General features: G+C 35.8%; 1 protein-coding gene across 1 annotated transcript; it reads left to right on the top strand.

Annotated features, from left to right (window-relative positions):
- Positions 1-39,724: 39,724 nt before the first annotated feature.
- On the top strand, positions 39,725-59,870 carry RGS21 (regulator of G protein signaling 21; the record flags this gene model as incomplete). Its single annotated transcript, XM_080699477.1, has 3 exons — positions 39,725-39,794; positions 43,388-43,554; positions 59,667-59,870. Exons 1-3 carry the CDS (start codon positions 39,752-39,754, stop codon positions 59,868-59,870), a joined length of 414 nt encoding a protein of 137 aa, XP_080555603.1. The 5' UTR covers positions 39,725-39,751.
- Between the last annotated feature and the right edge of the window lie 12,219 nt (positions 59,871-72,089).

The raw sequence follows: 72,089 nt of genomic DNA, 5'->3' as shown, positions 1-72,089 counted from the left end.
CTTAGTATATTGCCTTAGAATTTTGTTCAACATAAATGTGGCTGTTTTCTAGGAAGAAATCATAATCAAAAACACTTTTGAAATATCTCAGGGTGTTATGATTTCCTATTGAGCAAAGAAGAGAAGCATAGTTTGCCATTCTTAAAAATGGCAAAAAACTATGTATAAGCTTTTTGAAACTATGAATCCAAGTAATATACCATACACTGTCATATGTTAAATTTTATTCTAATTCAAAAAGAAATAATTAAAGAAGAAACATTACAAAGAGAAAAAAGTAGCCAGCCCACGCTTGTAATCCCCACGATTGGGAGGTGGAGACAGGAGAATCGTGCAGGTTCAAAGCCAGCCGTGCTAGCTTAAGAGACCCTGTTTTCAAATAAAAAGCATATATATATATTATGTCTGGGAGTGTAACCTGGAGGCAGAATGGTTTCCAGGAACCCCAGTACCACCAAAAAAAGAAAGAGAGAGAGAGAAAAAATTTTAAGACTTTTAGCATACTTCATGCCAATGATAGCATTCACAGACTTTCTTCATGGATAAAAACAACTACTCAATTACTATAGAATCATTTAAATATACAAAAAATAGAACAATTTGTAAACTGACTTAGAAGTATCCTTGAATTTGTTTCTAAGTTTGTTGTTTGAAACCTTGATAAAAAATATTCATAATACACATCAATGTAAAAAAAAGCACTAAGGTATGTATATATTAATATTTTACTCAAAATATTAATAATTACCTTATAATATATTAATAAATAATATTCACAAATCTAATGTTTATATAATGTATAATAATATATTATATATTTATATGTAATTTTTTTTTTTGGTGGTACTGGGGTTCCTGGAAGCCCTCCTTCCTCCGGGCTACACTCCCAGACCTATTTTATATTTTTGAAACAAGGTCTCTTACGCCAGCATGGCTGGCTTCGAACCTGCGCAATCCTCCTGTCTCTGCCTCCCAAGCGCGGGGATTACAAGCGTGCGTCACCACGCCCGGCTATATGTAATTTTTAAGTACAAGAAAAGCTAAATATATAGCTTAGTTCTTATATATTATAAATTTACATAGAATATACAACATTATTATATTGTGTATATTAAATATATAAATTTTTAAGTACAAGAGAAGCTTTCTACATCTCTCTCAATATATATAGATACATATATATTTATATATTTCATATAGGTGCATAAAATAGCCATTTCTTTATGACTGAAGAAATATACATGAATCCCTGTTAACAAAGCAACCATTTTCAAAAATTCATTTTCATTTTTTAATACTTTCTAATACCTCTAAAAATGTTAATGATTTCAATAATTTAGGGAACCTATCAACATTTTTATTGTCAAGTCTATCATGTCATAATATATTATTTTTCAAGGTGAAATAATAAAAGGATAACTTAAAGAAATGAGGAGTCATTTAAAGTCTAGCCTTTCAACAACGCAGCCACAATAATTTCACTAATACGGTCAACCACTGACATCTATTGGCAAAAATAAGCAGACAAGGTTTAGTTAACTTGCAAAAGCAGATAGAATTTTTTTAATGTCTGTAGTTTGAATATTACAAGCTTATTTAGAATCTAGTGCACAGCTATTGTTTGGATTAAGTTACATAATAAACTATTTAATATATACAGCCTCATATACTGAGGTTGTGTTTAAAATGACCTAAATAATTATTTTTCTCTTAAAAGAAAATTACAAATTAGAAAGTCAATTTTGTTGTTATCAAAAGATTAAATATCTGGTAGCTAGATGTGGTGGTGCACACTTGTAATCCAGCATTTGGGAGGCTGAGACAGGAGGATCATGGTTTTCAGACAGCCTCAGCTACTTAGTGAGGCCCTGTGCAACTCAGTGAGACCTTGTTTCAAAATAAGAATAAAGAATAGGGCTGGAACGTCATTCAAAGGTAGAATGCCCCTGGGTGTCCATCCCCGGTACCACAAAAAATTAATAAATAAATAATTATAAAATGATTAAACATCTGGTTTCAGAGTAAGTTTCAAATTCAAAGTACTTTTATTTGCCAAGATGTTACTTAAACTCAGAAAATGCATAACATTTGAAAAAGAATAGAAAAGGGACAGAGGGAGAGAAAAGAGGGAGAGAATAAGAAAGGAAGGAGGAAGAAAGAAAAGAAGGAAAAAAGGGAGGGATGGAGGGGAAGAAGGTTATATTTTTACACAAATCAGATCATAGACATTTTATGATTTTTGTGCACATTGATGGCCTTTTCCTTCTCTTTATTCTATCTCTTTTCTCTACCTTTCCTTCCCAACTGAGTATTACTTCCTAACTTACATGCAGAAACCTCCTCCCAGTAATTCATTACTTGAAGACATTATCAGGGTGTCAGCACACCAGCAGACCTCTGGGCATAACCTCATTCATTCATTCACTCATGCATTCAGTAATCATGGAATATTTCAACATGCGATAAACTGTGCTAGGTACCATACTAAAACTATCAACCACCCCGACTGCTTTCCTAGAGCTAAAGAGAGAAAATTTTAAAAATGAAATGAATGTTATTGTATACCAAATGGTAATATGTGGTCTTATATGTTCTGGATAAAATGAAACTGCTAAAAGGGAGATAGATAATTAGAAGGGAGAGGCTACTCTATGCTAGACATGTCCGCTGTGCTGGTCAGACAAGGTCTTACTTGACATTAAAGTAAATCAGTTGAGGTGGTCATTGGCTGCACAAGGAACACGGAGAAAGACAGAAAGACACAAGTGAGTGTAAGATGCTGAGGAAGAAGGATGCTTAAAAAGGGAAAAGGAGAAAACAGACCAATGTGGCCAGGGCAGAGCAAGTAAAATATTCTGTAATAGATAACAATGTCAGAAAAGGGGCAGGGTCCTATAGGGAAGTTCAGGCCATAAAAGGACAAGCTTTTTAAACTCTGAGTGAGGCAGAAAGCCAACAAGCTGTGAGTCCAGGAGAGATAAGATCTGTGTACATTTTTAAAGGACTGCCCAAGTAGCCACATTAAGACTAGACTGTGGCAGTACAATCTAGCTACTGTGCTCAGAGACAACTGTAGTAATCCAAGGGAGAAGGAATTTGGGTTTGAATTCGTAAAATGGGATAGAAATGAGCAAATAAAGATAGGGTGATGGGTACAGGCATGGTAGTGCATGCCTGTCAACCCAGAACTCGGGAGATTAAGACAGGATCGATCGCAGGTTTGAAGCCAGCCTCAGCAATTTAGTAAGACCCTCAGCAATTTAGCAAGACCCTGTTTCAAAATAAAAAATAAAAAGGGGTTGGAGTGTAGCTCAGAGGTAGGATTCCCCTGGTTTCAATCTTGAGTTAAAAAAAAGATAATGGGTACATTTTAAAAGTAGAATCAAGCCGGGTGTGGTGGCGCACGCTTGTAATCCCCACGCGTGGGAGGCGGAGACAGGAGGATGGCACAAGTTCGAAGCCCCAGGCTGGCTTAAGAGACCCTGTTTCCAAATTTAAAAAAATATATAAAATAGGTCTGGGAGTGTAGCCCGGAGGTAGAAGGGTTCCATCCCCACTACCACCAAAATAAATAAATAAATAAATAAATAAATAAATAAATAGTAGAATAAAATAATTTGGTAATTAAAGAAACATGTGATAGAAAAGAAAAAGTCTATAAGCAAAGTCAAAATCATTGTCCTTTTGCAAGTACCAGGAAGGAAAAAAATAAAACCCTAATGGGATAGCTAGAGATTATTTTTATTTGCACTTACATATGTGATAAACTGGTATAAAGAAAGAATCTGATAACACTTTGAACTACACTGACTTCCTTCTTTCATAAGATTTCCATGCCATGGTGGCTATACAATTTTTAAAAATCCATTATTTTCTCATGTTTATGTCAGACACATAGCAGAATACATGATTTCAATTTATCAGAGCACTACTGTAGTGAATTGGTTTCTTGTGAGCATTTAACAAATCTCTTGTCCGGCATCTTCCACTAGTCATAAGACATTCATCATTAGATCACTTTCCCTTAACTATAAATTCTCATTGATAATACAACTCAGTAAAGACACAAGATGGTAGCCTAATTAGAGTATTGATACCACATCCAGCTTGATACCATTAAGGGAGTACAAACCTTCGATCCTAACCCATTTCAGTGGTATGTGTCAGGTGGATAGCTGTTTATTTCAAAGGCATTCTGTTGGCCAAGTTACCTGATAGCCACCTCTGTATCAATTATGTGAGCCGGACACGTAATCAGCAGCACCACATGAGACACTCCGGGTGGCTCATTCTAATTTCCTTGTATTTGCTCCAACTCTGCTCATACGTCTAAATCCTTTTGTAGGCTAGGACTCTCTCCACTCTCCATGCACACCGTTTTAGAGCATTTCTAAAAGAATCGTGCCTCTCAAAACATTTTCCTAAAATTTAGCAAAATAAGTTTTATTTGAAGATTTACTTCTTTACTGTCTCTAGTATACTTTTTTGGCATTATTTCCTTAGATAATTATCCCAAATTCATGCTTTGCTCTCATTGACCACTTTTATTTTATCTTTATATGCTTAAATTGTTCAGTTTTCATATAGTTGTCTTAGAAATAAATCATTTTATACATAGTAAAACATGTGGAATATGCATAATAAATATTCTACGGAATGAGTCAAATGAAGATAGCTCTGTTTAAAACCATGATGTGTATGCCGGTGGTGGTGGTGGTGGTGGTGTGTGTGTGTGTGTGTGTGTGTGTGTGTGTGTGTATGTGTGTGTGTTTGTGTGATGTGTCTGTGTAGTTTTCTAAGAAGCTCTAAAATTCTCTTACTTTTCCTTTTTCTGACTTTCTATTTTCAATATCTTTGCCTCTCACTGGATTGTGAATGTGCCCTTTCCCTGTGTCTGAAAATCTTTCCACCTTCACCATTCATTCTAAGAATCAGCAATATGTTATGTTTTTATAGAACCTTTCTTCCAGGGAACAGGGAGTGTTTCATATATATTACCACATTCATCCTTAAAATTTCTCTCACAACACCCATAGCCCTGGCTAAACTATGCCTCTGTTGAAACCTCAATCCGTATCTTTAGTTCTTCCTTCCTTGACTGCCTTTCCTATAAACTCCGTAAATCACATTCTCAGAAGCCTGCGTCTGTAGAAAATATGCATAATTCTATCACTCCAGTGACCTTTCTTTCTAACCCTGTGCTAAGAACTCACCATCTCTATTTCAAAACTTTGCCAGTCTACTGAGCAGGCATGAGGCTACTAAGATTCCACTCCTTCTGTTACCTCTCTTCTTCCCATTGTGAGAGTGAAATAATTCACCTTCATAGCATATTGTGAATTGTTCTTTTTGAACCAGGTCACTTCCATTTGCTCTAATTTATATTGGAGTCCCTTTTGAACTTCTTTTATTCTTCATTAATAGTTAATAATCATAATCTAAATCCTCTTTGAATGCTATGTTCAGATTGAATTTATATTTTGAAATATACTTCCCTTAACAGTAATAGCTAACCTTTGTTAATATTTATCATGCAGCAATCAGGGTAAGTGGATTTCCTCATTTACTCCTTACTATCAGCCCGAGAGTTCAATCTTATTTTCTAGATGTTGCAGGTAGGCAAATGAAGAGTTTTGGAGGCTAAGTAAGTGGCTCAAAGATCTTTATAGTGAGTAGTTGAACACAGATTTGGACTGACTTAGCCAAAGTACATCCCTCTTTAACACTTCATGTTTACTTTAAATTATTATCTTAGATTGGAAATTTTTTAAAAAGAAATGTTACTTTTCCACAGATTTCATTAATTGTCCACAAACACATTGTACTATATCCTGGGCTGAATTTCAAGTTTTAATTGGTTCATAAAATCAATCTGACATCTGACTACTTAGACAAGATTACCACTACTCAAAAATAAGTATTTTTGAGGCTTTAAATTAATCCACTATCTTTAATCAGACTTAATTATTTCCAATATGCATTTGCAAATGAAATTAAGACCAGTGGGACTTAATAGGAAAGAGCTGGTATTCTATAGATTTGTTTTGTTTTCTATTGTTTTTAAAGCGAGCTCCAGCCCCTCATTTGGTTTGGTTCGGTTTATCTACATTCTCCAGCAGAATGGGCATCAAAGATGATCTCACTGCAACAGTTGATATTTTATTGATATAAGAAATATTCAAATGATCTGAGCCGCTAAAGTGGTTGTCTCAACCTCTTTCATCATTTGAAGTATATCTGTCCAAATAGGCTCAACTGCTTTAAAAAAAAAAAAGGACCATCATTGTTTGACAAGTTCCCTTCAATGTCTACTTGATATGATAAAGATGTTGTTTATGCATTAAAAGTTATTTCTTGATGATTTGAAATCATAAAATAATTCTATGTGTATTTTAATCACTGAAGGTACCCTCCAAATAAGCTGAGTTGTTGAAACTAAAAACTCTAAGCCATACACATGTAAAGTAAAAAATAAATTTCCTATGCAAACATTTATACCATATGGAAGCCATGCAAATACTGTGTTCAGAAAAAAAAAGTTGACTTTTTTTTTTCAAATTGAGCTCTTTCATCAGAGGAAAATTGCAAAGTCAAGATTTCCATATTTTTGACTGAAAAAATAATTTACATGTCACATGGTATATGACTTCATAGGGTGATGATTTCAGTGCCCTGACTGACACATACAAGCACTAGATCTTCAAAAAGACTGTTGGGGTTATGGTTGAATGTGATTTACTACAACTTGACAGAAAGACCACCCAAATCCTTCAAATTGCAACTAAAGTCTAATATCTTGAGTATGGAATGGATTCAATGTCATTTAGAAATTAAACTTGACCTCAAAAATAATGCTATTATATGAAGATTGTATAGAAAAGAAGCAGATGGTAGAAACCATGTTGATATAGAAAAGTTACTACTCGGAAAAAAAATTATCTAAAAGAATCACAGATTCTCCCATCCATCTAGTCCACAGAGAAGACGTCAAGAGATCAAGAAGGAAAGTGATTTTCCCTGCGTTGCATTTGTGAGTACAAAGAGATTTAAAGTTTGTTATATAAATGAACTTGTTATAAAGATTAAAATGATGACATTTAATGATAAAAGTGCCAAATATTAGGTCCTATTCATCAAATCCAGCAAGTTTAGAATCATAAAAAAAGAAACTTTTACTAGCTATTCATTTGGTAACATTTGCACCAAATAATATATTGTCACAGATTTTCAGAGAACTGACATCCTGCCAAGTAGTCTGATTCAAATTTGTAAAGACGATGAGCAAAGATGAGACTGTAAAGGAAGGTTGGGGAAAACCAAGACATGATCAGAAAGCGCACAGACGTTTAGAACTAGAAGTAAGGTGTTCCTTTTCCTGTCTCTTTTCAAAAAGGTCATTAGAAAGGGTAATAAAAAAATACCTTACTCAAGGACACAGGTAGAAGGTGGCCAATTAGTAGAACCTAAAGCAACAAATTGCATAAACAAAGGAAATGTCATGAGGATGTTGTGCATAGCATACAGGAAAATATTTAATATGAGATCACTATTTTTATATCTACATTTATATATAGTTCGAATAACAGGCAGAACAAGAGGATAAAAGTAATCCTTCTACAATGTTTAAGGCTTTAAAAATATATTTGTGTATGTTTACTACTTTGACAACTTCATTTTTTAAAATAAAACTGAAAAATGTATCTGCATACCACCCAAAGTAAAATTGCAAATCCTGTAGAACCTTAAGTTTTTTAAAGTGGTTTATATCTTTTTTAACTTGCAATAGAATACGATTTTGATAATTAGTATGTACATTCTAGCTAAAAATTAAGTGTGTTACCATATTTGTGTATCAGTGTAACTACTAATATACATATATATGCTATATTAATATATTAGCAGTTACACAGATATATATTAGCAATTTGCAATATGCTTTGAAATTTAGGACAAGTGCTGGTAACTTTTTTCTAATACTTAAAATAGTCTAAAAAATTTAAAGGTATTAACATCTCTACCATATAGCTGCCTTTCTAAGAAATGCAGACCTTATTATTATTATTAGACAATGTCAAAATATTGCCATTACTTAAGACAACCTACTCATTAAACTTAGAAATGTCAAGTATCCCTTTGGGTTTCTTAATGGGACACTACAATTTTCCATTTGATTTGAAAATAAATCAGGGAGCCACAGCATTCTCAAAGTAACACTATTAATTACTTCTGCTAATTGCCTTTGAGCAATGAGAAGGGAGTGAGAGTCCCCTCTGTGGCTTGCCGAGGGACATCACAGGACCTCACCCCATCGGTTGGTCTCTGGCTTTTCCCTCCCTTCTGCTAGACTCCGACCCTCTCGGAACAGCAAAGTCTATCAGAACTTTCATGTTGAGCTCAACTCTCTGTTCTGGCCCTTCTGGAACATTGTTCTCTCCCAAGATTTATCTTGCAGCAGAAATACAAAGAGAAAGATATATCTACTGGAGACATTCCTGGGTCAGACGTAATTTTGGCTTAGTTACTTTGTCTTTATTGATGGTTACTTTTTTTTTTCATTCAGGAACCATTCTAAGCTGATTTGGATTCATCATCATAATCATCTCTGCCCAAGCTTAGAGAAAAATTGTCTATTAAAATATTGAGAATTTTTATTTAGCATTTTTAAAAGTAACCCTTCTAAGAACTATTGTAAATCCTTAGTAATTTGATGTTATAATTACCATAAAGATCTCTTAGTTTTTGTTATTTAAAAGTAAGTGGAAGACAGAAGTAATGTTTTATATAGTGATGGTGATTGTGTTTGTCTGTAGACCAAAACACAAGAGAGGGCAGAATTCAAACAATTTTAAGAGAATAGCAAGGGTGTGTGTGTGTGTGTGTGTGTGTGTGTGTGTGTGTGTGTATTGCTAGGGATTGAACCTGGGAGCATTCTACCTCCAACTACATCCCTAGCTCTTTTTATTTTTTATTTGGAAATGGGGTCTTGCTAAGTTTCTAAAAGCCTTGCTATTTTGCTGAGGCTGGCCTTCAACCTGCGATCTCCCTGTCTCAGCTTCTCAAGTACTGTTGTAATAGATGCGAGCCACCACTCTCTCTTAACAGCAAGCATCTCAACATGAGAAATCATTCTAATGATTTTTATCTGAGATTCAGTTGCAAAATTTTTGTTTTCTCAGAAAATCAATTCTCAAATTCATATATAAAATGTATATGATGTGAAGAGCAAACATTTTCTACCTTTGCTTTTATAAATTATTCAAAACAAAGAACCAATATAGAGAAATTAGTGTTTGGGGAAAATTCCATGTGAATATTTGCTACGGCCGTGCATGCACTTTTCCAAAATCAAATAAGCACCTGAGTAATCAAAAAACCTTGCCTCTGTCTTATTTACTTATTTATTTTACTAATCAACTCATTAAAATATTATACTTTAATAAGAAAAGCATGGCCAATATTGAGTAAATATATGATTCTGATTTAGCAAAGGTTAGCAGTTATGATTACTTAGGGTACTTTTCTGATTTACTAGAAAAAAAAGTCATTTTAGCTATTTCATAGGGCCTCTAATTGGGTATAGTTAATTAGTAGACATAATACTTCTGTTACCAGGCACAATGCATGATACCTAGTAGACATTTAATGACAGTGGGTTCTCTTTACACTTGAGTTTTGATCTGAGCTTTGCAAATAGCACTCTTAGCCCTGTATTACATACAACATGCTGCATCGTCAGGCTAATAGAGTTTGGATTTCTGTTAGAGTCCTGAGCCATTCTGTTTAAGCTATGTGCAAAAGTTAAAGCTGAGACAAGTGCAGACCTTTTGGATAAAACTATTTGGAATATAACACAAAATAGCAATTTAGTGCTCTGATGGCTACCAAGCCAAAGCTGCACACCACAGGAGATATAACAGTGAGATTGAAGCTGGGTGTTGTGGTGCACTTCAGTAATCCGATACTTGGGAGGCTGAGGCAGGAGGAGTGCAGGTTTGAGGCAGCCTCAGTACCTTAGCAAGGCCCTCTGCAAAATAAAATCGGACTGGGGGTATATCTCAGAGGTAGAATGACTCTGAATTTAATCCCCAGCAAAACACACACACACACACACACACACACACACACACACACACACACGGAATCAGATAGAATCTAGTAGCAGACTGGCAGACTGCCAAGGTTTCAATCCCCACTGGGCAATTCCAATAAGATTATTGAACTCTCCATGCTCTTTTCTAAAAACAGTGATAAAGGAGAGTTGATGTTCAAATGATCTATACCTTGCCCGTGGTTGCTAGGAAGTGAAAACATTTGGATATAGGGAAAATACGGAGGCTACACACAGTGAAGTACATTACAATAACTAGAAGTAAAAGACAGGGCAACACGAGTGATCTTATCACACAGTGCGGACACAGGAGTAATGGCGCATGCTTGTTATCCCAGCGCCTGGGAGGCTGAGATGGGAGGATCACAGGTTCTCAGCCAGCCTCAGCTATTTAGGGAACCCCTCCCCAACTTAGTGAGACACTGTTTCAAAATAAAAGATAAAATAAGGCTGAGAGTGTAGTTCAGAGGTGGTGCGCGCCTGTAATCTCAGTCCTGGGCAGGCGGAGACAGGAGGATCGCAGGTTTGAGGCCAGTCTCGGAAATTTGGTGAGACCCTCAGAAACTTGTTTCAAAATAAAAACTAAGCTGGGCACCGTGGTTCATGCTTGCAATACCAGTACTTGGGAGGCTGAGAGAGAAGGATCACAGATTCAAAGCCAGCCTCAACCTCTTACCAAGGCTCTCAGTAACTTAGCAAAATAAAAAATAAAATTGGCCTGGGGGTGTAGCTCAGAGGTAGGATGCCGCCTGGGTTCAGTACCAGGGGCACTGGTATTTTTGTGGTTCCCCGGTACCATAAAAATAAATAAACAAATAAATAAACAAATAGGTCTGAGGGTATTGCTCAGAGGTATAATTCAACTGTGGTACTAGTTCAATCACTAGTACCACACAAAAAAAATTTTTTTAAAGAGAAGCACACTGAAATAAGTGATACAATGGCACTTTTTAAAATTAAAATAAGTCCAGTGTGATGGCACATGTTTTTAATCTCAGTACTTAGGAGCCTGAGACAGGCAGATGGCAGGTTCAAGGACAGCCTCCACAATTAAGGGAACAAGGCCCTCAGCAACTTTGTGAGAGCCTATTTTCAAATGAAAAATGACACAGGGCTGGTGGCTGTAGCTCCAGGATGACCCTGGGTTCCATCCCCAGCACCACACACAAAATCATCACCATCATCACCATCATCCTCCCCATCATGGGGTATGATCTAATTGGATGATGTGCGCATGTATGTCTCCACAAGTCTTTTATCCCATTAAGATGGATGAGTACAAAGCAACAATAAAAAAATTTAAAAAAATAATAATAGTAAATTATTATTATAAACATGTAAGCATATAAAAGAGCTATACATGTTTTTAAAAAATACACGCGCACAAGACAGTCCAGGAGAGATGGAGAATCAGCAGTGCACACCGTGGACTCTCAGGACAAGAATGGAAAGGAAGGTGCAGTGAGAGAGGTTGTAACAGCTCTCAGTATTTTTCTGATAAGAAAACACATGCAGTCTAATGCAGGGCCACCACTGATGGGTTGAAACCACTTTGGAAGATGACTTTCATGATTTCTTATATTATAAATTTAATATTCAGCTTCTTCATTAGCAGTTTCAGAGGAAAAAAGGGACAGGAGATAACATGAGAGGAAGCAAAGCAAATTTAGAACTAGTAAGTTGACTAAAAGCATTGAAAAATTTTTTTCAGCTTGGCTGACTTTAAATTAATCATGTGTAGGCTTTTTAAGTCTGGACAGAGAAAAAACATAAAGGCTAATTAGAATGCTTAAGGATTTACAAAGATTTTAATCTCTGTGTCATTTATATACCCTGGAATTAGCATATTTTCAAAGAATAGACTGTATGACAGGTAATATTATCAAACTCTCTGCCTCTAATTCACCTAATTAAATACCTATTTTTATATTGAAGGCACATATTAATGAGAAAAAAATCCTAATATTTAAACTCCAAAGCTAAAGTTTCACATCTTTAAAATATGTGTATTAGAGTTTATTAATAAAACCCATTCAATATTCATAATAAAATTACTTTATTCTGTTAGATTTCTATTCATACCCATTTTTCTACTAAACATTTCTCTTCAAGATAAAAGAACAATATACCTTGATTTTTCAAAAGAAAAATAATCTTTAAAACTGTCCATCAACAAATGAAATCACCAATTTAGTTACTTTTCGTGTTCTCATGAATATAAAATGATCTAATTTGTACCTAATGTTATGACAAGTCCCTAATAAACTCATAATGATTTGACATTAGGGCTGAGTTTTCATTGGAAATAGAGGAAAGTTTTATGACTCTGGGATTTCCTAATCCCTGGGCACATTGACAAAACGCAAGGCATATAAAATCATCCTGAGCCTTCTTGTTTTCTAATGATAACTTTAGGTATTAAACACTAAGAAAACAAATAAATGAGAAAGTTATTGACACATTATAAGAAGAAACAAATCCTTATTGATTTTATTTTGATGCCTTTTTCATTGCCTTTACATAAATTATTTCCATGCTGATATATAATATGAACACAATGATAAGTTAAAAGATGATGAGGAGAATCCTTAGGGGAGCCATGGAGGAAATCTAAGGGTAGGGAAAAAGGAATACTGAGGTTCAATAATAGAAATACTTCCACAAACTATGTGCATACATGTGAATATTTACCAGCATCAGTCTGGGTACTCTGTATTGGGAGGGAGGGAAATGGATCATGGGGAGGGGGGCACCAAGAGCATGTGCAGGTATGTCATTGTCAACGTGATTTACATTATGATGTGAGACTATAATGCACCAATAAAAGCACAAAAAAATTTAAAAAATAAAAGATGTAATCCAGGGATGAGAAGTCATTTATAAATCAAACAACTTTCTTATGAATCCTATATACACACAAGTTGATATGGTTAAAAAAATCTCTACCTGAAGAAAGTGTGATTTTTTAAAAAAAGTTTTTCATTGTTAATACTAGAAATAATTCTTCATTTTACATTCTATCAGAATGGGAAATTTGACCAAAAGCAACAACCCCAAATGTTGATGTACTCACAAACATATGCATGCATTATAACAAGTACATCTTTTCCATATCTCATTTTAAAAAAGGGTATTTAATGCAGTTTTTTATAATGTCCTTTTAACTACACAGTATGTTCCCAGGAAATTAGAAATAGAGTAGCTAATCCAATATCCTGCCTTTACAGGGGACTATAGCAGATACTTCCAAGGAAGTTGATAAATAGACAGACTTCCCCCTCAGGGTCCTGTGCAGGTGACTTAGCTTGAAATGAGAAGATTCATTTAAGTAAAAAAGCACGAATGACACTCAAATGACTAAGGATGACTGTGGATCTTGTGTCAATAGAAAGCCACCCTGTCATGGCAAGGTAATAATCAGATTAATTGCTCCCAATCTCAGGAAGCCTGTTTCCATTCCCAGAACTGTCACCCCTTCAAATGCCAACAAAGGATAACACAGGAAGGAGTGTGTAAATTTGGTTATCACCAATGACACGTGTGTTTTGAATTTTTTTCTCAATTATTTTCCCATTCTTAGTTGGACTCATAATAATTTCAACCATTCGTTTTGTAATCAAAAAACATTATTCTCAAAACTAATTGAAATGCTTTCGGATATATATAAAAACATATATATATATATATATATATATATATATATATATGATGTGTACACCAATGACAGTATTGGTGTACTTTAGTCTCACTAGTCTCATTATGATGTCGTTCAGGGTGATAGGGACACACATGCACACAGCACCTGATGAGCTAACTCCCTACCCTGGATCCTTCCCCACTTCCTTCCTCTGCCCCATGTATGATACTGAGACTGGTGTTGACAATTTCATATATCTGCATAATGCCAATGAGAGTGTTGCCTTCATGAGTTCTTTCCCCTTCCAACACCACCCTCTGCTACACCCCTTCCCTTGCTCCACTGGGATTTTTTCCCTCCATTCTAATGTTCTTCTCATATCCCAATTACTTCCTAGCTTCTCCTAAATCAAATGCCCTCAACTGTTACCTAGATTCTAGAAGCTCCAACCCATGCCAGACCCTTCCAGCACAAGGCCCTACAGCAGAACACGCCCCTCTAATACTCCAACGTCATCTTTCCAAACTTTATCACCTATTATTCTACTTGTTATTCTTTCTAAAAATGTGTCTTACACTGAGTTTTCAATAAGTGCAAGCAATTTTATGTGTTAAAAGAAGCCACATTTAAAGGCTCTGTGGCATCCCAGATTGAATCCTGGAACAAAAAAAGGGAAATTGGCAGACTACCAGATAATATTTGAATACATTTTGAAGTTTAGGTTACAGTAACATGTTACTGGTGGTTTTGTGGTTTTGAAAAATATTGCATGATAACATAAAATAAAATAACATAAAATATTAAGGGAAGAAAATGAATGAAGTCTTTGTGAGGTCAGCTTTATCTTTGCAATGTACCTGTAAACCTAAAACTACTCCAAAATCAATAACTTCTTCGGAAAAAAAAAGTGCTACAGTTTTCCAAAAGACTTTAATTTGTTAACCCAATGAACGAGGAAGATGGACACTTCAGATGTAAGCACGGTCCGGTCAAGAGAAACCGAGTCCCTGGCCTTCCCTCACAGAGGCAGCGGCCTCTTCCTGCCTTTGCATAAAGGTTGGCCATGGAGGAAATCGCAGTACTTTGCATGGCATCTGGTCAGGCAGTAACATAAGCTCAGATTTGCTTTGCAGAAAGATGAAACCTGCTGCCTGGTGGGGTGCGTCCTTCTGCAAGGCAAAAGAGGATGCTGGGTAGGCAGAGAAGTTGCTGCTGTGGAAATGGCAGGCAGAAGCTATGCCCAACAAGAGAAGGTGAAGTGAAATGAATATATACATATATATTTTTTTAAATCAAGAAATACAAAATTAGAAGGGTCAGAGTGAGCTAGATGGAGGAGCAAACTGTGGCTTCCAGATTCTTTGCTCAGGTCACTATTTAGATAATAGAAAACAAAATGACTGAAAAAGAAGTTACAGGCACGGTGGCCCATGCTTGCAATCACAATAGTTGGGAGGCTGAGACAAAGAGATCACAGGTTCGAGGCTAGAGTTACCAACTTCGCAAACCCCTGCTTCAAAATTAAAAAAAAAAAAATGGAAGGAAGGAACAAAAGGACTTTGGGTATTACTCAGAGGTAGACTGTCTCTGGGCTCAATCCCCAAAAAAGAAAAAAAAAAAAAGGAGGAGGAGGAAAGAAAGGAGGGAGAGAAGAGGAGGGGGGGAAGGACTTACAGAAGAATCCATTTGGATTGAGGGGAAAGATGATGAACATATGGAAATAAATACGTTTGTACAAATTTAAATAGCGGTGTAAAATTAAGATGCTCAACAAAGGCCTAAAATACAGAGGGAGGATAGATAAGCATCGGACACAAGTGGAAGGCATGAATTTAACAGAAACCACACATATAGCTAAGGAGATGCCCAAAAAGAAAGAGTAGATGTAACCGAGGAAAAGATGAAGACCCAACATCATAAAAATACACATCTCAAAAAGTATGCGATCAACTATTATATTTATAGCATCATGTTAAGAAAATTATTCAACAAAAAAGCTTTTAGGGAAAAAAACTTATTAAAAATTAATTTTGTCACTTGTACATGCATATAACATGATCCACGTTCAACCCTAAGAAAACTACAGTTAATAAGGAGAAGGAAAGGTATAGCTAAGTGCGGAAATAAATAATACACATGTAATAGATAGCTGTTTTTACAGGCACATGTCTATTTCTCTATAGTCATCTATCCGAAAAATCAGCATAGGGAGTTTTCATTTATATTAAAAGATCAATGTGTAATCAACAATGTCTATCATTTCATAAATCTCAAGGATGATGAAGACTTCTATAAGATGCTTCAATATTTTTCTCAGTAGAGCCAGGAGTGTAGCTCAGTGTTTGCCTGGCATATATGAGGCTCTGGGTTTGGACCCCCATACTGCAGATAAAAAACAATCTTTTTCACTAGGCAAGTTTTCACTTCAGCTTAATTACTGCTCTATATTTTATATCATTCCTCGTGTTTTCGTTTCTCTTATTAAAAGATGGATTTCACAATAGAATAAGGCATTCATGGTTGCAGTTAGCCAAGATTTCTTGTAGCACTCATTGCAGAATTGAACTAAGAGTCAGAAACATGACTTGCTGTTCCCTCCAGAATAGTATTTCACTTCAATGTGAATTTTACGTTGGAAAATGGACATAATGATTACATTTTTCTTGAAAATCTGCTCATAAAAAATGAAAGTATTCACAAAGGAATATGTGTGTGTGTGTGTAAAATATACACATAGATAATGCATTTAATGGTTGCAAATTTTTGACATTCAAAAATCTCCACTTAAGAAAAATATATTGATTTTATTTATATTTACTAAACACTACTCATCTTTTCTAACATAAGCTTATTGCCTCTTGCCAAACATAAGCCTACAAAATCTATCCCATGCAGAAGGATGCCTCAGTTGCAAGGCGGGCATTGAGAAGCTGAAATGGAATAATAGGAAAGGATTACATCTAAGAGGAGAGAAGGAAAGTGAGATTTTTTTTCAGCTATGAAAAAACATTTGGTGATGACAAGGATAAAACTTGGCCTCATCTTTCTGTCTTTAATTTATACTGTCTCAGAGAAAGAGAACAAAGTAGCTTGAATATCTTACTATTCAAGTTTTAGGTGGTCTTGTGATACTGAGAAAAATTTTGCTTTAACTTGAAGCAGATTATGAAGAAACAATGTGGATATTTTTAACTTTAAGATGGTGTGTGTGTGTGTGTGTGTGTGTGTGTGTGTGTGTGTGAGAGAGAGAGAGAGAGAGAGAGAGAGAGAGAGAGAGAGAGAGAGAGAGAGAGGGATTTAATATAAAATTCAAAAGCTATGGATCCTGCTGATATTACAAAGTTAAGTACGCAGAACATGGAAAAAACTGTTGTCTATATTGACTTTGTAGTGCTAGAATGGAAAAATGCTAGGCATGACTTTAAAATAATGGTATTCCTCTTATGCTATACTATTTGATGGAACAAGAGCTATTTTTAAATTTCTTAAACAATTATAAGATGAACAATGGTGCTGTATTCAATGTTAGTGAATTTGACCCAAAAAAGGAAGAATCCAATTTAGACTCCCCTCAAATGGTTAAAAATATGTGTTCCAATTTTAACACTTACAGATTACTAGTTTTATATATAGTGTGGTCCAAAAAGGTAGAAAAACTGGCTCTGTGGTTTTACAATGACTCTTTCCAAAGAAGTCAACCATTTCTTTAAAAATTAATGATGGTTAGCTGAGTGTGGTGGCACACGCCTATAATCCCAGTGCTTTGAAGGCTGAGACAGGAGGACTGCAGGTTCACAGGAATTTAGCAGAACCCTCAGAAACTTAGGAAGACCCTGTTTTATTTTTTATTTTTTTTTTCTTTGGTGGTACTGGGGTTCCTGGAAGCCCTTCTACCTCCGGGCTACACTCCCAGACCTCTTTTTACATTTTATATTTGGAAACAGGGTCTCCTAAGCCAGCGCGCGCGGCTGGCTTCGAACCTGCGCGATCCTCCTGTCTCTGCCTCCCAAGCGCGGGGATTACAAGCGTGCGCCACCAAGCCCAGCGACCCTGTTTTAAAAGTAAAAATAAATGAGTAAAGCTGGGCGTGGTGGCGCACGCTTGTAATCCTCCTACTTGGGAGGTGGTGACAGGAGGACCGCGCAGGTTTGAAGCCAGTCGCGCTAGCTTAAGAGACCCTGTTTCCAAAAATTAAAAAAGTATAAAATAGGTCTGGGACTGTAGCCCGGAGGTAGAAGGGCTTCCAGGAACCCCAGTACCACCAAATAGATAGATAGATAGATAGATAGATAGATAGATAGATAGATAGATAGATAGATAGATAGATAAAATAGAACTGGGGCTATTTTTCAGAGGCAGAAGACCCTTGCGTTCAATCTCCACTACCATAAATAATAATGACAGTAATAATAATATAAAAAAGAAGGAGAAGGAGGAGGAAGAGGAGAAAAAGATCTAGAAATAAACCATTTAATCTACATCAAATAATAGGTAAACTGTTAAACTTTTTCAATTAAATGTTGAGAAGCTAAGAATTGGCCAGATATCATGTGGCCTGAATAAGGAAGTGGTATAGATGTCACCAAGTGGCAAAGAGCAATGGAGAAAAGGAAAGTAATTGCAGCAGAGCCCAGGAAGGTGACAGCGGACTGATAGGCTGAAGAAAGTCCTGGCATCAAGCACTTGTAGCAACACGACGAGTACACAACGCCCTAGATCACGTACATGTAAGAAAGCAGGGAATTAAAGAGACAAATAATAATGCTGAGTCCAGCGAATGAATGCCATAAAAATATCCCATTCTTAAAGGGAAAGCAAAAGCATTCTTAAAAGGATTTGCCATCTGGAAAGCAAAGTCCTGTTAAATAATTAACTGAGCATTTGGTAAATATAGAAAGTCTGTTACATCCCATTATAGGCCTAAAATGATGATATGAGGGGGAAAATATCATGACAAAAAAGAAACGGAGACTGAATTCAGCATCTGAGGCAATTTAATCACATAAGGAATTGTTAATACTTGTTATTTTTAAGTCATATTGCCTAATCACCAATGAGACTGTCTTTATTTTGATGAGTAAAACCCAAGTAATTGGCAATGTAAACTATACTCCATATACAAAATGAATACAATATCCTCAATTTAAAGAAGACAGAAAAAATGACACAAGTCTATTGATATTAACACTAAATTTCATTTTCCAAATATATTAGCTGAGATTCGAGGTTTAAGCATTGGAAAGATAGAGATAAAAGTTAAACATAGATGGTTATCCTTTACCTAAAATAAGCAGGTTTTATTATTAGCAACTTAAATATTTACCAATTGCATTAATAATTTGTCTTGTGGTTCATGTGTGTTTTAAATAAAATAAATTTATAAATATATATATATATATATATATATATATATACCTCAAAAGATAGTCTATCACCTATGCTGTCATTTTATCAATGAGGATGACAAAATTTTTTTAATTATAAAATTTTCTTTTTGGAAAAGTTTAGAGAAATGCTTTATATGAAAAAGCAAATTAGCCGGGAGTGGTGGTGCACTCTTTTAATCCCTGCGCTTGGGAGGCGGAGACAGGAGGATCGCGCAGGTTCGGAGCCAGGCTCGCTGGCTTAAGAGACCCTGTTTCCAAATAAAAAGTATAAAATAGATCTGGGAGTGTAGCCCAGAGGTAGAAGGGCTTCCAGGAACCCCTGTACCACCAAATAAATAAATAAGCAAATTAGTAAAGCATTTTGGGTGAGAATTTTGCTAATAAAAATCAAAATATTATTTGTGCATAAAATTTGATTTAGAAATTTTCTTTCTAGAAACGTACACTGATATAAACATCAATGTACACGGTATGTACAAACAAGGATACCCATCATGATAAGGAGGAACAACCCAACATTAACAAAGGATTGATTAAATTAATTATGAAATAATAGACATTAGCTATTATGATTAAAAATATATTTGCTGATTTAAAGAGACTAAATTATGATACTAATAATATCTTATACTTTCACATTACAAATATAATTAAATTCAACCAATTTACTTTGGGAAAATCTTACACAACTGAATATTTTTCCTAATAGATCAACTCTTACAGTTCCATTGATAGTTTCTTCATTTTTATACTTTTATTGGTGTATTGTAATTAGACATTACAGTGATGTACAAATACATGCATACATCACTCATAGTGATGTGTTGGTTACAAGTTATTTGATCCATTAAATTACAATTTAATATTATTGACTTTAATTCTACTTTTAATACCTTAATACTGTCAATTTTAACTGGAAATAAATTGATACCTTAAACTCCATGTATGTAGATTTGGTGCAACTGAAGTATATAAGACTCATCTCAGTAGTGGTGAGAATAAATTTCAAATACTTTCTTCACTTTCCTTGGTTATACACTAGTTTCATTATGAACATAAGATGAATACCATTCCATTGTTAATTTCACATTTCAATGTCATTACTCTGAGATTAACTATACTGCTTGCCTATCGAAGCCCTATTTTTACTGTTTCTAGTTCCATAGTGCCTATTTCTAAAAGAATGAAATGTAGGAGGTTTTTTAAATTTATCTGCTTATTATAAAGAGAAAAAGGGCATTTCTGCAAACTGCTTGTTACATTAGAAAATTGAAAGGGTATAATCACCTATTACTCTGAATTAAAGGAACACATAGCCAAAGAAGTAAAGGACTGAGTCAATTCCATAGATCCCATAAAGGAAGGGGTATTTCTCAGATGAGGTGTGTCATGCACTTAATGTAAAACTGTAACCAAATCTTCATTCTATAATCTCACTGCCTAAGGCAATAATACAAATGAGAAGAGGTCACCACAGACAGGAAAGAGAAAAAAACATTAAATCATTCCCCCAACTGCCCAAATCTATATATTTCAAATGCACATTTTTTGCTTTTAAAATGATGAACAAGATTGGATGTAGGAGTGTGTGTGTGTGTGTGTGTGTGTGTGTGTGTGTGTGTTTGCTTTGCAGAACTGGGAGTTGAGCCCAGAGGTATTCTACCTCCAAGCTACACCCCCAGCCCAATATTCTTTATTTTGAAACAGGGTCCCCCTAAATTTCAGAGGGTCTCACTAAACAGCTGATGCTGACTGCAAGCCTGTGATCCTCCTGTCTCTGTCTCCCACACAACCGCCTAGGAGCTTATTTTTTTTCAACAGAAATATCTCAATGACAAAGTTCATCTTGTAGATATGTTTAGGTAAGTTAAAGTCATATTGTCGCGAGGTGCTCTCTAGCTGTGAAAAGAGTAGGGAAAACATGAGTCTTTAATTCTATATTCTCTTCGATCATAGTTTTACATACAGTATCGTGTTGTTGGTTTGGTTGGTTGTTTGGTTTGCTTTGGTATGGTTGGATGGTACTGGGGATTGAACCTAGGGGCATTCTACCTCTGAATTACACCTGTAGCCCTATTTTATTTTTTATTTTGAAAATGTATTGCCAAGTTACCACATGCTGGCCTGGACCTATGATTCTCCTGTCTCAGCCTCCCAAGTAAGTACTAAGATTACAGGTATGAACCACTATGTCTAGCTCACTGTTGTCACAAATATGAGATGTTGATCAACGTTATTGTTACATAGGAGGTGTTGAGAGGATTTAGAAGCTGATTGAAAACTTATCCTCATGAAATATGAATTCTAAAAGAAGATATAAGCTGGATATGGTGGCGCACGCTTGCAATCCCAGCTCTTGGGAGGCTGAGACAGGAGGATCGCACAGGTTCGAATCCAGCCTCAGCTACTTAGTGAGGCTCTCAGCAACTTAGTGAGACCCTGTTTCCAAATAAAGTATAAAATAGGTCTGGGAGTATAGCCCAGAGGTAGAAAGCCCCTGGGTTCCACCCCCAGAACCACAAAAAAAAAAAAAAGAAAAAGAAAAGAAAAGAAAAAAAATAAAGGAAAAGAAGAGATAAGACATGGTCACACACAAATAAAACATGTCCTACAGCTGTCAAAGAAATTTAGAAGACAGAAGTTACTTCTAGCACTGTGATCAGAAACATGCAGACCAAATTTTGATGCGTGAGTAGAATTTAGAAAATTAAAGATGGCAAGGTTAGATGAAATTCAGAGGGAGTTTAAAGTGTGGACAAAGGTACAGAAAAGTGCAAAATGTAAGTTAACTGTAGAAAAATTAATTTTCCTAGAGTATGACCTACTGTGAAAGAATGGTTTAGAAAGTTCCAGAAAATCAGACTGGAGCCAGATTGTATAGGATGTTGAAAGTCATCTTAAGAGGGTTATACAAATATTGGTGAGTAACAGAGATATATAAGGTCTTAGGGCAGAAAATTATGAGATCATATCTGTCTTCAGTAAGACTCTTCTAAGATATATAGAACAGAGTTGAGTGAGAAGAACCTAGAAACATCAAATCAGTTATGACAGATGAATAAACTAGAGTGAGCCTGGCAGACTTAGGAGCTCCAAAGACATGAGAAATTTCTAAATAATGCCTGACAATGTATTAGCATTGTTGGGGTAGGTGTTAATATTAAAGTTTTACATCTGAGTGACTGAAAGTATACTTTACTCATAAGGAAAATATTTTAAAAATGAATGACAGAAATTGTTTTTAGGTTTTTTGTTTTGTTTTGTTTTTTTGGTGGTTCCTGGAAACCCTTTACCTCCGGGCTACACTCCCAGACCTATTTTTATACTTTTATTTGGAAACAGGGTCTCTTAAGCCAGTGTGGCTGGCTTTGAACCTGCGCAATCCTCCTGTCTCCACCTCCCAAGCGTAGGGATTACAAGCGTGCGCCACCACACCCGGTGAATGGTAGAAATTGGAAAATGAAGAATTCGATTTTAGATTAACTGAGTTTCATGAGCTCAGTTTTTCCAAAGCAAGAGATTCATGAATTCAGTTTATCTAAGTGTATGGTCATTGAAATGTGGCACTGATATTTAATTAAATAATTAATTGGGTGATATGATAGAGTAGATTGTATTTATGCCTTTGTAACACATGATAGTACCTCACCCAGGTGATGTGTGGTCTGAATGCCCAGCTAGAGAAGTTAGAGAAAGATTGTATGATGAAACAAATGAAAATCTCCCTTGTTCCTAGATGAGTAAGCTGTTAGTGAGCAGGTGAAAGCTTTGCTCTTTAAATAAATGTGGGTGTGCATAATTTACATTGATTGTAAAACAATTTAAATTTGTTGAGAATATTTGACAGACTTATCCTGATCAGTGACATATAGTGAAAGTAAGGGTTTAAATTTAAGGTACAGATGTTTGATCAAATACCATGAAATCACAGAAAGTGTGGATTAGGAAAAATACAATAGAAGAAATACTGGAGAAGATATTAAAAGTATTAACCATTTTAGATAATTCTTCAAAATCTGAATTCAAGAGTCTACTACATTTGAAAAGTAATAAGTGAAAAGTATTTCTCCTTTCCTTCAAGACACTTTAAAATAATATTAAAGAAATAAGTACCACATACATCCATCGTAATGAAGATATTCAGAAGAGGGCCTTAGGTACAACAAAATTATTTTTTAACTTTGGGGAAATTATTTGATGAAAAAAATCATAGAAGAAGGCAAGTGAAGATGTAAAGAATGAATATTATATGTAATTAGTTATGAGCAATGTTGGAGAGAAAGAGATGATGAAATGATACCATCAAAGCAAAAATCTGTCAAAACACAGAAACACTAGGTCTCTCATGCACTGGAGTAGGATACAGAGTGATAGTCGCTCTGAGAATAATTTGGCAGTTTCTTACACACACACACACACACACACACACACACACACACACACGCGCGCGCGCGCTTTCACTATAGGACCCTACAATTGCAATCCTTCACACTTATTCCAGACGATATAAACATAAAAACCTGTGCATGGTTGCTCATGGCAGCTCTATTTTTCATAGATCAAAAACTTTAGCTGGACATGGTGGTGCAGATTTGTAATCCCAGTACTTGGAAGGCTGACACAGAAGGATTCTAAGTTCAAGGTCAGCCTCAGATACTTACTGAGGCCCTCCACAACTTACTGAGACCCTGTTTCAAAATAAAGAATGAAATAGGGCTGGGGTATAGCTCAGCAGTAGAATGCCTGGGTTCCTTCCCCAGTACCACAAGAAAAAACTTCTATGTAACCAAAGTATCTTCAATAGGTGAATGGTTGAACAGTGATATGTCCATGATAGTGGAATGCTATGCAGCAAAGACAAAGAGAGGACTCTCAAGGGACAAAAAAATAGTGGATGAACTTCAAGGACATTATGCTGACTGAAAATAGCCAATCATGTGATGTCATTAATAACATTTTTGAAATGATAAAAAAGAGAGCTAAAAACCCTAAGTGGTTTCTAGAGGTTAGAGACGATGCAGAGGGTGACTCCACAGGCATGGCATGAGGGAGCTCTTTAGGTAATGGAATCATAATTTTCTATATTGATTGTGATGTTGGTTTCATAAACCCACACCTAAAATAAAATGACAAAGAATGGACACACATATGTCAATGTTTGCTGGTTTTGTTTCCGTACTATAATTATATAAGATGCAAACCACTGCAAAAACTGCAATGTGTAATGGACACGAGACCTCTCTGTCCCGTCTTTATTATCTTCCAAGGAACCGACAGTTCTGTCAAAATAAAAGTTTCAAAAGTAAAATAAAACATATTGTGTGGTTTAAAATATAACTCAAGATTATATCATTAATCATGTGGGAAAAAAATGAACTACTTTAACATATGGCTCTCTGAACATACTGTGGATAAAGATATATATATATATATATATATCACTGTCTTTGGGTCTATGTGTCTTTGCTTAGCGAGGCCATATTTTTAGAGAGTGAACTTAAAAGAAGTGGAATAGAAAGCACAGTTGGACGTAGACCTGAGCTTTAATCCCACATCCAATCAATTAGTAATTTATGGAGTTTACTAGTTATGTAAGTAATGCATTTTTTCTGTGCTTCAGTTTATCATCTTTAAAGAGGAGATAATAAATAGCTATCATATAATATTGCCAATATCAAAAACGACTTCGGAAGTGCTTTCTACCAACATTTTGTCTTAGAACTGAATTTGTCTATATTTAGAACTATCTATCTCTTTGTAGGACAATGTGGACAATGTACTTTTAAAGTCCTATCATGAAAGGTCACCTGAAGTTTATTTATTTATAATTTAGAAACTTTATCAAATAAAGAGACAAGAAACATCAAAATTATGCTGTAACATATTTAGATCCTTTAGGACAAAAAGATCAGGAAAAGAGAGATGTCAAAGAAGATGTTAAAATTAAAAAAGTTCTAAAACTAGGATATAATACACGATAATGAGCATAAAGATTGTTTTGACACGAAGGTAGTACTTCTTTTCATATAAACCATAATTCATTTCCCATTTGTAATATTACAGAGCTTGAAAGTTTGCCCAATGGGCTTGTACAAATTCTCTTTGCAAGCTCTATTTCATATACTCTTTCCATTAAGTATTTATCATCATATCTACGCCTACAAATAAAAGTAGAAAGACAGACTAATGAACAAACCTGTCGTTAAACTATTCTTACAGAAATAGAGATACAGATTCTCTTGAAAATTAATTTCAAAGATCATCAAAATACTCCTTGATGTTTTTGTTCTCTCACACTTGTAAACAAATACCTTCACAACAAAGAATGCACCAAAATTATGATTTCCAATTATACGCAAAGAAAGAATATTGATTTGGGGAGCAGTTAAACTTGAATTTTGAACCTCGTTCCATCACTGAAACTAAGTGACTTTGGAGGGAGAAAGGACAGATTATTTTTGCTTGTTTTCTCACACATATAAAGAGAACCTGAGAAAATGCACAGGGATAAAATAATTAACTCTGTGTAAAGTATGTATACCGTGCCTGGCACATAGAGAGGATTTTAATGGCAATCACGTACACTGATAATGTTATTTATCCATATCATTATTATTTGTGGAGCCTTCATCTCTCTAGTACGTCCCTTGTTTTACATATCAGCTTCCTGCCACATCCACTCAATCTAGTCTTTTGCATCTGTTCACTTTTTCTTAAATAACTTTTCTGGTGCATTGTACTTTCACTCATAACGCAGTTCAGAGTAGCAGAGACAGGCTCACAGCCGAGCTTCCCCCACTCCATCCTTCTCCTTCCTCTTTCCCAACCTGATATCCAGGTGGGCGTTGCTAACTTTACCTAGATACAGAAGGTCCATGGAAGTGTTTCCTTCATTAATTCTCCTTCCCCTTCATGACTACCAACTCTCCCTTAGGCAGCCTCAATTGCTTCACTGGAGCTTCTCCTTCTTACCCCAATATCTTTTTGTTCCCCAATCACCCCCTACCTTCCACATATGAGACAACACATGCGTCCCTTCATTTTCTGTGACTGGCTAATCTAACGCAACATAACATTCTCCTGGTACACCCACTTCCCTGTAAATGATATAATTTTATCCTGCTTTATTGCTGTGTAGAATCCCATCGTGTGCATAGCCCATCATTTTGTAATCCATTCATCCGTTGATGGACACCTTGCTTGGCGGTGTGTCTTGGCTATTGTGACTTGAGCTGCATAGCATGACTATGCATGCGTCACTATAGTATTCCAATCTCAATTCCTTTAGCGCTATTTTCTGGGCTGGGAGAGGTCCGACACCATAGGCCACCTCAGATGAAAAGGAAGACAGGCACACAGAGGTTGCAATAGGACTCAGGTGGCCAGTAGCACCCAGTGCTGCCAATCCAAGCTGGGCTGGGGATTTGAAGAAATACCAAAGGCTTCTGAGGTGGCACCTTTTTTTATATTTTTGGTGGTACTGGGGTTCCTGGAAACCCTTCTACCTCCGGATTACATTCCCAGACCTATTTTTATATATATTTTTATTTGGAAACAGGGTCTCTTAAGCCAGGGAGGCTGGCTTCGAACCAGCGCGATCCTCCTGTCTCCACCTCCCAAGCGCCGGGATTACAAGCGTGCGCCACCACGCCTGGTGAGGTGGCACCTTTTAATCTAAGTTTTGTAAACAAAAATTCAGAAGTCAAAAATGGTGGAGAATTTTAAAGAGAAGATATTTCATGAATAAGAACAGAATGGTGCACATTTGTAATCCCAGCATTCCGGAGGCTGAGACAGGAGGATCATGGTTAACGGATAGCCTCAACTACTACTTACTAAGGCCCTTTGCAATTCAGTGAGAATTTGTTTCAAAATAAAGAATAAAAAAAAAGTAGGGTTTAGGGTGTAGCTGGGGAATGCCCCTGCATCCCAACCCCAATAACACACACACAAAAACGTGAACCAAGTGGTGTAAAACAGACACCATCAGGTCATTCCAAAGAACCAGTGTGTTTGGGGGAGACATGATATAAAAGATCTATGTTTTAAATAAATAATTCATACGCCACCATGCTAAGGATCTGGGCTCCCTGAGTAAGCAATAGGAAACTGGCAGACAATTTTTTGATAGTTGTTCAGAAAAATCTATTCATTGAAATATTATCTAGGTTAACAGCTTGTATAATATCCTTCCACGTAAAGCATACTGTCTAAAACCCAATTGATTGAAAATTAATGTATGTATGACATTTCTGAATTTCCTGTAGCCAGTCTATAAGTCAAGCCTAAGCACCACTAATCAGAAGATTAAAAGGTTCAAGCAGTCAAGGAATGATAAATTCAATGGGAGACTTGCTACTGTCTGATTCCCGGCAGTGCACTTATTTGATGACTTCCTGCCTTCTTTATAATGTTGAAAAGAGAGTTCTTTCAGCAATAATCTACAAATTAAGAGAAACCCATTCAGCCTGTCAAAAAAAAAGTTAAATGGCTGAACATCACTAAGTAGCATGCCAGATATTTTACTAATACTTGCAACATAGAGAATAGTTTCAATTGCCTTTTTCTTTCTCCCCTTCTACAGAAATAAATTTTGCAAGTTTAAAAAAAAAAGGAAAGCAAAATTTTTGTACAAAGGGCTATGAAGAAAGTAAATGGAAATAATATTATTGTCTATTGAGAGCAAAAGGTGATTGGTTTGGCGAGAATTTCATTTGCCTCTTTTTCTGTTCCATTTGGGATATCTAATAAGTACAATGGGACTAATTATTCATGATTGGAATTTAAATCTGGGTGAAACAAATTACATAAGCTTTATTTTATACAATCAATAATTTAGTAATATTTAATAAAAGAAATAGTCATTCTCTTATAAAATATGAAAATAGTAGTATAGGCTATGCTTCAAATGCATTTGGATATCATTGTGAATTTTAATTTAGACATATATAGCCTTAATTTGTACATGTTCTTTTCACTTGGGGAATTCTCTCAAACACAGGGAGAACTCGATCACCAGCTTCAATGTACTATTCATTTAAAAAATACTATGATTTTCAGAGACACACTCTTCTTACTAGGCAAAAATTCCATGAAATTCCTACCCAGACTGTGGTATTCTGTTGGGCAACAAAAAGCTAAAAACTATATATTTGTAGACAAAGATATACATAGATTTTAAAAATATATATTTGGAGACAAAGATATACATTGATTCCAGTTGAAATGTTCTTCAAAAATTATATTAAATATTTAGCTTTATTAATACTTGCCATGGCTGCTACCATACTTTAGTTATTTTTGCATTAAATATTGAGCTCATTACCAGAAAGTAAAGAAAGGAAAGCATAGCTTCAGAGAACAGCCGAACACATGCTGTGAATTCAAGATGGCAATGAAGAAATTTGAAACATGGGATATGTTTCATTAATTAAGTAATTATTTATATCCATGTTGTTAACTACTCAGCTGTCATAGAAGAGATATGCAAAGAATCAATATCAGATGGTAGGAAGACTACAAGATTAAAATGTGGGCTTAAAAATTGTTCATTCCCCTCTAAAAAAAAAGCTAATTTTTTATTCAGATAATACTGCTAACTTTCCTGAATTTTATCACTCTGACTCAACTTCAATTTTAACTAATTCGTATAGGTATATCATTCCACTCACATGTAAAATATGACTTCACTTTTAAAACATAAGAAAAAGCAGGGCGTGGTGGCTCACGCTTGTAATCCCCGCCCTTGGGAGGCGGAGACAGGAGGATCGCGCAGGTTCGAAGCCAGCCGCGCTGGTTTAAGAGACGCCATTTTCAAATAAAAAAGTATAAAAATAGGTCTGGGAGTGTAGCCCGGAGTTAGAAGGGTTTCCAGGAACCCCAGTACCACCAAAAATAAAATAAATAAATAAATAAATAAATAAAACAAAAGACTTTTTTTTTAACTTACATTAGAAGTGTTGTTAAGCTTCTAAATATTTCGCTTTACAGAGTCAGATGTTTCTTGAACTGCCAGTGTCTTGGCATTCTAAGGAAAATACAAGGAAAGTACTTTTAGGATATGCAGTCGTGAGGTGTGATTAGAAATTAATGTGGCTGATTTGCCAACAAGCACACCACGAGTTATGTATCCAAATGAGCATTGTATTTCTAAGGAGCCACTTGGGGAGATCAGACACATTTCAGTGGCATTGCTCAAAACATTTCAAACTTCTTTCATATTGCTCTTGGAAATAATTTATGAACCGTCCAAGACTCAGGCTCATTGCTTTATGAATTGAACTTCATATAGCAGCATCTCGAGGCAAAGCAGAATCAAAAAGATAGAATTTTCTTGTTGCCCTGTTTATAAATAGAAATTTAAACTTTATTTAATACGCAAATAAATTGCTTATATACCCCTATTATATAAATCTCCTAAGACATTTATTAAAAAGCAATCCTTCCTTCCCCCTTTGTAATCTGAATAGGAAAACAATATGGACTAATTAATAGTCAGTGCATTCGTATTGTTTTCTGACCTGCTCAACTAAACTCGTTCTTGTGGTGTGGTGAGCCGCCATTGAAAGATGGCGCCGGCTTCCTGCCTCTGAGCTTGATTAGGCACATGGCTGTGCAGGAAGCAACTCCATATTTGGAGGCTAGGGTTGCGTAACACATGACGTGGTGGTGACCTGACGAGCGTGAGCCAGTGAGTGAGTGAGATGTGGCAAGAAGTGATTGGGTGAGTTAATGTTTATAATGCCCTGCGCGATCCTCCTGTCTCTGCCTTCCAAGCGCGGGGATTACAAGCGTGCGCCACCACGCCCGGCCGGTTAATTTTTTTTTTTTTTTTTTTTTTTTGGTGGTACTGGGGTTCCTGGAAGCCCTTCTTCCTCCGGGCTACACTCCCAGACCTATTTTATATTTTTGAAACAGGGTCTCTTACGCCAGCACGGCTGGCTTCGAACCTGCGCGATAACGCCAAGGTCGCGGGTTCGATTCCCCGTACGGGCCACCAGTTGTCGCGTCCCTCGACCAGCGATTAAGACACGACACGAAGCTCTTCTTGCAAGCCGTTTATTCAGGATACTCGTAATGGCGGAATGGCGAAGATCTGCCTCGCGCAGGGCATTATAAACATTAACTCACCCAATCACTTCTTGCCACATCTCACTCACTCACTGGCTCACGCTCGTCAGGTCACCACCACGTCATGTGTTACGCAACCCTAGCCTCCAAATATGGAGTTGCTTCCTGCACAGCCATGTGCCTAATCAAGCTCAGAGGCAGGAAGCCGGCGCCATCTTTCAATGGCGGCTCACTACATTGTGGGTCTTGTTTTCCCACAAATTTTTTGACATTTTATCACTTTTCATTCTTTTTAACTCCTCTTTGTCATATGACCTCTTTATCGCCTTCTTTTTCCCAAAATGCTGCCGCTAGTTTTCTAAGGCCAGCGTCACACCTTAGCCTTTCTCTGACATTACCCTGTGTCTTTTTTTCTTTTTGCCAGTTCATCTCTTCTTTCTGTACCTAAAGTTTAGGTTCTCTCTTCATGCAGCAATCAGTAGAGTATTTAAATATGCATTGAACACATAGCTAAACCCATAGTTCTCTGTTCTATTTTTCTGTTCCGTTTCCTTTGTTAATTAAATCTAGCAGGTAAAACAATCAATACCTCTAACGGACTAGCTCCCACCACTCAGCCTTGCTCGACTGCACCCACTTTCAAGTTGGGTAACTTTAAGCTCATTATTTAACCTCCTTGAGTCTTAGCTTCTTTATATATAAAATGATCCTGCTATTTTATCCATCTCATAGAATAATAAATATTCAAGAAGATAATGCTTGGGACATTTCTCTTTTTATTTTTTGGCAGAACTGGAGATAGAACCCAGGGGCATTCTACCTCCAGACTACACTCCCAGCCCTATTTTTTATTCTTTATTTTCATGAAACAGGGTCTCACTGAGATGCAGAGGGCCTCACTAAGTAGCTAAGGGCTGGCCGCGAACCACAATCCCCCTGTCTCAGCCTCCCAAATGCTGGGATTACAAGCATGTACCACCATACCCAGCTTGTTTGGGACATTTCTGATACATATGCTCAAAATATTTTAGCTATTATTAGTTCAAGTATTCAATTATTTCAACTATTACTTCTTTTTCAAATCATTCATGATGTCCTCACTGATATGCTATACAATCTAAATGAACATTTTCTAATAATTACATCAAGCTAAAATGTTATACTTTTACTTCAGTTATGCAAGTATCAGAATCAAATACTTACTAAATTTTTTCTCCTACCTTTTCTTAGTGAAGTGTAAACAGGAGTAGTTTTTATGCTAACAGAGAGGTTTCATATAGATTTGTTTTTACACTTTTATTAATGTATTATAATTATGCATCAATTCAAAGTGCTAGATTCATACATGCACACATCACTTGGTCTATTTCTCTCTGCATCCCATCCCTCTTTCTATACCTGTGAGATTGATAGCGATACCTTCATATATGTGGACATAACACAATTTGAACTGTATCCTTCACCAATTTTCCTTTTTATTCTCCATCCCTCCCTCTCTTGATCCCCTTCCAAAATTCTACTGGTCTATCTCTTCATTTATCTTAAGTTTATTTCCTATTTTCTCTGTAGCTTCCAGATATAAGAGAATGCATACAACCCTTGCCTTGCTGAGACTGGCTGACCTCACTTAGCATAGTATTCTTTGGCTCCATCCATTTTCCTGCAAATAACATAATTTTGTTATTGTTTATAGCTGAGTAAAATTCCATTGTGTGTATACCACATTTATTAGCTATCCCTGTGTCTCTTGATGGACACCTGGGTTGGTTCCATAATTTGGCTATTGTGAATTGTGCTGCTCTAAACATGGGTATGCATATATCACGACTATATTTTGACTTTATTTTGGAAAGATACTGAATAATGACATAGCTGGGTCATATGGACTTAAGTGTACTTCATTGTCTTTGAATAGGCTATAAAAATATTATGACCTCTGACAAGAAAATTAATTAAACAGTGTTTGAATGGTCCGGGTACCTGTAAACTTTATTTTGCATATCTGCTTCCCCCAGTCTGTTTTTCCATTTGCTATCACTGTGGCCTTGAGTGAAGAAGCTGCTCTCCCAGGGTGCTGAGTTTAACCTCTGCTCCTCTGACACTCCGTCCCCACATGCACGGCACCACATTGCTGCTCTCTAATATCATCCAGCCTCCCATGACCACCTTGATCACCCCGGTACTCTCATGCTTCAGCCACTGCACCATACTTCGTTTAATTTTTTAGATGTTTTAGTAAAATCAAGAACAAAGAACTGTGTTACTTTTTAAACTGTGAAACAGACGGCAGAGTTCAGCTCCTAAAACCATCAGAGCTCTGAAACACTGACATGGGATTTATAAGTATAATTGGTATCATTTATTTAATCCATATTGCCAAAAATCTAAAAAAAAATCTCTGATTCTGCCCATTCTCCTTTGCTTTTTTAATTATTTTATCAGACAAATAAAAACTGCATGCACTTAGAGCCTGCTTAAAGTTTCTACCTCCCCTTCCTTCTCACATTCTCCCAATTCATTTCACACACATCTTAATCGTGTTAATTTTCCAAAACTGTCCATTTCATAGTTAGTATTTAAAATTTTGTATTCCAGTACCACCTACCATGATCTCTTATACAATGTTAGTAGATAAAAATACCTAGAATATTTTACACAGAAACATCCACTGATTATATCATGGCAATATCGCCCCATACTATTGCCTTAACCATGCTTCTGTAAGCAGTAAGTCTAAAGAAGGGAACAAGACAATCATGTATAAATAGTGCTCTGTAAGATTCACGGACTCACTGCGTTTCCCTCTACACTCACATCATAACCTTGTGAGGTAATTACTATGTTTCAAAGAAGTCCAGATTACTGCCCAGTACAAAGATCCACACTTACTCGTGGACTCACTGCTCTAGTCTCAAAATGCATGCTTATTTTATTACATTTCTACCTAAACAGAATTTCAGAGACCAGAGTTCCTTGCATGTATTAGATTCCTACTGCTGCTGTAACAAGACACTGTAAACTTAGTGGCTTAAAACAATGCAAATTTAATATCTTAGAGTCCAGGGTCCCAGAGTCCAAAATTCAGTCTCAATGGGCTAAATCAAAGTGTTGGCTGAGAAGAGAATTTATTCATTGCCCTGTTTAGCGTCTAGAGGCCACCTGCCTTCCTTAGCTCTTGGACCCTTCCTCAAATCAAGTCTATCTTTTGCCACCATTCTCCCATATCCCACTACTCATTGGCGCCCTCTTGTCACTCTTTCTAAAAGATCCCAGCTTATTACAATGGGTCCACCAGGACAATCCAGGATAAATCAACAGCCCTTTCGTTATATAAGATAACATATACACATGTTTCAGGCACTGGGCCATGGAATTCTTTGGGGAGCCATTATTCAACCTACCACCCTAGAAAAAAGCTGATAATGTAGCCTGAACGCCCCCTGGACTAAAAGCTGACAATACATATATGCCCCCAAAATGTCTATATTTAGCAATCTTTTACCAGGACATATTGAACATTGTAAAGAATCAACTACGATGAAAGTCTATATTCATTGTATTATAAACCTTTATTTTGGTTAAATAAAATTCAATTCTTAGTTTTTTTCTGAACAATGAAAAGCAACTTGAAAGAAATGGAAAGTGTATACAGAATAAATAATGATTGTAGTTTGTTGAAGGATTTATTTTAAAAAGGACATGCTTGCAATTGCATTGAATTCAAAATGGAAATTTCATTTTTGTTTTAAAGTTTCATTGTAAAATAAAACTGTAAAATAAGACTTTTACCAAGAGGATCTTAAAATTTTGACAGTTGAATTTTCCAAATTTTTAAGCATATATTATGAAGACAGTACTTCATTATCCTCCTCAGCAAAACAAAAAGCCAAAATATGTTTAATGATTCAGTTTTTGCATATCATAAGAGCATCACTTAATGGTGCTTGAATGAACAAAATGAATGGAGCTAAATGATGACATCCCTTCTTAATAACAGACCGACTTTTTCAGTCATCTCTTTTGCTTTAATCAGTCTCATTAGTCCCTGGGTGCTTCACACACTAGGCATTTCCATAAAGCAACTGAATGGGCTACCTCAATAATAAGTCAGGGAGAAGCAGCTTTTCTGCTGCCTTAAGGTTCCTTTCTTTGCTCCAGTCTGAACATCATAATTCTTTCAAGAATGTTTAATTTACATTGAGGGTCATAAATACTTACTGATAGAATTTTACTACCAAAAAGCTCTATCATATTGAGATAAAAGCTTGACAGAGTACGGATTACAAAACATTGACCACAATTTAAAATACCAGTAGATACCCTTTATTTTGATAAATATATTAGCATTAATACCTTAAACATCAGCATTGCATAAAGAAATATTGGCATAAAACTCCACTAGCGTCATGGTTAAAAGCAATAGAGAAATACATGCTATTAAGATATGAAAACTGCACAAATTTCAAAGAAAATATTATTCTCTGAAGATTTTATTCCCTGATGATGTTTCAGATACTTAAACTCAGTACTTTTTAAAGTGTATTAAAAGTGGAGAATACTCACTGTGAAAAATCAAAGAGCAAAGGAACATAAAATGCTGCTTTAGAGAGATTAAGGACCAAAAGTAAACATTAAGTATATATATATATATTTTTTTTTAAAACTATGGTACGGTATATACATATATATGTCATGATATATAGGTATGTATATATGCATTGAACCTCATGTGAAAAATAGCTGTCTTGTAAACAAATGCATATGAACTTTAGTAACTAAACTTTCAGATGGAATATATATATCCGTTATGCCAGACTCAGAGAAATGTCACATTTATTCCAAGGGCTATTTGTTACTTGGAAGTTGTAAGTATTTGACCAGAGAAAAGTTAACAGCATAATGAAAAAAAAAAAAAAAGTGGAGCATAGCATGGTTTAAAGAATGCCGATTTGTAAGCCAGGGGACAGGTATTTGCATACTAATTGTAATGTTCCTGCTGTCACATTACCTTCAGCTTGAAGATCAGTCAGAAAGAGAAATTCGGCATCATCTGTGACAGTCAGACAGTGGAACCAAAAATGCCGGTGAAGTGAGTTGCTGTTTAAAGCTCTTTTTATCTCCGAAGATGAACAAATGAAACACTTGCGTCTTCATTAGCCTAGATGTTTTGTTTCCTTCATTTATGATTAATATGCTCATTGTTGTCTGTCCTCCTGACTTCTCTGTTCTCCTTTCTCTATTAATTTCTTCTTCTGTAAAATATGTCAACTGTGAGTAAACTCTTAAGTTTGCTGGATAAAGAAAGTCTAGCATGTGGAGAAAGACCACTGAGCTCTCTTTAGACGCTATTTTTCAAAAGTACGAGGTGAGTTAGAGATGGAGCATGTATATGATCCCTGCAAAAAAATTATTCATTATCACATCACTGATGGAGAAACTTTTACATGGACATTAAATGCTGGGTAAGGAAGCAGCTGTCTCTTCCTCCGGCACATGGACTCCTTGCTTGAATTTTCCATTCTCCAGCACACTGCTAATTGAGTGTGAAGAGCTAAGTTGTTGGATTCCACAGTTTTTAATGCAATACAACTGGTTCTAGCTGGCACAATTAGCAAGATAACTGGTAGCTTTCACGCAGTTCCCATCTGGCCTGGCTCTTCTCCGGACATGTAATATGGGTACTGCTGGCCTTGATGGCACTTGCTTAATGAAGAAAACAGAAAGGAAATCAGCCAAAACCCCATGAAATACCAAAGTGCAATTTTGGCTCCAAATACGCAGCGAATTTTTATGGCAATGCATATACACACAAAAAGTGATTCTGTTATGCATCAGAATTATAGGGGAAATAAATACACACATACGCACACACAGACAAGAAGAACCACATAAGACCTCTCTTAAAGATGTAACTAAAATCCAAATAGAAAGAAATGAGGAAGGGTCACCCTGTTCATTTATTTAAGGTTACACACAACAAAGAAAAAAAATCAACCCAGCAGAATGGTTTTAAATCAGCCATCTTTTTTTCTCTCTTAATTTTTATTCAGTGAGGTCTTTCTTGACATTTCTATAGTTGCCTCTCTTAATAACACAATATCATATTTCTCATTCGCATCTAAGAAGTGTACTATTTTTATTTGACAATGTACAAACTTTAAAAATGTAGAACCTTTCTATTGAGTACCCAATTGCCACAACCTATTATTTAGAGCAAACATTTGTGTAAAGCGTGATAAAATTCTCTACTGCAAAAAAATAATAATAATAATACTTTCAAGGTATTCCTTACATATGTTCCAAACCATAAATAAGGAACAAGCAAATATGTATTAACTTGACCATTTTGGAAAGAAATGTGAAAAAAGTTAGTGTTACAAGCAGACACAGCTCTATTTGAATTTGAAAACTATTGTCTGTGGGATATTATGCCAGTTGTGAGCATCTCTGAGCCTAGTTATTCAGTGGTAATATGGGAATAAAACACCCTACTGTTTTCAAGGTTGAATGAAGTAAAGTATGTGACATACTTATCACATGCAGTGTATATTATAAACATTCAAGACATTGATTTGGGTATTTTAGTGCTATTCTTAAAAGGGTCTTTTTAGTTTGTTCATAAACACCAACAATTTGCTCTCCCAGAGAATTCCAAATATATAAAAGAATAAAAAATATATGCCATTCTTTTTTATTTTTTTTAAGGTACTGAGGATAGAACCCAGGGGCATTCTACCTCCAAGCTACACCCCCAGTCCTATTTTTTATTCTTTATTTTGAAACAGGGTCTCACTGAGTTGCCAAGGGCCTCACTAAGTAGTAGTTGAGGCTGTCTGCGAACTCGGATCCTCCTGTCTCAACCTCTCTAATGCTGGGATTACAAGCATGCGCCAACACGCCCGGCATCTCACCTAATATCTAAAAAGTAAATGTTGTGTTACCTCCAACTCTTTCAGCATATCAAATATTCAAAATTGAGCTTTTGGGGTGAAAAATATTATATACCATCAGGGGTATTTCTTTAGGGGATTGCAGGGCCACTCTTTCCTCTACAGTAACGTCAGTGTTTTGTGGACCTCAATTAACACTAGAATATCCCAGTATCACTCATTCTATTCCCTCCAATGTTCCCTGAGTACATATAAAATATCTGTAATATTTCAGTACATCTCTAATAATTAAAAATATTCATTTATTGTCCTTGGCTCTAGCCTGTTCCCAAGACTTTTTCTTCTATTTTTACAATTTCCCTACACGAATGATGACAATAAGGATCATCATTTATTTGAAATTTTCCATTCTACAAAGATAATTTATATCTAAATCATGAGAAGATATTCTTATTCCCCTTAGTTTAACCAAAATCTGGCTCTCCCAAAAGGCCGTGTCTTTGCCCCTGGTGTCTCTGTTGGATGTGGTCTATTCCCTTTCACCTCACATAGCTCCAGGTTAAGAGTGAGGCCCATCTTGCCCTGCTGCTCCCCAGGGATACTTTTGCATCATTTCTTCTCTTCCTTTTTGCCCAGGACACCCTAGATCTTTGAAGGTAATACAACTTAGCTATACCTTTCAATAATCATGGTATCACCATACTCTACCTGCATCTTGAAAGCCATTGACTCTCTTTCTTTGGAGATTTATTCCTGCCATTGCTTAGGGCTTATTTCTCCATTTGTTATTTGTTAATATGTTCAACAAGTATTTCTTGGACCAAAACTGCCATGTCTTCAGGGCTAGAAATAACAACAGTTAGACCTGTCATTGGAGAGCTTAACATATAAATAAGGAAGTAGATGCTCATCCTTGAATAGATTTGCTTAGATTCTATTTCCCAGTGTTTTCCCTGGATGGCTGCTCTTCATTCAAAATGGATGTGCTGAGCTACTCTCTGCATTAGCATATATTCCACAGGTACTAAGTTGCTTTTGCATTTGAATATCCTGCTATCCGCCAAATTCCAGTCTGCAAACAGATATTTTTTTAAGCATGTCTATTTCAAATGACTCTATGATGATTGTAGAATTCTTACAAAAACTAACATTTGAGTCATAGGAAATATAACATGATCTTATTCAAGAAACAAGTTAAATAATGCACAAAAGCTCTTCAATGGAAAATTAAATCTAGGATTTAGTCTCATCCTCCACTGATGAAAGATGGAAACTGAACAACTCAAATCTTTTTGAATTTCCATTTCAATGAAAAGTCACTATTTCGAAATGGCTTCTGAGATAATCCTGTGTCCTTAAAACTTAGTAAGTCAAGTGAGAAAGGAAAATCATTGGCCCATAACTGGAAAAGGAAATTTAAGATAGAAAATACAACAGAAGATAGCAAAATAAATTTCTTTCACATATTTCTTTCCATATCCTTCCAGTATTATATTAAAATACAACTATTCTGCACTAACTGAAGGGAGCAGAGTCAGTCCTAACAGAAATTATAAATGATTGCAGAAAATTATAAGAAGTAATAAGCTATAAAAGAAACCAATTTTCACTACTGTATTTAAGTAGTGAAATGGTCACCTTGCTATCCAATGCAAAATTTTATAAAGATGACTCGATACGTGACTATTTCTATTTTTTCCAATCATTTTAATATAAACTTTAAATTAAATCTTCCTTTTTCATAACTGTCGTTTGCAAATCGCAGCTACATAACCCAACATTTTTCTTTATTTATTTCTGGTCCACAGTTGCTTTCTGTGAACAGAACTTATTTCATCGGGATCTTTGTTTATTAAAAAGAATAATGAATGATATACTTGCATTTTAGAAAGTTTATCTTAAACCTGATTCATTATGTCTATATCACATCCCCCAAAGTATACCTTCTTCAAAAGACTTAAGTCTATACATTTTTGACTGGTTTAGAAAAGATATTACTCTTTCCTGACAGATTTCTGGATTTAAATAAATCAGCTCAGAACTAGATGTATAGCAGTCTAAGAAGAAATAAAGTCTGACTCAGAGTGGAGTAAATATTTCTCAAAATACTATGATCAAAGATTTTTAATATCAACATAGGCTAGAAATCCCTAAAACTCTTTTGAACATGTTGAGATGCATAATAATTAGTCAGTGGATAATTTGTATACTGTGAAAACTCAGAAAATAGTTCATTCATCAACATTGTTATCAGAAGAACTTCTCAGGAATAGACCAAAGTAACACCACATAAATTAACAATTAATATATTCATAGTTAAGAAGAAACTCACTGTTGCTCCACTGAACCAGTATCTCTCTGGTGCCTTTATTAGAATTTAAGAATTTGCAAAAGCTATTAACATTGTTGGCTAGATTAATAAATAATTTGCTGATGTCAAATTACATCCTATTTCATGTTGTTATAGCTGTCCACTGTGAAAACATAATATAATTTTTATTGACCTTTTGCTGTTGGATTAATGGCATAAGGCTCATTTAAATAATATAATTCAACAAAAACACATAGCTAAGTATTACTATAGGTTATAGAAGAGAAAGATCACAATGCTATTGTCAAGGGCAGATGTTGTTTCTACAGGTCACCAACAACAGAGGAAATGGCATGGTCAGAAAATATGGACACACTTTTAGCCAACCAAGGTAAGGGACAAGTCATTTTAATTTTTTGTTTTTTGTTTTTGCGGTAATGGGGATGGAATCTAGGGGCATTCTAACTCTGGCCCACAGCCCCAGCCCTATTTTTTAGTCTTTATTTTAGTGACTGGAGAATTCATTGCATGTCCTGGGCATAGACCTTCCTTCCAGCAGTTTTCCCTCCCTACTGCTGACCTATTTCATTTTACACCCTCTGCAATGTCTGACAGAGGCAGCCATTCCATCCTGAAGAGTTTCCCCCAGACACTGAATTTAATTGTATGCGGTATATTATTCTAAAACCACTTGACATCTTTGAACATTCAAAATGCATGTACAGAACGGAAAAGTAGGTCAAAAAATTACTGTGTCCAAGTCAGAGGTCACTAGCCCCCATTTTAGTTGTTTAAGTTGTTGATTTTGTTCTACTGTGTGCAAAATCAAATCAAGGACAAAAGAATACACTGTTCATTCAGAGTAGCCCTTCATTAAAACTGAAGAGCAGGGGAAAATAATGATAAGTTTCTTGATTCTAACTGTCCCATCTCTCTGGGTTGCATTTAGATAATCCTCATAGGGAGAGAGTTTCTTATACCCTAGTGACAAACATAAAATGCTGCCAGGCACAAATCCACACTATCCTTTCAGTATTATGAAAGGGTACCTTATCTTCCCTATAAAATAACTCTTAGCACACATTCTCTTTAGACCTCACAAGTCTATCATCGTTTGGCTCACATTCAGCGAAAATTTTAATTGAGTGTTCCTAAGAAAAATTTATAACCAAAATTCGTGTCACAGAAGCTTCTTGGATGTATTTTTAAATGCACGAGAGGTACAGTTAATTGAATTTTTACATAGTCCTCACATATTAATGGCATCCACATCCTCCGGTTTTTCTACTGAGAATTTTAATTGGTATCTGAAACCTTTTGCAATGACTTGCCATTTCAACATTATTTCACATAATTAAAAAATGTTGAATCTATTTTTAATCCAGTGTTTTTAGACGCTTTAATCCGGTACCAGGAAGTCATTTCATATTTTCTCTTGCTAAACTTTGTTTCTTCTTCCTATCTGCAGCAACCTATAAAAAACTGACCTAGAACACTTGCCATTAACTCTTTCTTCTATTTTCTTTTTGTCTGGTCAAGTTTTCCTATCTTCTACATCTCTATACATTTATATCTCCCCACTTTGGAACTCAAAGGATTAACTCTTGGCCCACTTTCAGGGAAAGGCTTCCTTGATTCCATGCAAAGAAGGCCCTCACAGCAGGGGGGAGAAAACAGCCAGTGATTTGGAAGGCAAATTCCTCATAGTGGCAAAAGTCCTGAGGCACGTTTTCCTCCTCAGAGAAATATAAAGTCTCACTTATGCCAGACGTGGTGGCCTATACTCATAATCCCTGTACTTGGGAGGTTCCGATAGGAGGAGGATAACGAGTTTGAAGACAGCCTCAGCAACTTAGCAAGATTTTCAGCAACCTAGCTAGCAAAACCCAAAAAAGGCCTGGGGGTATAGCTCAGAGAAAAAGTGCCCTTGAGCTCAATCCCCAGTAACACACACACACACACACACACACACACACACACACACACACACACACACAGAGAGAAAGAAAAAAAACACCTCATTTATAAACAGGTACAACAGTCAGAAGAATGGAAAAGGTGAAAATAAATAGTGTAACCTTAATTTACTGGCTTAGTGTAGTCAGCAGAGGGAATCTAAATATAATCTTTCTGAGCTGTGGTCGGTGGCACAGGCTCATAATCCCAACATTTGAGAGGCTGAGACAAGGATTGTAGTTCGCAGAGAGCCTCAGCTACTTGGTGAGGCCCTTTGCAACTCAGTGACACTGTTTCAAAATAAACAATAAAAACCAGGGATGAGGCCAGGCATGGTGGTGCATGCTTGTAATCCCTGCGCTAGGGAGGCGGAGACAGAAGGATTGTGCAGGTTCGAAGCCAGGCTCGCTGGTTTAAGAGACCCTGTTTCCAAATAAAATATAAAATAGGTCTGGGAATGTAGCCCAGAGGTAGAAGGGTTCCATCCCCAGTACCACCAAAAAAAAAAAAAAAAACAGGAATAATGAGGATGCAGTTCAGAGGTAAAATGTCCCTGGGTCCCCCATTCCTAATACCACAAAAAAATGAAAGAAAGAATAAAAGAATGAAAGAATGGAAGAAAGAAAGAAAGAAAGAAAGAAAGAAAGAAAGAAAGAAAGGAGGGAGGGAGGAAGGAAGGAAGGGATGATTTTCCTACCCTGCTTTCTACTTAGAGGCACTCTTAACTATTCCCAACCCTAAAATATTTAACAAGAGTTACCTTCTCAAATGAGCTCTGTGTATAGCAAAGAGGACCCCGTCAGGGCTTATTTTGATGAGGAAAGCTAAGAAGGGTGTAAACAGGCATCCCCACACTTAAATGTCTGTAGGAGCAAGAAAGAGAGATATATACTTGGTCAAAGGTAAGATAAGGGGTGAGATGAAATGTGTAAGGAATCAGAGATTGTAAGCCCTGATATGGTTGTTAATTTTTTTAAAAATACACATACTAGTCAAGTCAAAGGAAATAAGACTACAAGTTAGTGTACCCACTTGCAGTCAGTAGTCTAAAGTAGCCAAAAAATACCAAGGTCTGGAAAATACCAGGAAACAAGAGAACCCCATGCACAGCTGCCTCGAGGGACAACAGGAGGCTTAGATGTCATGCATACGCAACAGCAAGGCAACAGTGGGGAGAGTTCCCCAGTGCATCATGGAATTAAAATTACCTGTCACTAATTAAAGGGGAAAAGAAGCACTCACACCAAATACCTTGCCAGTTACTTTCTTGGTTTAAAGATTAATATATTCCATCAGATCCAATAGATTCACCCCAAACTTATAAGGTCAATATTGCCTTTTTTTTTCTTTTTGGTTTTGGTACTGGAGTTCCTGGAAACCCTTCGGGCTATACTCCCAGGACTATTTTATATTATTTTATTTGGAAACAGGTTCTTTTTTATTTATTTTATTTATTTATTTATTTATTTATTTATTTATTTATTTATTTGGTGGTACTGGGGTTCCTGTACCTCCGGGCTACACTCCCAGACCTATTTTTTAATACATTTTTATTTTTGGAAACAGGGTCTCTTAAGCCAGTGCGGCTGGCTTTGAACCTACGCCATCCTCCTGTGTCCGCCTCCCAAGCACGGGGATTACAAGCCTGCGCCACCACGCCTGGCAATACTGCCTCTTTTGCGTTAATCCCAAACCAACAGAATTCAGTCCCTTAGTATCAAACTGTGCTTCCCCATCACAGCGACAAAGTCATCCATCCTCTAAAGTTAGAATATTATTAACTCGAAAGAAAAAGCAAAGATTTCTTTGTTACTGGAGTTGATTTAAGAAATACAGATATGAATATTTATTTATGACTGCAGATGAAAAATGATGTGTTCTAAAGTGGGACACATTCAAATGTTATATTAAGTGAGATGATAAAATGCGTCACTAAATACTCAGTAAATGCTCACGCTATACACTGTACTCATTTTGGTCACATGACTGCTTTGCATAATATACACGTTTTTCTTATACATTTTATAGCTGGTCTAGATGCTTTTCGAACATTTCTAAAATCAGAGTTTAGTGAAGAAAATGTGGAATTCTGGCTCGCCTGTGAAGACTTCAAGAAAACAGAAAATGCAGAAAAAATTGCTTCCAAAGCCAAGATGATTTATTCTGAATTCATTGTAGCTGATGCCCCTAAAGAGGTGAGTCAAGGCCCGCAGGACCAGGAGGCTTTTTCCTGTAACAGATCTGCTCCAATTAGAAACAGGCTAGATAAATCCACCTAACGAGTGATCCAATCAGGGCAGTGCATGCAAATTGAAAATGTCAGAAACCTTGAGCAAAAGTCACTAACTAAAAGTAACAGTATTACTGTCTCTGTGACACCTTATGCAAATTCTTGAAAAATAATGTCCAATATCTCAAGTTATACAGGCTGACAGAAAGCCTATTGTAAAATGCTATCGTGTGTGTGTGTGTGTGTGTGTGTGTGTGTGTGTGTGTGTGTGCGCGCGCATGTCTAGGGATAGAACGCAGGGGCATTCAACCTTCGAGCTACACCCGCTGACCTATTTTGTATTCTGTATTTTGAAACTGGGTCTCACTGAGTTGCAGAGGGCCTCGCTAAGTAGCTGAGGCTGCCCGCGAACCGCGATCCTCCTGTCTCAGCCTCCCGGATGCTGGGATTACAAGCGTGCGCCACCACGCCCGGCTCTGCTGCTGGATTTTTAAGTCAGTTTATTTATCTTTCGTAAACCTTGGAGTTAAGCAAGCCCAGTGTGGCACAGTATTTTGTTGTTGTTTTCTTCTCTTTTTAATATATACATAGAAAAAAACTACTCACTAACCAATAATGTAATATTATTTTGATATCTTAGAAATCTACTTTATGGCATGTAATAATGTCTTACTTTTCAATATGACATTTTCTTACCTCCTTCCTTTCTTTTTTTCTTTTTCTTTTCTTTTTCTTTTCTTTTCTTTTTTCTCTTTTTTCTTTTTGAAAAGAGGGTTCCAGGATTGAAGCCGGAAGCATTCTGCTTCTGAGCTATACCTTAAGCCCTATTTTATTTTATTTTTTTTTAGCAGGGTCTCATTAAGTTGCTGAGGTTCTCATTAAATTGCTGAGGCTGGTCTCAAACCTGTGATTCTCCTGTCTCAGCCTCCCAAGTACTGGGATTACCAGTGAGTACTACCACACCCAGCACCTTCATTTCTTTGAGAGTGAAAATCAGCCAAAGACGTGAGGCATTGTATCCAGGGATCAAGACTCTCCTGTGTTACATAAAGATCAGGAAAATATAAAGGGCCTTAGGGAGAAATCTGAAATGATTACTCAGAGACCACAAAAGTGTTCTATGTGATGTGCAGAATATCTCATTTAGATTTGAGTTCATTTCCTGCATAAACACTATAACTGAACATATCCATATTCTTTTTTAATATTAACTGTAAAGTTCAAGCAACTGATACTTTAAAACTGATTTAGATTCCTTGCCAAATGCAATCTAAGCAAAGTGATTTATTTATTTATTTATTTATTATTTTGGTGTATGTGTGTGGTACTAGGAATGAAACCCACAAGCTTTCTACCTCTGGGCTACACCCCAGACTTATTTTAATTTTTATTTGGAAAAGGAGTCTCAGTAAGTTTCTGAGAGCCTCACTAAGTGGCTGCCATCCCTGTCACAGCCTCCCAAGTTCCGGGATGATAGGCGTGCACCCCCTCACCCAGCTCAGCCAAGGGCTTCATCCGCAGTACTCATTACAGGGGAAGCGGGATTAAATGGCCACACCACGCATCAGTTCAGACTAGGTCACTTTTCCTACAGGGGTAAAATACTAATTGAAACCTTTACTGGTGACAGCAATATATTTTTAGGCAACAAATTAGGATTCGTGGTATGAGAAGATAACTGTACTCGGGGACAGAGGACAGACGAGACAACACGCAAACACATTCATAAAACCTGGGACATAAAGTGACCAATCAGAGGAGGTCAAGTTCTCAGTGCCCATTAATTGCTGCAGCAGGTATTAGTCTCAGGTGGAATTAACAGATACACACCTGGAAACATGGCGGAGTTCAGAGGGGGAAAGGAACTTTCTCCTGTGAGGTTACTGCAACATCCATTTGCAAGTCACTATCTGAGAACCAATAAATAATTCTGTGAAATTGAAAATGTAGTATGTAAGATTTGTCAAATTGATTAATGTGCCATTCTCTAGAAGGCTTTGAAATCAAACCTGAAGATATCCTTGTTATTATGATACTGGTTTGAAAGCCAGGTGTTTTTTTTTTTCTTATTTATGAATTCATTTAATCGGTTTTTTAATGCATCCACCTAATTAACAGTGTTTGCTTTAAGAGAACATTATCAAATATTGAGTATGAAAAAAAATTTCTAATAAGAAAATTTTTTTTAGTTACAGCTGCACTCAAAGTTATAAAATTATCCTTTTTTTTTTTTTTTGGCGGATCTGGGGATGGAACCCAGGGGCATTTGACCTCCGAGCTATACCCCCTGCCCTATTTTTTACTCTTTATTTTGAAACCGGGTCTCACTGAGTTGCAGAGGGCCTCACTAAGTAGCTGAATCTGTCCACGAACCACGATCCTCCGGTCTCAGCCTCCCAAATGCTGGGATGACAAGGGTGCCCCACAATGCCCAGCTTAATTATCAATTTTGACATTTTATTTACCTAACCCTTTTTCCAAAATTGGTATATACAGTCATAATTCAACTAAATAGTATAGTTATTATTTTTCTAGCTTTTTGTAGTTTACTCATCTAATAAATTTTGGTTAAATAAAATATAATTAGCCAGGTATGGTGATACACACCCATAATCCCATTGGGAGGATGAGTCAGGAGGATCATAGTAAGACTCTCAGTAGCATACCGAGACCCTGTTTCAAAATAAAAAATAAAAAGGGCTGGGACTGCAGTTCAGAGGCATTGTAGTTCAATTCCTAGTACCTTAATTAAGAATGATGATAATGTTAATAATAATAATAAAATTAAATTTGACTGATTTTTAAGTCTTTTCCAAGTATCTCTAAAATATACTATTTTCATTAAATGTGCCAAATTTATTGATTAAAAATGCACATATACATATAAACATAATTAACTCTTTTCCTTTACTTAGTATTCATTGTTTCCAGTTCAAACTACTAAAGGGAATTCGCTTATTATATTTTATACCAATTGCAGTTTTCAAATTGCAGACTATTTATCTATAGTCCATCAGTTACATGTTAAATGTAATACAGCCGTCAGTATTTTTATTCATCAATATGATTGCTGAGTGTCTGTTCCCAAAATGAAGTCACAGAATAAGAGAGATTGACATATAATAAAAGCAGACAAATACACAATAGACTGTCTGATAATAAAACCACATTTAAAGTCCATTATTAGCACAATGGAAAGTGATTAAATCTACCTAGAGAGCTAAAGAGCATTTACAGGGTGGGTCACACACGAAAAGGGAAGGTCATGAAAATAAGTCGCAATTCATGAAGAGACCAAATGAAGAATGGTTATTTCAGACTGAGAGCTCATTAATTTAGTACCGAGGTATAAAGCTTGCTAGCGTTTTGCAGAAATTGTATTTTGATATTGCTAATGTGCACAGAGAAATGGGGATGAGTTTGGCTAAGTGGGCAGCAGTGGATCATGGAAATAGTCTAGATTTATCTAATAGGCAGACTTGACTAGGCAATATATTTGGTATGTCGATTAGAAAATGCAATGCTTTTTATAAGTAGATTAAGATGAGATTCATATAATAGTCTCCATTTTTCTATATTCAACTGTTGTTACATAATTGACTCTTATAAAGAACCTAAATCATAACTAAATTCCTTGTTTGAAGATTCTAAAATAAAGGATATGATAAGCCAGGTATGATGGTGCATGCTTGTAAGCCAAGTACTTGGGAAGCTGAGACAGGAGGATCATAGGTTCAAAGCCAGTCTCACAAACTTAGTGAGTCCGTTTTTCAAAATAAAAAGGGCTGAAAGAGGGCAGGAGCAATAGCCTAGATGTAGAATGCCCCTGGCTTCAATGTCCAGCACAAAACAAATAAGCAAACAAGAAAAAAGAAAACAATGACAAAGTCATGGGACCCATATCCGACGGTCTTTGAAATCCCATTTACTTTCTTTCAAATTCTTATATAAATTTTTTCCTCTATCTCTAAAATTTCTGGCATAATTTAATTTAAATATTTTTGTATTGGAGATTGGACCAAAAGTTGTTATTGAAGTTACTAAGGCTGGCTGTGAACTTTGATCCTCCTGTTTCAGCCTCTCAAATACTGAGATTTACATGCGTTTGCCACCATGCACAGCTGCTAGCTCAACTCAATCATTTTATTAAAATCAAAAATTTACAATTACACTCTACTGTCTGAATGATCCTTGTCTATGAATTGATGTTCCTAATGGTGTCAGTTTTCTGTCTTCATGGACAAAAACTGCATACATGTGAAAACTGAATTTTCCGAAGTCTCTGTGAGAGATGATAATAATTTCAACTGTTTTATACATTCTCCTTCATTGCATCACCTTCTCCCTGGTTCCTATACTAATAAGGAATTCACGTGCTATAGCATAAAATCTCCTGCTTAACGACCCTCGTCCTAGGAAAAAATCCTTGGGCCTCACTTGTAGAATCTTGTAAACTATATTCCGGAGTCTCAGCTTCCTCATTAAAAAAGCATAATAATATAATATGTCTACATAGAAAAGATGAGGATATAAATGAGATATGTTCAAGATTGGTATCATACAAAATAGTTTTAAGAAATTTTAGTTTAAAATTTCTTCTTTAAATTCCTTATATGTGCTATTGAGATCGTGTGTGTGTGTGTGTGTGTGTGTGTGTGTGTGTGTGTGTGTGTGTGTTACTGGGGATGGAACCCTTCTACCTCCAGCCTACACTCCCAGACCTATTTTATATTTTTATTTGGAAACAGGGTCTCTTAAGCCAGCGAGGATGGCTTCGATCTTGCGTGATCCTCCTGTCTTTGCCGGCTTGCTATTAAAATTTATAAAATTAAAAACAACCACCAGAGCTGGGCACAATGGTGCCTGTAATCCCAGTGCTCCGGAGGCTGAGGCAAGGAGAATCACAGGTTCGCAGCCAGCCTCAGCAGCTTAGCAAGACCCTCAACAACTGAGAGAGAATCTGTTTCAAAATAAAAAATAATACATGTTAGGAGTGTAGCTCCCAGAATGCCCGAGTTCAACTCCCAGTAACCAATAATGAAGTTAAATCGAGTAACCGTTAACCATTGCCTACAAACAATTAATGACAAGCAAATGTAGAATGAGTTAACAAAAGTATAAATGTGAACACAAATTATAAAAGCACGTTAATAAAACAAGTTCAGATAAAAGAGCAATTTGCTGAATGAACTTTACCTTAATGGATTCAGGTGAAAATATTGCAAGGAAGAAAAGAAATAACTGTGGCCCAGGTATTTTGACTAAGTGACTAGAAAATGGGAAAACTGTTAGATAGTAATATATTTCTTTAAGTTTTCCCATTCTGAACATAGTAAGAACCTGAGAGTTGCAAAGAAAAAAATAATTCTTATACTTCTACTCATTCTCCCTTCGGTTGGGAACACTAATATTATAAGATTTGGAAGTTTTCAAGAAAATAGAATAAGCTGGTTATGAGAACATTTTTATCTTAGAAAAATTAAAATACTATTTTCATATTCACATATGACATTGGCATATTTTAAGTATTTATAATGTATTTATGTCCTTGTTCTTTTGTGTGTGTGTGTGTGTGTGTGTGTGTGTGTGTGTGTGTGTGTGTGGTGTACTGGGGTTCCTGGAAACCCTTCAGGCTACACTCCCAGACCTATTTTTATATTTTTGTTTGGAAACAGGGTCTCTTAAGCCAGCACGGCTGGCTTCGAACCTGCAGGATCCTCCTGTCTCCACCTCCCAAGCGCAGGGATTACAAACGTGCGCCACCATACCCGGCTATCCTTGTTCTTTTAAACTGAAAAGAAAATTGATCATAAGGGAATGGAAAATATGTTATTAAAGGAATATTGTTTATCTTGGTTGTCATATTTTAAGAGTAGAAAATAATGTCAAATCATACCATATAAACATTTAATGTTTAAAACTTTTATAAATTTAGGGGCTGGGGTCTGGCTCAGTAGTAGAGAAAGTACTTAGAATGCACACACAGGTCCTGGGTTCAATCCATTAATATATCTGTAGCATTAAAATAATATATATGTAAAAATTCAAATTCATATTATCACCAATATAGAAATATACATTACATATAATTGCATGTAATTATATACAATAGTAGTTTCTAAAATGTATAAAATAAAAATGTATAAAATATTTAATTCTAAGATTTATTAAATGTAATGACACAATAACTTCTAAACAAAGAAGAAATTTTAATCAAAAAGAAGATAGTTTAACAAATTTGTATTAGGATACTTTCTAATATTCATTGAATTCATTTAATTTTTAATGCAACATGATGTTATATATTGATTAATATTTTATTGACCATCTATAACTAATGTTCACCTCTCTATAAGATAAAAATCTTTTCATGGAAAAGAAGCTCAATCTAGGTTGGAAAACCGATAATAAACACATAAGTGTAACACAATATGCAGTACTAGAGAGATCTTAATAGCCAAATGTAAGTAAACAGGAGGGAACTATAATTTGATTTAAAAGAAACTTCCAATCTGTTTGCGTTAAAAATGAAATTTGGAAGACTAGAAAAATGGCGAAGTCACAAATATTACATACAAAAAGATGATATTATTTGTATTATATATGGAAGAATATAACAATTAATAACAGTGAAAAAGAATTTAAGATAAGGTTTTTTTAAAACGTAAGGCTAGCTTTGAAACTGAGTCTTGAGAGAAGTAGATATTTGAATGGTTGATAGAAATGAGCCTATGAAAACAGACATCTAGAAGCATTTCCTGTTGTCACTGCTGATGACAATTTGTATTCTTTATTTTACATTCATATTCTTCTTTGCATTTTAAATGCCACTTCCTCGATGTATTGAAGTTATTATGAGTCTTCTATCTGCCCCACGAGTTATCCCTGACTAACAGCTCACCCTCAACTATAGAATCACCCTTAGGTATCATGATTTTGCTTATTTAGGAAGTTGTTTATCAATTGATAGCTACTTTATCTACTATCTGCTAAGCACTATGCTGGTGAAGCTAAGATAAAAGCAATTTAATGCAGTGCAGTGTTATTTACACCATCTATCCCATTGAAAGCAAGCTCTCAAGAGCACTGTGAAAGGAAAATGGAAAGTGAGGTGGTAGTGGGCAACAGAGAAACCCACGTTTAGTAGGTTTAGTAGATGAGGGAATAGATCTGTGAGCTAGAAATAATAGAAATCTGATTATAGACAGAAATAAGACAGGACAGAAAGAGAGAAAGATAGAAGAGGAGGAAGAAGAGTGCAGCAAACACTAGCTAGTGTCTGGAAGACCAGTCCAAGACTGAAGAAAGCTCAGTACCTTCTGGATCCCAAATATTCCTGCCTTCTTATTTATTGCATTTAAAAATAAAAGGATCTCTTTAATATAAAAGAGAAAGGATGGAGGAGGAAGAGGAAAAGGGAGAACAGAAAAGAAAAGAGAAGCAGAACTTTAAAAGATCAGTAAGCACCGCAGCACAGGGCTCTTGCATGGACTCTCTGGCCGCATCATCACAACCACACGTTTCAGGAAGAAAGAGAACCAAGCTTAGAGGTACAATGATTCTAATGCAGTCAGTAGAATCTAGGGGGTGAGAGGTCTTCGGTCCATGTTCCAGGGTTGAAAAATTGCTTTCTCTTTTTATGATGTAACCCAGGAACTAGAGGCAGATTCTAAAGGCAGGAGCATAATATTAAGAAACATAGAATCTCTCTTCCTTTTTATAAAACCCTATTTATCTTCTCACATTCTATCTATCTCATTTGTATCACTTTTCAGACTATGAAGCCCAGATTCAAGTATGACATCAGGAAGGGAAAAATATGTGTCAAGAATATTTATTTTGATAATCTGTACTATCTTTTGTTTGTTTGTTTTATTTTGTTTTGTTTTGTTGGTACTGGGGTTCCTGGAAACCCTTCTACTTCTGGACTACACTCCCAGACACCTATTTTTTATATTTTTATTTGGAAACAGGGTCTCTTAAGTCAGCAAGGCTGGCTTGGAACCTGCGTGATCCTCCTGTCTCCGCCTCCCAAACGTAGGGATTACAAACCTGCGCCACCACGCCCAGCTATCTTTTGTTTTTTAAGGAAAATGTTGGGGTTTTTTTTGTTTGTTTTTTGTTTTTCTGCGGGTCTGGAGATGGAACTCAGGGGAATTCGACCTCCAAGCTACACCCCCTGCCCTATTTTTTATTCTTTATTTTGAAACAGGGTCTACGTTGCAGAGGGCCTCGCTAAGTAGGTGAGGCTGTCCTTGAACCGCAATCCTCCTGTCTCAGCTTCCCGAAAGCTGGGATTTCAAGCACGCACCACCACGCCCAGCGTAAGGAAAGAGATTTTTTTTAAAGACTTCTGCATTTTGTATCAAAATTAAAAAGCTTCTTAAACTTCCCTATGTACCTGTACCACTCAACCTAGAACTAGCATATTGAGCTGGGGAGAGAATCCAGTTGATATGATTCCCTTTCAGCTGCTCCAGCCAAGCTGTAGCTTTGAGACACCTATTTTTCGCTCTCTGTACACATTATAATTTCCTTTATTGCCACAGACATTGAAGAGGTATCTGGTTTCCATTCCTTTCTATCTTTGCTTTGACTACTTCTTGTCTAATTAATAAAGGTGCTTTGAAGTTCCATTTCTTTTATTTTTCTTACCCCACCTAAGTTACTAGTGTTATCTCCCAATTGTTATCAAAATCAATGGTAACAGTCTTGTGCAGGAATGGATTTTTTTTTCGTTATTACAAACCGTGATTTTTATCTCTAACAGTGACCTCTAGGAATATGGTTCAGGATATTTATTTGCCTTCCATGACATCAGAAATGAAGTAATACTAGAAGCATTAGTGATAATTCCATGAAATTGGTTGACCCCAAGCACGATTATAGGCAACTTTGATTTGAATAGTAATTCTTAAGCTCTGCTGTGAATGAGTTCTGATAACTCTGCGGGCTCCATTTCTGCAAGGCCCGTCACTTAGGCTGTCCCGCATCCTTTGCATAACGACAGTCTCCTGCTACAGCACACATTCTAAAGGAGGAAAAACTAATTTGAATGTGAGAGCACAACTAAAAACTTTCCATTCAAATTATGTAAAAATATATAAATACAGTTTAGGGTCACGAGAGAGCCAGCAGGTACACTGTAGGGTGGATTCTTCCTGCCGTAGTCATTTGTTGAAAACCAAAAGGGCTTAAAACTGCTGTTGTAGAAAAAGGGAATCTGGCTTGCAGAGTGTTCAGTTAACAAAACTGCATGAGTATTAAAATATTCTGGGTCTTTATAATAACATTGTTTTTAAACAGCTACCGCAAACATCATCCAGAAAGCAGTCACTTTGAATGCGACAGATTGTTGTCAACGTCACCTCTGTCGAGGCCTTTCCAAAGTTGACAGGATTTTAAAGGCTCTAAAGAGCTGCGATGACATCTCGGCTGTCATTTCATAGGAACCACAATCCTGTTTCTTGTTTTCTGAGAGTGACAGCGTACTGGTCTCAGATATCAGAGCTAATTCATGCCCTTTAGAAAAAAAAGGCAAATAAAATATTATGTTTCTTAAAGTCCTTGAAATTAAAGAGTCTCCAACAAACAAAATACAAGAAATTATTTCTTTCAGTAGATATATATGAATACAAATACATATGGTATATATCAGTCTTCTTTGATTATATATGTATGTAAATATAAATACACACACTATAAATATACATATGTATGATTAAATATACATATATTCTTGTGCGCATATATATATATGTGTGTGTGTGTATATATATGTGTGTGTGTATGTGCATGTATTCTTGTTTATCTCACTAACTGATATAACCTTTAGCCCAGAATTAACTTCTAAGGAATCTTTAGTAAAATGAATCACTTCCTTTTTTATGTGTGTGTAGGCTACTGAGGGTTGAACTCAGAGGCATTCTACTTCCAAGCACACCTCTAACCTAATAGTTTGGGGTGCTTGGCTAAATCTAAGCATCTTTCTAGCTCCGGAGCAGCTCAGGGATGCCTTAGAACACATTGTTATAAAGTCTGCCATTCTAAGATCTCCTCCTGATAGGTCCTCACCTTCAGTATATTTCAAGCTCAATATCTCATCTATCTAATTACTCGGGGTGGACATTTATCCGTGTACATCACAGTGAAACCTCACTAGAAGCCCAAGTAGAGACAAGTGCAAAGTTGATGATACAGTCATAGACATGCCTCAGGGCAACTAACTTCCGAATAATAGATAGCCATATCCTAATTTCTGCCCTCGTTTCCCCTGCTGCTGAAATTTCAAGGTCTCTTTCAGGAAGAAAAGACAAGGCACACTGATTTGCATGAGTCAACAGAATTAATTTCTAATGACCCTTTAGTAAAATGAATCACTTTGTGTGTGTGTGTGTGTGTGTGTGTGTGTGTGTGTGTGTGTGTGGTGTACTGGGGGTTGAATCCAGAGGCATTCTTCCTCCAAGCACACCTCTAGCCCAATTTTTTTTTTTTTAATTTGGAAACATTTTCTTGCTAAATTGCTGAGGCTAGCTTATAACCTGGGATCCTTCTGTCTCAGCCTCCCAAGTGCTGGGATTACAAGGATGTCCCACCACAGCCAATTTCTTGATTGATTTTAATCTTAATCATCTTTATATCTTCAGATACATTTCCTAAGCACCTGTTCAATAAACAACCCAAATAAATGAATTCAAGGAAGAGTCTAAATAAAATGACTGGCTTTCAGATTTGTTAGCCTTTTTAATACCTCAAATGGGGATACTGATCATAATCATGTTATAGCTATATATGTAATATATTTAACAGAAAGGAGACATGTGAAGACTTAACACATATTTATTAATGTTCAATTTAAATGCTTTTTATTTCTCATTTAAAATCATCCTTAAATATCTTTGTGACTATTTTAGAGCTGATGCCTTTGTTCAAGATATTTTTCCATCAGAAAAAAAAAAAAAAACCAGACTCGTTAAAACAATAACAAACCTAGAAAAAAAAAGATTTGGAAAAGAACAGGTAGAATAAAATCACATTCAGCTCATGTTTTTGAGAGATCGGAGAATATGCAGTTAGTAAAAGAAATAGGGCATGTAAAGTAAACGAGAGACAAGTTCACTTTATCTCATAAACTATTGAATATTGAATTGCTTTGTAATGACAAATCTTTTCTCTGATAATCTAATTAAATGCTTAATATTAACATAAGGTTTTATATCCAAACATGTTTAAGCATGAAATTAAATTTCTTAAGATTTTTAAGTCAAGATTACATATAATGACAAGAAAGTTAGAGTGACTCTTCTTCTATAATCCAAATGAGTTCTTGTTAGATATTAGACGTATGTTGAATCTCAGGGAGAATCTAAATAGGATACAGTTGTGGAGCAGAGAAAATTTAAGGGTAAAACATCATGAACAAATGTTTTGGCTGAAAAACTCATTTTGAGCCAAGAGGGACCACCAGGGACAAGGAGGTGTTGGTTTGAAACAAACCGAAAATAGGGTATGAGAAATCTCGAATGCCAGGGTAAGTTATTTACATTTTATGTCATAGAAAATCATGGGTCTTCAGCTAAATATTCATATGATAAAAAGTAATATTTGGGTGAAATTGATAGAGCAAAACTGTCCACAGTGTTTAGCTGAAAAAGATGTAAGGAGAAGTATCAGAGAAGGGATACATTCAATACTTTAGGGAAGAGGTTAGTTGTAAAAGCCTCGAATGGAGAAATAAGAATGAAATTACAAAGCAAAAGGCACAATTCTAAACACACAGGGTAAGAGATTAGAGGAAAATGAGGTGTCAGAGATGGTTCCGATGTTTCTAGCTTGAACCATTTGGAGAAAATATAATGACATTTGTATAAGCATGTGGGTGTGATATTTTGTCACTGACATTAAGCTGAATTGCCAAGACACATCTTCATACAAGGACTGATTATCTCCCAGGAACAATCTTATCACTTATACCAATAGCTGATGTCAGCAGTTACTTGGTAGGAAAACAGACAAATCAGAAAAAATGAAGGGAATAAGTAAGAGGCACAGAGCTGAATACATTTCGAGAATTATATTAGCATGATTGTGTTGATATGGAATAGTTCCCTTTAAAATTTAAAAATCGAGCTAGTGCATGTGCTGTTACATGCCTGTAAGCCCAGTACTTGGAAGGCTGAGATAGGAAGATCCAAGGTTCAAGGTCAGCTTCAGCAACTTAGTGAGACCTGTTTCAAAATTAAAAAATAAAAAGGTTTGGGGGTATAGCTCAGTGACAGAATACTCCTGGTTCAATCCCCAGTACCCCTGCAAAAAAAAAAAAAAAAAAAAAAAATTATTTCTAACAAATCCAGAGCCATTTCTTTACTTGATTTATACAACATGTGTTTATGAGTTCTCACAATATGTAAGGTAGGAAAGGAGGGATACAAAAAATGTAAATATTGCCTGAGAAACCCAAAATCCCCTGAGAGGTCAGAAAATACTAAAATCCACAAGTAAACTCCACAAAATAGCCATTATTTTCATTTAGCCTCAGGACAAAAAGACTTGGGAAAGATTAGGTAGAAAGGAGTGACTTTCAGTTAGACCAGGGTGATATAAAAAATGCTGACAAGCAAGAAAATACAATAAATTTGAGAGGAATTTTCTAGTTTAGAAGATATACAGGATAGACCTAGAAGAAAATGAGGTGATAAGTTAGGACTGCATTGTAAATGTCATGATTGCCAACACCAGAGATTTGGACTTTTAACAAATACAAGAGGGGATTTATTATCAGAATTCAGTCCTGGTGATGATTATGATGATGGTGTTATTGGTGGTGATAAGCCATCACTGTATAGCGGGCACACATTGGCCCTACTCTTAATAAAAATCCCTCTAATGAGTGTGAAATATGTTAAGTTGCTCTATTTATCACGAGGGTGATATAAAATTAAGTAAATCACAGATTCACAGATGATGGTATAAAAAGAATTTAATAATATACCAACCATGGTGGTACACACCAGTGATCCCAGTACTTGGGAGGCTAAGACAGAAGATCACAGGTGTGAGACCAGGCTCAGCAACTTAGCAAAACTCTCAGTAACCTAGGGAGACCCTATTTAATATAAAAATATAAAAAGGGCTCTGGACGTACTGGTTAGAGGTAGAATGTACCTGTGTTCAATCCAGAGTACAACAAAAATATTAATTAAATATGTAAATGAAGGCATGAGAAAATATATTATCATTAATTCCATATATAAAACAGGATATAACAGATGTTTAAAAATCACTGCAAGTTCTTGATAACAGACAGGCACTACTCATTGAGTTTCACTATAAAGGAGGCGCTACACTCTACTATGACCAAGACCCTTCTGTATCTTCTTATTGCTAGCAGTAGAAAAATGAGAATTCCTTTCCATAGCACATAAGCACTACAAGAACTGGCTCGACTCTACTTCCAACCTCAGCACACGACTTCCATGCTCACTCCTGACAGTCAGAGCCTCCAGACACAGTGACTCTTCAGAACATACCAAATTCCTTCTCCTATCAAGAGTTTTCCTGTGTTTTTTATTCTGCCAGAAATGTTAATCCTTAGATTCTTAGGGAATTGCCCTCTTCTTATCCTGCAACTTTAAATAAAAACAATACTCTTTATTTGGTTCTTGATGGTCTCTCCACAAATATAGACAGCGTGTAGCACATAAGAACCATTCATAACTTGTGGCAGGCAGGGTGTGGTGACGCACACCTGCGATCCCAGTATATGGGCGGCTGAGACCGGAGGATCACAAGTTTAAGGCCAGCTTCAGCAACTTAATGAGTCCCTGTTTCAAAATTTAAAAACATAAAAAGGGCAAGTAGTTCAGTGGTAGAACTCTCACCCCGGTTCAATCCTAGTACCACACACACACACACATACACACACACAAACACATACAAATAAACTTCTGATATCGATAAATATCTCATTTTAGTTCTCTTATCATCTGATATCCCTATATTAAAAATGAAGAAGCAGATCAGAAATATTTAGGTTATTCATGCCAAGCCACTAAGTTCCTAAGTATTCCAGAACAGATTTGAAAATTATCTCAAAGTCTTTCACTTTGAGAAATTGAATTAAGAAGGAGCAATTTATTTGGTTTTGAGGCCTTTAAGTTACTGGCACTTATCATATTTAACCAGTATTTTGATCAAGTTCCTTAAAAGGTTATCAAAGGAATAAAAATAGAGATGCATTCTGGGACCAGTAATTCTCTAAAATTGTTAAAAAAGAAGAAAATATATATGAACAAATCATGGACCTCTAATGACTTTATGTAATTAATTTTTTCTTTCTTCTTCCTCCTAGAATAACAAGATTAAAATGGTTTGACATTACTCATTGTTTTTATTGTAATGGTTTTTTTTCTTGTTGTTGTTTTTATTTTTTGGTTTTTATTTTTTTGTGTGTGCCTCCTGTGGTACTAGGGATTTGACCCAGGGGCAGTCTACCTCTGAGCTACACCCCCAATGTTTTCTTTTTAATTTTTTGTTGTTGTTGTTTGTGTGGTGCTGGAGATTGAATTCAGGGGCATTCTACCTCCGAGCTACACCCCCAAACCGATTTTTAACTCTTTATTTTGAAACAGGGTCTCACTAAGTTGTGGAGAGCCTCACTAAGTAGGTGAGGCTTGCAGCAAACCAGGATCCTCTTGTCTCAGCCTCCAAGTACTGGGATTACAAGCGTGCACCACCATGCACAGCTTTTACTTTTTATTTTGAACTGAGATCTCACTCATTACCTCTCACTCACCTCCAACCTGGGATTCTCCTGTCTCTGCCTCCTAAGACCGAGGATTACAGGTTTACATCACAGCACCTGACAATCCTTAACATACTTTAAGATTGTTGCTATTACTATTTTCCATTATACAATGAAAATCAAAGATGAAAGGAAATTATAGAACTGGCCTCACTCATACAGATAGCAAGTCAGTAGCTGGGAGGGAAATTGGTTGCAGTTCTTTCTGCCCATTCTTTAATTTCATTTCAATGCAACATAAACGGTCATTTATAGTCTTTTTTTTTTTTTGCCAAACTCCAAAACTCTAGTGTTTATATCATCATTTCCACTTTGTCCAAGACCTGTTTTCATTCTATTCAACAAATATTTATTGATTTTCTACTAAGTCGTAGAAAGTTTACTAAGTACTAGGAAACAGAAAGATAAGTAAGATAGAGGACCTAAATTTTAGAAGCTTTTGATTTTAAGATTCAAATCTCTTTTGTCCCTGGTGAATATTTTTAGTTTAGGTTAATTATTATAGTTTTTAAATGTCTGCTTCTAAAAATAGATCCAGTACTCCGTACAGATAGAAAAATATCTTCACAAGAGTTAGGTCATTTTCAAAATTTGCAAGTGAATTGTGTTTTTTAATATAACAGATTTCTCTTGGATATGATAGTGTAAGGGGACAAGGAGTGTGTGTGTATGTGTGTACACAGAATTTGCTTCATATATTTATGTATACACATGCACATACACACAAACACACACACACATCCTTCTATGGAAGGTGTGAGAGTCAGTGAAGATGAAGTGTTATTTGGTTCATACTGAAAAGCAAAAAGAAATAAAAAATTCAAAGGAAAAGCAATGCTGTGGGCAGAACCAGTGGAGTCACCAACAATGGAAAGGACACGAGTCAACCTAGTAAATTCTAGTTCAAGTTCTACCCACATAAGTACATTTTATGAATTTGGGTCAAAGTCATAAAAAAGAAGAGGTAAGTAGGGAAAGAAATTTAAAACCAGAAAGCCTCTTGTTTGCTTTTTCACTTTGCCTTTTATTTTATCTCCAAATCAGGCTTTTCCTTGGCTCCCTATCAATACTACCCCCCTCCAGCTAGGGAAGTAATTCAACCAAGCCATGTGCTCTGAATTCCAGAAAATGAACGCATGACACTTCTGCTGTTTGGTATCAGATTAGCTTTGCGTTGGGGAAAAAAATTCAAATAGTGTGTGTATCTACCATTTGTACAAACTATGTATTCTTTAATTAAACTAATGTAATACTGTGCAACTTATTTTCCACAGATTAACATTGACTTCAGTACCAGGGACCTCATCTCAAAGAATATCGCTGACCCGACTCTCAAATGTTTTGATGAGGCTCAAAAATTAATCTATAGTCTCATGGCCAAGGATTCTTTTCCTCGATTTCTAAAATCAGAGATTTATAAGAAACTGGTAAATCGTCAACAGGTTGGAAATCATAAAAAATGGCTCCCTTTCTTGTGAAAAGGGAAATGATAAACTAATCACTATACTTTGAGGCTAAAATGTTTTAAATATATGTATACAATACAAAATTTTTAAGGGTTTAGAAAACATTTCTATTCAAACAAAATATTTTTTAATTTATCAAACTTGAATTTCTAAGACGTTTGTTTAGAATTCATTCATTTTGTCAGGTACTTAAAAATCTCCTACTGGGAGAATATAGAGAAAGTTTAGAGAGATATATGTACTTTTAAGCCATACGTGGATATTCTTATGACATTATAAATTCAAGGAACTATATGTCTTCATGTTGCAAAGTACAAGACCGTTTAGCATCATTCACATGATTTGAAATACCATTCATATTATTGAAAAGCCTCATTTCTGTAAAAAAGAGAAATTCTGAACCAAAACACAACCTTCCATTTAATATATTCAACTGTTTCCTCTCAGTCATTCCTTTTTAGCTAATTATTATAAGGTGATGATTGTCTAAACTGTTGTGGCTCTCAAATTAATTAAAAACAAAAATTGCAAGAATGTATGTCTCACAGTGCCAGGGACCAACATTTTTCAAAATACATTACTTGCTTGGATCAATGTAATGGCAGCAAATAGTCTTATATAGGAAAAAGATTTTGAGGGTGGAAAATATTTTTTATGTTAATAGAAATATAAAGGAAAGAGGTAAAATGGCGATCATGAATAAATTTTAACATGGTAAACAGCATAGCGGTGATTGTTCCATAAAATAAAAAATTGTTGCAACCTTATCTACTCAATTGTGGACCTGAACCGACTCTCAAATGCTCAGATGAAGCTCAGAAATATCTTATTGCCAACGATTCTTTTCCTTGATTTCTAAAGTTAGAGATTTATTAGAAACTGGTAAATAGCCAACAGGTTAAAAATCATAAAAAATGACTTTCCTTTTTGTGAAAAGGGAAATGATAAATTAATCACTACAGTTGAAGGCTAAAATGTTGTCAGTATCTATTGCTCATTCAGCCCTGGAAGTCGTTCACAAAACTCAAGTTTGTGAAGTTTATAAGATTTTTCTAAAATTGTTTATATAAGTATCTTATCATTAGCAGGAATAATTTCCTGTTAATATGAGAAGTTATAAAAACTCAAAAGATCTTTCATTTGCCTAGATTTATTTATCTTTATTGCTCTTTCAAACGTGTGTGAACATTTAAAAACAAAGGAAAAATTGCATGATTATTTTATGTTTCCACAAACTATTCATTTGATAGACAAAAGTTTGTCCCCCTTCATCACAAAAAATCAACATTGAAACATATGCAAATGTAATATTCCCTGCACATTTGCAAATCCTCCAAAGCACAGCATAATACAAACTGGTTGCAAAGTACTCAGTGTACCTTGTGTGCACTTGGTGGGAAAAGCTAAGTCATTTTCACCATTTATCCTGGAGGTTCCAACCTTAATTTGGTCTCTGTTTAAACGTGAGATTTTTAATGATTCCAAAACATGAAATGAACTTGTGAGAAAATCCTGAAAGCTCAGTGATTTTTTTTTTAAATTTTTAAATACACTTTTACTAGTGCAGTGTAGTCTCACATCATAATGTAATTTATAGTTATAGCGACGGACATGCACACAGCACTTGGGGAGTTCGACTCTCCCTACTCCCCCTTCCCCTTGTATGAGATTGAGATTGGCCCTGGTATTCTCAGATGTGTGTTTACATAATGTCAGTGGAAGTGTTTACTTCATTGACTCTCCCTCCTCCCCCGATTTCCATCACTCCACTGGAGTTTCTTCTCCATAATCTAAACTCCCACATCTGTTAACGACAAAACTGAGGAGAGCAGGGACTTGCTTACAATCGCCACACCCACTCCTGTTTTCACAGAAGCAGGCAGTGCCTTGCTCAGCTCAGAACTGAGACCTGGGAATCTCAATTCTTACTCACCCTCAAATACCCGGGCATGATCCCTTTTCATTGATATCTGATTGTCTCTATGCAGATGGTAACTCCTTTCTTACTATCAGAGTAAGACTTTGTGTTTCCTGATTGCCTCTCAGGCTTCACCTAAATATACAGAAGGAAGGAAGACAGGAATCACACCTTTAGCGCTAGAGGCAGAAGTGCTTGATTGGCATGTGTCAGAACAGGTTGTTGAAAAGTGGATGTTAAATGACCTCTGATAGAATCCCAAAGGCCTGCAGTGGAGAGACCTCCCTCATACCTTTTCAGCACACTCCCCATCCTAGGCAATAATTGTAGTTTTCCAATTAGTAAATAGATTTAAGTAAAACAATGATAAGTCCTTGATAGTATTTTTAGTAAAATATCAGATGCGGTTCTACGTATTTTTTCACTGTACATGTTAATTTATTCTACCAGTGACTACCAATGAGTGATATTTGGGATGAAATTTTATTTTTTATGTCCCAATATTAAGATTTTAATTCTTTCCAAATTGATCTGTAGATAGAATGAAATTACAATCAAAATCCCGTCAGGTTTCATTGCAGAAGGTGACAATCTAATTTAAAATTTATATGGCATAGAAAAATAATAAAATAGCTAAAAACAGTTTAATAAAAAGCAAACTTGGAAGATTCCATCGATCACACTTCAAGTCTTACTATTACATTGTAGAAAACAAGGTAGTGTGGTGCAGGTCTAAAAATAAACACATATATCAACAAAACTGAAGAGAAAGCACATAAATTAACCCGCACATATAAAAGCAGATGCCTTTCTAAAATAACATAAAGGCAATTCAGTGAGGAAAAGGAGATTATCAGTTAATGAACCTGGATATCTAAACAGAAAAAGAGTGAACAATTACCCTTCTATCACAAACCAAATAAAAAAAAAATAACTCTAGATAAAGCATGGGTCTATGGATGAAATTCTAAATGTAAAAGATTAACTTAAAAAGAGAATAACAATATTAACATCCCTAATGTTGGATTTTTATATCCCATGATTCTGTAATATCAGTTTCTAAAGAGATTTCTATTGGCTTCAAGAAATGAAGTACTTACATTTGGAAGTGAGCTAAAGCAGTAAAATATTACTAAAAGTATAAGGTATTTATGTAGAAATGACCTTCAAATAATAAAGGCTTCTTCCCAAGCACAGTGTTTTCCAGTCTCTGACAGTTCTTATAGGATAGATTTTACTGCCACTTACGCTTGCCTGTCACTAGGTCAGATTTAAAGAAATTAGATGTTATGTTTCTAAAAGAAACTCTTGACTTTTTTAACAATTCCTTGTGGAGCTATGGTCCGTGAACTTATCTGAAATCCTTTCAAGTTTACTTGTATATCAAATATCAATACTTTTGTCAATAATAATTCTTTTATGTTTATACAAATATAGTTTCTTATATTTGCCTAGAAAGAATCGATTTTAGCCTGAAGACATAATCGACAGATATTTTTTTCTAATACTAATTGTAAAAATCCAAAACCTTTAGGGCATTTCAAATATGATCTAGTCTTGAACTATCTTCCCAAACATGTTTCTTTTCTGATTTTGTTTTCAGCCTGTGTGTATATACAATTCTTTCCACTTACTTACATTTTTTATTTACCTCTATGATACTTTTAAATCTATATGATGTAGCGATGTTATGTACCCATAGTATTCTCAATGAGAATACATGTTGATTTAATAAAAACAAAGAAGAGTGTTTTCTGTTTTCTTTTCTTTATCCCTTTTAATAAAGCGTACCATCATTTGGCCTTTTAAACCATAGTACCATTCTGGAACAGAAATTTGGGGAAGTGTCTCGATTTTTCCTAGAATATAAAGAACAGTTTGTCTATTCTCCTGATCTTAAATTTAGATTGGCTTTTCCTTCCTTTTGTCTGTATGGAAGTTGATTAGCCAGTATTCCCAATTATATAGACTATGTGCTAACACAAGCAATCGATTTGAATCTTTATTAGAAAACTAAAGAGATGCATGCAAAAAAAGCAAAAGAAAGAATGAAAAAAAGAGAATTATCCTTGAAAATAAAAATGACAGTTTGGTCTTTAGTGTCACTGGTCTTCCCTCATTTATTTCTAGTGTATAAAGTCCACCTCTAACCTCCACCCATACAATCTCTGTAGAGCAGTTCCCTCCAATTATATCGCATACTGGCCTGCTTTACTTCCCAACCACACAGCCATGTAATTTATTTCATGGTGATGTCAATTAATTTAAATTGAACTCTTTTTACAACTACATAAAAAAGGTGGGATGTTGTCAGAGCAGTAATCAATTATTATATAAATAAAGAGTCATACAGAATATATTCCTCTTACTGTTTGGTTACATTTGTCATTTCATTTTAATGAAGAACCATCACAAATGAATATTAAGTGATACCTATTTAGCTCTGCCATTTTGGAAACATTTTACATATTTTATATACAGTTACTACTTATAGTATATATTAAAGTTTATAATATGGGAAATCAGTTCTAATAAATGACCAGATACTGGTATGTTTTCAGGTCTAACAGAAGGCAGAAAAAAATAACATTTTTAAAGACTTTATTTTTTTCCTCCTCATTTTGTTTAAAATTTAAAAACAGGACTGCATGACTGGTAAATGAAAATAAATGCCCAGTAAAGTTTAATCAGGATATTGTTTAGCCATTGAATATTTATGCTTTGTATTATACCTAGATTAAAGTCAGCTGTGAATATTTCTGAGAAATGAAAATTGTCTTATTCAATTCATATTGTTTTCTTGGGTGGTGATTATTTAACTTTCTAGATGTCTCATATAAAACATTTGTTCATTTTTCACCAATAAGAATGTTGGGAGCAACTAATTACTAACAAATACCAGGTGGGTTCCTTGTTCTAATTTTTAAATTTCATTTGCACATTTAGAAAAATAGATTATAATACTGGGATTATTAATGTAAAATATTATGGCATAGAGGCAAAATATAATAGATGACTGGTTCCTTAAAAAAAACTAATAACAGCCAGGCGTGGTGGCATGCTTGTAATCCCAGCATTTGGGAGTCTGAGACCGGAGGATGGCAGTTCAAGACAGCCTCAGCTATTAGTAAGCCCCTTTGCAACTCAGTGAGACCGTTTCAAAATAAAGAATAAAAAATAGGGCTGGGGGTATATCTTGGAGGTAGAATGCCCCTGGGTTCAATTCCTAGTACGACAAAAAAAAAAAAAAAAAACCTAATAACAAAAAGTTCAATGTTTCCAATATTAGCTATATTGAATATTCTTGCATTTATTTATTATAGATTTAAATTACATTGTCTTATTTTATAGTGTCAATTTAAGCCTTTCAAAGTAAATATTTTTGTGCATAATGCTTTTGAATTATTATATTTATTACCCTTTCCAAATATATCATGTTTTCCCAAAATCATAATCACGAATTGAAAATCACAATGCTAGTTCTTCTAATGTCCTATGTGAAAAAGACCAAGAAAATACCTATTTATTTGGTAGAAAAAAATATAATTTAAAAATTAACCATTCAAATAATGTTTAATCTTTTAAAATAAATTTTATGGTAACATGTCATAACCCATTTTTAAAGACCAAGTACACATTAAGGGAAATTTTAATTGCTAAATTCGTATTCAATCTAGCAAAAAAATAATTTTTAAGATATTGTCTCTTGTCTAGAGATTTTATAGACTCTTCTTTTCTTTCATTTTTATATGGTGGTGGGGGATTGAATCCAGGGGCATTCTACTTCCAGCATATTTTATTTTTCATTTTTGAAACAGGGTCTCATTAAGTAGCGAAGGGCCTCACTAAATTACTGATTCTGGCCCAAAATCTGCAATTCTCCTACTTAGGTCTTCGAAGTGCTGGGATTGCAGATATGAGCCACTGAGCCCAGCTGATTCTTTAGATTCTTCTGGATGCTTTTTCTTTCTACTAATGGTAGACTTTTAAGAAGGAGGGAATAAACCCTGACACTTAAAGTTTAAAGATCTAGTTGTGCTTTAAGCTAGAGAAAAATTGTGTCCTCAAATGTCATTTTTGTATTAAACAGTAGAAAACAATGGAGAATAAATAATATCATTACATAGTAGCCTTAAATATATGTAAACATACATTTTTATACTTATTTAATGAACTTTGCTCTTATGTTTCTGTCTTTTGAAAGTGTCAGCTTATTTCAATTGGCTATCTTTAAGTCTTTATAGATAATACATCTTACAATAACTGTTTCAAATAAAATAAAGTCTCAGAAAAAAACATAAAATGAAAGCAATGTTAATCATATAAGAATATTTGTTTTGTGATCAATAACTTTGAGAAAAAGAGACTAAATTTAAAAATACTTATTTTATCTGGCTATGGTTAATTAAAATGCAGTCATTAGCTGTGACATAAAGAGATGCCGCTGGTGCTGATGTTAAAAGACTATAATTATATATTCCCAATGTGTCACAGCTACAAGTTTTAGGAATGCCTCACTGAATTAACACCTCTGAGGTCAGCAGTATGGAAAGTACAAAAGATTTTGAAAAGCCTAAAGTAGACCCTAAGCTGAAGAGATAGCGGCATTTGGACTGCAGCTTGGAGTTCAAAGTATTTTCTCAAAGGAAAAGTCATTCCTTCCTCACATAAACTGTAAGACTAAAATAGCAGCATCATCAGTGATACTGGCAGGATCATAGACCTGCCTATAAATATCGATACTCATACCACCTTACCAACACATAGCTAGTGAGACATGGGCTACTAAAAATGGGTTCAACTGAGACTTGGGAAAGAGAAATTGTGGATCAATGTGTAAAAAAAATGCAGTGACCATTTAGTGAAGAAGGGAGGAGAAAGTGTGAGGGAGGCTGGAAGTAGAGAATGTTACACTAAGTGAGGCCAGCCAGCCACAGAGGGGCCAGGGGCCCATGCTTGCTATGTAGAAGCTACAGAAAAACTGGGAAATGTAAGGGACTTCAGATAAAAAAGGACAGAGATCAGTAGAACAGAGGAAAGAGATTTAGGGAGAGAGGTAAAGAGAGGAAACGGAAACTCGATAAAGGAAACATTTCAAATAATGCTATGTACACATACAACGTTATTAATTCCAACCTCAACAATACAAACAGGGAAGGGGGGGAGACTAGGTACACCAGGTGCTGTGTGCATACAGGTTTCTATCATGCTGAAAATCATTGTTTTGTGTGTTTGGTACTAGGGATGGAACCCAGGGGCATTCTAGCCCCTGAGACATACCCCCAGTCCAATTTTTTATTCTTTATTTTGAAACAGGATTTCACTAAGTTGCAGAGGACCTCACTAAGTACCTGAGGCTGTCCGCAAACCGTGATCCTCCTGCCTGAGCCTCCCAAATGCTAGGATTACAAGTGTGTGCCACTACACCCAGCTTATGCTGGACATCATTCTGATAGATGATTACAATGCACCAATAAAAGCATATATGTGTAGGTATGTAGGTATACACATACCATCCATAGTTTATATATATGTGTGTGTGTGTATATATATATATATGTATAGTTCTTACATATATGTCTTTATATATATGTGTATATATATGTATAGTTCTTGGAGTTCATATATATATATATATATATGAAATCCATACATATGAACTCAAGCTTATATATGTATATATATGCAGCTAGGCATGGTGGTACAGGCCTATAATCCCAGTACTTGAGAGGCTGAGACAGGGAGATTGAAGATTTAACTTCAGAAACTAAGTGAAACCCTCAGCAGCTTAATGAGACCCTGTTTCAAAATTAAAAAATAAAATAGGACTGGGGGTGTAGCTTAGAGGTAGACTACCCCTGGGCTCAATCCCCAATACCAATAACAACAACAAACAAACAAAACAAAACAAAACAAAAACATAGGAAACCCAGGTACAGGAAAGATGTCTGACTTTAAAAGAAATAATACAAAAAAATAAAAACCCTCTGGTAGTTGGCCAAACAAATGAAATAAAGGTTGATTCCAAGATTTCAGCCTTAGAAGAATGGGAAAATTGTGCAAAAACTAAGGAAAATCTTTTAAGGCGGCAGAATATTGAGGCAAGGACACACACCGAGGATATTCCATTTAACAAGCAGAGCTGGAGTGTTACCTGTGCAGGTAAGTTTTGGGGGATGTTAAAGATGAGCTAAAATAAGAATAAACTTCTGCCACGCGCTTTCTTTCACCTTTCTTTCTTTCTTTCTTTCTCTCTCTTTCTTTCTTTCTTTCTTTTGTTTTTCCTCTCTTCTGCCCAGCGCTTAGGAAGTGGACACAGGAGGATCACACAGGTTCGAAGCCAGCCTCGCTGGCTTAAGAGACCCTGTTTCCAAATAAAATATAAAATAGGTCTGGGAGTGTAGCCCAGAGGTAGAAGGGTTTCCATGAACCCCAGTACCACCAAAAAAGAAAAAAAAAATCTTCTTTTTCAGCTTCCATTAGCCATTAAAATGTTCAAATATTACCCTTTGGAATGAAAAAGCTCTCTCACATGCATCATCTTTGCTCTATAAGTGGCCTATTTTTTACTCTTCACAACCAGGTATGATGAAATTTTTGTGTGTACTCAGGATGTACTTGTCCATCTTCTTTCTTCCTTCCTTTCTTTCACTTCCTTCTTTCTTTCTTTCTTTCCTTCCTTCTTTCTTTTGTTTTTCCTTTCTTTCATTTTCTTTCTTGTGATGCCAGGGATTGAACACAGAAGCATTTGGCATCCAAGCTACACCCTTAGTTCTATTTTACTTTCTTATTTTTAAAACAGGGTCTCACTAAATTGCTGATGGTCTCCCTAAGTTGCTGAGTTTGACCTTGAACCTGAGATCCTTCTGTCTCCGCCTCCCAAGTATTGGAGTTATAGGCATGCATCACCACACTCAGATTTCACTTGCTCATCTTTTTTTTCTTTTTTTTTTCTTTTTTTTTTGAGGTACTGGGGATAAAACTCTGGGGCATTCTACCTCTGAGCTACACCCTCAGCCCTATTATTATTCTTTATTTGGAAACAGTGCCTCACTGAGTAGCTGAGGCTGTCCATGAACCACGATTCTCTTGTCTCAGCCTCCCAAATGCTGGAATTAACAAACATGTGCCACCGCACCCAGTTTCATTTACCCATCTTAAATTCATTATTTAACTTAGTACAAGTGGGACTTTGTCATTGGTTCTCATTGTCACTGACACTGCTATGGCCCTTTGGGATTAAATCCAGGGTCTAATTTTTAGTAATCTCTTTATGGTCATTCTGGGTATTTGCCATGACAAATAATTTCCTTTTTAAAACGCAATCCCTTAGGGTCTGAGCACCCTTTTCTACTAGAATCTTCATTTCCTCACTGTTTCTGTTTTGTTTGCTTCATGAGTTCCCTCTTTTCTCCTCGGCCTGCTCCCTAGTTTCCCAATTTGAGGTTTCCATTCCATTTCTCCTCCTAGTATTGTTCATTATACTCTCCTGAAGGTACCCATACACCATCATCTCCCAGATATGTACATACTAAGCCCTAGAATGATGTAGGTCCTGTGGGTTCTAAAGATCATACAATGTGAAGGACCCTTTAAAAAGAGAATACAAGCCAGGTGTATAATTCCAGTATCTGGGAGGCTGAAATAGGAAGATTGCAGGTTCCAGGCCAGCCTCAACAACTTAATAAGACCCTGTTTCAAAAAAATAAAAGGAGCCAGGCGTGGTGGCACACGCTTCTAATCCCCAGGCTTGGGAGGCTGAGACAAGAGGATCATGCAGATTCGAAGCCAGCCTTAGCTACTTAGTGAGGCTCTCAGCAACTTAGTGAGACCCTGTTTCCAAGTAAAATATAATATAGGTCTGGGAGTATAGCCCGGAAGTTAAAAAGCCCCTAGGTTCCACCCCTAGTACCAAAATAAATAAATTAATAAATAAATTATTTTTTTTTTTTGGTGGTGGTACTGGGGTTCCTGGAAGCCCTTCTACCTCCGGGCTACACTCCCAGACCTATTTTTGCATTTTTATTTGGAAACAGGGTCTCCTAAGCCAGCGCGCGGGGCTAGCTTCGAACCTGCGCGATCCTCCTGTCTCTGCTTCCCAAGCGCGGGGATTACAAGCGTGCGCCACCACGCCCGGCAAAATTAATTAATTTTTAAAAATGGGTTGAGGTATAGCTTGAAGGTAGAATGAGTTCAATTGCGAGTACGGAAGAAGGAAGGAAGGAAGGAAGGAAGGAAGGAAGGAAGGAAGGAAGGAAGGAAGGAAGGAAGGAAGGAAGGAAGGAGAGAAAGAAAGAAAGAAAGAAAGAAAGAAAGAAAGAAAGAAAGAAAGAAAGAAAGAAAGAAAGAAAGAAAGAAAGAAAGAAAGGCAGGCAAAATTCTGAACACAAAATTTGGTCTTAAAAAGGGAATAAAACCATTGGGCTGAGGGTGTAACAAGTGTTGCCTGGCATATATGAAGCCCTGGGTTCAATTCTCAGTACTAAAAAAGAGAAGAAAGAAATGAATTCATTAAGAAATGAAGAAAAAGAGTCACAATTATTAATTTATTTTTTGGTACTAGGAATTGATCTCAGAGGCATTCTACCACTGAACTACATTCCAGTCTCTTTTGTGTTGTTGATTTTATTTTAAAACAGGGCCTCCATAAGTTACTAGGTCTCACTAAGTAGCTGAAGCTGGCCTCAAACCTGTGATCTTTCTGTGTCGGTCTCCCAAGTACTGTGATTACAGGCATATATCACATTGTGTGGCAAATTACAACCATTAAAAAGCTGACAATACCACAGTATCACTGAAACAAACAAACAAAAAAACCAACATTTTCATGAATTAACCATCAGCAACACCTCTATACTTTACTTCATTTCCATTGGTTATTTTTAAATGTTACAAAGAATATGAAAAGATGAATCAGTCATATACTGGGCATGATTGCTCAAATATTACTTTTATTATTGATACTTAAAATGCAAAGAGCATAGAGACTTTTTATACAGAGGAACTAGCTATGTGTGATATTATTATAGGTATGTATTCTACACACAGAATTCATATAAAAGCTCATTTCCTATAGATTTTACCAAAAATTCAAACGTAGAGAATCCATTACATATTACATTATCAAATATTTTTATCAACAAAATGACTTTTTATTTTGACTAAGCATTATTAAAAGCTAAATTTTCCACTTACTGTATCACACCTCTCCATATCTAGAAGGAGTTTCCACAATATAACTTGTGACTCCATACATTTTCAACTTAGTTTCTTCTCTAGAACCCATGGTCTTCCTATTGAAGGTGTCTTGGGACACTTGGCCCTGCACCTTCACATCACAAGATCAGGCAAATTGGCACAGTGGATAATAGAAGAGTTTCTGAAACCTCTCCTGAATCATGATGGCTAGCAAAAATTCAACCTTGCAAGAGGAGCCCCCAAACACACCCAGCCATGGTCAGGATGGAAAGTATAATGGAGGGAAGTCAGAACAGAATGGAGCCCCAATCTTAAACAGCTACATTTAACATGCATGAATTGAACATTCTACAAAAGCAAGAACACATTGCTAGAGTCCCTCCTAGAAACATACAAGGGAAGTGGCTTCAAGTTTGTACAAACAAATGATTTAAAATGTGTTGAGACTATGATTCAGATGCAAATATAAAATCAATGCATGTCAATCCAATGTGGTGGCCCATGCCTATAATTTCATTACTTGAGAGGCTGAGACAGGAGGATTTCAGGCTATATATAAGCTAGCCTTGGAAACTTAATGAGGCCCTCATCAAATTAGTGAGATCGTGTTTCAAAATAAAAATAAAATAAAATTGGCACAGGCAGTAACTTTCTCAACAAAACCTCCAAAGCTCAGGAAATTAAAGCAAGAATTAACAAGTGGGATAGCATCAAACTAAAAAGTTTCTTCTCATCAAAGGAAACTATCAATAACCTAAAGAGGAAGCCTACAGAATGGGAAAAGATCTTTACCAGCCACCATTCTGATAGGGGGCTAATATCCAGAATATACAAAGAGCTCAAAGACTCTACACTAGCAAAACAAACAACCCAATCAAGAAATGGGCAAATGAACTAAATAGACACTTCACAAAAGAAGAGATACAAAGGGCCAATAGATACATGAAAAGATATTCTACATCATTGGCCATCAGGGAGATGCAAATCAAAAATACACTGAGATTCCATCTAACCCCAGTCAGAGTGGCAAGTGTAAAGAAATCAAATAACAAATGCTGGCAAGGATGTGGGGAAAGAGGAACTCTTTTACACTGTTGGTGGGAGTGCAAACTAGT

Source organism: Muscardinus avellanarius (genome assembly GCF_963383645.1).
Source record: "Muscardinus avellanarius genome assembly, chromosome: 7".
Lineage (NCBI taxonomy): Eukaryota > Metazoa > Chordata > Mammalia > Rodentia > Gliridae > Muscardinus > Muscardinus avellanarius.
The sequence above is the reverse complement of the archived record's forward strand: the minus strand, read 5'-3'. Positions and strand labels throughout refer to the sequence as shown.